The sequence below is a fragment of the Hippoglossus stenolepis genome, chromosome 10, assembly GCF_022539355.2.
Source record: "Hippoglossus stenolepis isolate QCI-W04-F060 chromosome 10, HSTE1.2, whole genome shotgun sequence".
Taxonomy (NCBI): Eukaryota; Metazoa; Chordata; class Actinopteri; order Pleuronectiformes; family Pleuronectidae; genus Hippoglossus; species Hippoglossus stenolepis.
The window spans coordinates 21,994,228-22,066,316 of record NC_061492.1 but is presented as its reverse complement, the minus strand read 5'-3'; the positions used below and the strand labels follow the sequence as shown (position 1 = coordinate 22,066,316).

General features: G+C 41.1%; 1 protein-coding gene across 3 annotated transcripts; it reads right to left on the bottom strand.

Moving 5' to 3' along the window:
* Nucleotides 1–18,483: 18,483 nt before the first annotated feature.
* lingo2b (leucine rich repeat and Ig domain containing 2b) lies at nt 18,484–57,278 on the bottom strand. 3 transcript variants are annotated; one of them, XM_035168483.2, is made up of 2 exons: nt 56,906–57,278; nt 18,484–21,837 (listed from the first exon to the last, which is right to left on the bottom strand). In XM_035168483.2, the coding sequence occupies exon 2, from the start codon at nt 21,792–21,794 to the stop codon at nt 19,926–19,928; it is 1,869 nt and encodes a 622-aa protein (XP_035024374.1). In that variant the 5' UTR covers nt 21,795–21,837; nt 56,906–57,278; the 3' UTR covers nt 18,484–19,925. The 3 variants fall into 3 exon arrangements, with proteins under 3 accessions (XP_035024374.1, XP_035024375.1, XP_035024376.1); XM_035168484.1 differs by lacking the exon at nt 56,906–57,278 and adding an exon at nt 37,928–38,063; XM_035168485.1 differs by lacking the exon at nt 56,906–57,278 and adding an exon at nt 25,143–25,378.
* Nucleotides 57,279–72,089: the final 14,811 nt, after the last annotated feature.

Here is a 72,089-nt window from a genome sequence, read left to right as displayed (position 1 = left end):
TACATCATAAAACATTCCCTCATACCGCTCTCCTTCCATACTATCTTATTGCTGACATTATTTATTCTTGAGCAGTTCTGTGACTTTCCTTCCCTGTGCTCTGTCAGAGTGGCTGCTCCTGTGCCACATGAACAACAAGCCACTGAAAGTAGCTGAGTTTTGTTTGTTTGTTTGTTCTACAGAGCTCAGCAGCAGCGAACTTGGACTCTACGTGTGGACGGTCAGCAGCGAGCCAGTGTGCTGAAAGAAGTTGGCTGAAGTTTTCAAGGTCACTGACTGTCAACAGTCATTCACAACAAGCTGTGTAGCTGCTGGCCACCGCGATGTGACTGCACTGTGAGAACAGCCTTGCTGCTGCAACAGAGGTGAGGGGCTGACTTCAGTGGAGTCTACCCACCTCTCTGAATTTTTCAAAGACACAACAGTCATAATTTGCAAAATTTTCCAGGAGAACATTTGTAGAGCTATTTAAATATTAATGCAACATGTTATTTTGATGATTCTCTAATCTTGTGGATTATCTATTCATGGAACCACCTCTTATTTATGCATCTCCTTTTCCCTGCCCTGATGAAGACCCTGCAACGTAGAAATAGGTCTTTATTTTTAACTATTATAATACCACACTAAAGGGACGTCATTATACCTCATCACCTTGCTTTACATAAAAGTGCCTCAAGATCTATTCCCCTCCTCTTATAATTCTTTTCATCTTCAAAGGCACCTTAAGGTTCCTGGATCAAAAACCTGGAGAAACGCATTGAGCACTTGGCTTTTGTGTCCACTTCGAATCCTCACATATGACGTTTGGAGAACGATTAACTTCATTATTTGGTTTAAGAACAAGATTACAATACATTTTATATGCTCTGTCTATTTGAGATTTATGCTTCCATATTAGCCCTTGCTACCCAACCACTGTGTGTTGGAATAATGATGTAACATGATGATCTGGTAGCGAAAATACATTACATAGATTAGAAACTTCCAGCCACGGAGCACCTGAAAAGACCACAACAAAGATGCAATCAGATTGTAGACTAACCACCCACAGACAGAACAGGCTCCAACGATAACCAGTTTAATGGCTCTGTTACAGCCCCGTAATAGTATTACCTGCTGCTTGCAGGTTTTCTTTGCACCAGGGCCAATGGGCTTGGACAATCTTGTACATCACCACATTATCCTTGTGTCTCTAAGAACCAAGTCATTAAATGCTAATGAGCCAGCTCCCCCCTCCCCCCTCTCCCCCCATGATTTTAAACGATATAAATTACATATTTTATATGATATAAATTATCAAATATGCATCCCATACTTTGTATTCCCCTTCTGTTGTCCTGGAGTTTTAATTTTCCCAATCACATAATTAAATGTCCCCCTCTGCCCATCCACTACAAGCACACAAGCACACAAGCACACAAGCAGAGAGAGAAAGAGAGGGGTGGGGGGGGCTATGAAGACCATCATTTACCCCCGAACCCCGACATTCAACGGGTACAGAATCGCGGGCTGACCAGTGCGGAGAAATGCGCGTCCCGTGTGAACAGCCAGGCGGCTGCGTGCTTGGGAACGGCGCTGCGCTGCCTCGCAGCCTCGCTGCATCCGGTGTAAACCTGGCGTAACGAGTGTGGGGGGGCGGGGGGGATGAGGTGGGGGGTGGGCCAAGGCCATGTAGGGAGACTTCCAGTACCTTGTTACGACACAATACACAGGAAGCTCAATCGAGTCACTCAAGCATGACGTTTCTGACTTAGAGGAACCATAACAAAACGCGCGAGTGTTTTTTCCCCAGAGTTTTTGGGTTGGTAGACATGCCAGATACCCACATTAACCTGTAGAAGCACTAACAAAGTGGAATTTGCATGATATGTCCCCTTTAAAACATAGACTGTAGAATGGACAAAATGTCAGCTCCCCAAAAGTGAAGCCAAAGCATCTTGATAGCCCCCTGGTGGCGGGCTGCAGTATAGGTCATAAACCTCCTCCAATTAGTTATTTGATGCTTTAAAAACAGAGTGGAACATCATGATTGACTGCTGAGACCGACACGCAATTGGTCGATCGCCTGTGTCTGTAGGAGCTCGTTACCGCAGCTCCATGCCCCAGCAGTTATTACACAGACTCTGTCTCCAAATGTGCAAGATGGCGGTGTTGGTGTCCAGGGTATTTTGGCTTCATTTCTGGATCGTGGGAAGAAGTGAAGACGTGTCATCCATCTTTAGATACAGTCTATCTATTTAAGTCACAAATATGGATCTTTATCATCATGTAAAACAAATGCTAAAACAAGTAGGCTACAGATAATGTTTGTGCCAACAGCTATTTTGTTCAATACTGAAGATAGTCTCTCTCCAAATGTGTTTTTGTTGTCATTTGGATTTATAGGTTGAGAAATGATCTATTTATATATACTTTATGTTTTTTTTATTCATATCTCAATTTCTTGAACCCATTCAAAAACAGCATAACATTTTTTTTTTATCTTTTGACAAAATGTAGCTGTAGCTGTTTTTCCTGTTTCATGTATTTATGTCAGGCAAAGCTAACTGTCTCCAGGCTGTAGCTACTGTCCAAACATCAATCTAATATGACTTTCACAAGCAAAGGGAATCCATAGTGTCTCTCAAAACGTTTATAGGTTCTGCATTTTTGAAAACTGAAATATACAATAGTATTTATTAGCAACAGCCAATATTTCTTGCAGTAGAGATACATACTCTCAATATTCTGACATCAATCTTTAATTTGACTGTTTTGTCACTATGTGATTATAGTGTATACTATTCATTTAAGATAATAATAATAACATACAAGACGCAAATAACCTCCTGTGTTTACTCTTTGTCTGAAAAGTTTGCATTTCACCACCTTCCTCTTCTTCTCAGCTTTATCCAACATGTGCCGCTGCAAACGTCGACTCTGCTCGCTTTGACAGCACAAAGGCAATTTTTCATGAGTTAGCTTTCGCCCCAGCTCATCATTCAACATGGTGAGCAGGCATTTTGTGCAGCAGCACTTGTTGTCTTCAGTGGTCGTTTTAGCAACGTGTCCTAATGAGTGGGTGGAAAATGTGTCTGAGCTGTCTCTTCTACCACAGCCTCCTTTTATGAGTGTGAAAAATTACTGGTCATTTATTTAACGTTGACTAGCCCTGCTCCACATTCAACACTCTTTGGTCTGAATAACTTCTCATTTCATGAAGCATTTTTTTTCTTCACAGTTTCACACATTATTCGCCAGTGGCAAATTGTCTGACCTGCATGCTAATGACAGTAAGAAGCTTGTTTCAGCCTGCAGATCACTTTCTTGTTACGCGGGCAGCATGACCCTCTCAATCGTTATGTCTGTCTCTTGGTCTGGATGTCTAGACTGAAATATCTCAACAACTCAAACTTTTATTTGTACTGACATTCGTGATCCCCAGAGGATGAAGTCCAGTGATTTTGGTGATCCCCTGACATTTCCTCCAGCACCGCCATAAGGTTCCTATTTTTGGTTTGGCGTGAAATACGTCAACACATATTGGATATATCGCCATGAAATGTGATTGATTGATTTGCCTCAAGAGTACTTCACCAACACTGATATTCATCAACACGGTAAATAGCGCAAAACATTATACCTGCTAAACAGAAGCATGTACATCTTTTACAAAACTGTGTATACACCAGGTACACACAGTTTTTTTTAAACTAAGAAAGGTGATTGAGTTTGCATCTCTTTTTCCACCTGTGCATCATGCTCAACATCACAAATGCTCAGAAAACCGAGGACTGCTCTCACCTTGCTGTCCGGCCAAATTAGCCCGTTCACCTGGGTGTCACGTCTACATCACTGCAGATCGTAGCTTGAGGCGATAAAAGCCAGTGTCTACGGCAGAGTCATTTGACCCGGGAGTGAATGCCAATTGCATCTATTTCCATTGCAGGTAAAAGCCAGATATGAGTGTGTGTTGGTAGGTTTTTGACCAGTGGAAAAGGGGCTTCAACACATTGACTTGACCCTGTGCCTCATAAAGTTGTTAACATGGCTGTAGACTTTGAGGGCAAAATGTTAAAATTTTAATTTGTCAAATGATTACCGCTCTCTTTTTCTCTAAATCAGAAACAAGGCACTAATGGTAATTATGTGACATCACTTTAACTGGCACCCTGCTTTTTTTCTTTTGACTTCAAGGCCTTGTCATAGTGTTGTAAATTCATTTTCATTAATCATTTTAAATTGAAATATATGACATCTCATTATTGTCAACTGAGCTTTAAGGTAAGAATGTTAATTGTCTTGCCTTGATGAGGACATTCTGGTCTAGTCACTCTATAGCATCTCAGTAACTGAGTTCAAATGAATCTGTAATGTGTTGGCACAGTAAACACCTTATGAATTGCTAATACAATTAATTGGGGATTTTAAGTACAAAGAGCCATATTGGATGAGTAAGCCGTGATCTCTACTTCGCTCTGAGGTTATGGAGTCTGTGGCTGTGTCTCTGTATCTTTGGCTCTGAGGTTATGGAGTCTGTGGCTGTGTCTCTGTATCTTTGGCTCTGAGGTTATGGAGTCTGTGGCTGTGTCTCTGTATCTTTGGCTCACTTCATTAGCGTCACGGTTTTTTGCTTAGGGAGATGTGATTGAGAGTTGTGACAGCACATCATCTTTTTTCATCTGGCATTAGACAAGCAGCCGGGCTCCTGCTTCCGCCCAGACTGCTGCAGCCTGATGCCTACCGCCAGCATCCATTAGGATCGGCTTAACTTCAGTCCATTCCCCACTAACCTACACGACCACGAGAAATGGGGCAAAACCACCCTCGCAGCAGCCTCCGGGGCCTCCATGAATCCTGGCTTCCCTCATTCTGCTGCCCGACTCTCTTTGTGCTCTCTCTGTGAAATAACCCTCCTTTTTCCTTACACCTGAAAATATCACACACACTGGCGGTATCGCTATAGACATGAATGCGCGTTGCAAATGGAGTGGCAAGAAGAAGAAATATGATACAGATGAATCACATAAGGATGATAACAAAGATCCAAAGGACGTCACGCTCGTGGTCAGACTCAGCGAAGGCTGATGCTGCCAATTCCAATTACTCTTCATTTTAAAAAAGGGCAAAGTGTGGACAGGCTACTGGGCCCGATCCCTTTGTGTGCTTTCAAAGCCGGCTCCAGGTTTGAAACGTGGCACAACAACAACGATCTGTGATGCCATTCAAAAGAGGGAACTTCAAAGAACATTTTCTCCTGCCCAGCTGCACTGTGGCTCGCTGCCACGGGCCAATCATTATAATGAGTAATAAAAAAATGGCACTTTGGAATAGAGGACTCACACTGCAAGCAACTGTACAGAATGATTCAAATTCCCTTTCAAAGACTGATCATCAGATGTTATGATCAACGAGAAGAGCTTTCATGTACTTGCTGTCTGAGCAGCAATACTTGTAGCTTTCACTGAGCGTTTATTGGTCAAGAGATTATAATACAAAGCTAGCTGGCTGTCAGTAGAGCACATAACTCCACCAAAGCCCGACAGTCCTCTTATGAAACCACATGTAAATCCACAGATATCCATAGATGTGGATTTTTATTTCGATCTGCACCAGACTGGACACACTCATAAATATACCCCTGAATAAGCCAGATTTCTTTCATCAGAACCCATTGATTATTCTGACAAAAAATCAACAAAAAATGTTGGAAAATTCTCACAATGTCAAAGAAAATGAAAAATAATTCCTGGATGGGCCCCCTGATCCGCGTAAGAAACAAACTGTGTTCTTCCACCAAGGTTTGGTGGTAGTCGATGCTCTCCCTCCAACATATGGTCACTGGATCAGAGAGGTTATGTTTCATATCCATCTGGGGGGATGGACAGGAACTTGACTTAACTGTCCTATGTACAAGTTGTACATATTTTGTTATATATTTGCTGTCCTGGCTCCTTAATGGTGGAATGAGCTCCACAGTGACATCAGGACAGCAGAAAGTCTACACATCTTCCGCCGCAAACTAAAAACACACCTCTTCCGACTATACCTTGAATAAAAGTTCAAACTAACAATTTAGTAGCACTTAAATAACACTTACTTACAGCACTTTGTAGTTTGGCTTTTTTGAAGAAATTGTAATTTCTTGTTTCTTGTTGTTCTGGGTTTGTACCCTCATGGTTGAATGCACTGATTGTAAGTCGCTTTGGATAAAAGCGTCAGCTAAATGAAAATGTAAATATTTCTAAAATAAAAAAAGAACTTGATAAAAAAAAAAATGTTTTTGTGGTAATCCGTCAAGTAATGTTTGTATAATCCTTCTAACAACGGGGCCATGAATACTGGAATTCAACACACAGTGTTAGGATGCATAATAAATGCATCTAATAATATCTGATGATTACATTTTATATTGAATGAAAACAAAAAATCTCTAGACGCTGTGAATTCCTGAAAATCGGCCAAACCCATAGTTTGTCCTGCTAAATACAAATTACCTGGGTTTTTCTAAAATCAATAACTGCTCAATAGACCTTCCCCAACACAATTTGAGAGCATAAATGAAAAGGCCTTTCCTCTGCACTGACAATCTGTATAGGTAAAACACATTTCACCTTGAACAAGCCTTGATCAGGGTGACAAGCTTTGACAACACTGTAGCTTGGACCCTCTTTGATTTTTAATGCATCACTTCAGGTTTGATCAGTCTCCGCTTTACATGCACAAAGAGTACTTACACACACCTCTGACAGAGAGGGGCGCTACCATCATGTGAAATATAATTGTCTGTCTTTATATGTTGCCTGCGATCATGTCTTTTTATGTGAGCATTTGTTGTAGTGGTCATGAACATGAGTGAGTGAGCGTTTCTGGCTCAGAGGCACCAGTTGCGGCCCAGTCCAGGCCTGCTGGCTGTGTCGTGCAGTGATTTCATGCCTCACGTGTGCTGTGAGCCCTTTGAACACCCCACCATTTTACCACGATTATATCATTTGTTGATGCTGGTGTTTTCTGCGCACCCTCTTGTGCAAATATCCATTTATATGCTAAGTCGAGTGTCTGCAGCGATCATTCGCGAGTTCCTTGTGACTGAGTGTGATGATGCACATGCACGTGCTCTTTTCAGATGATTTGGAAGCTGCCATATTTGGCTTTAAATCCCAAACACGGACCCTGTCAATGAATGAGGCTGTAATTACACATTACATGCAAAAACTCATCAGGACGTATTCTGTATTCACAGCCTTCCAGCAACAGCTGCTACAGTAGCTGCGAGTACTGTATCGAAGCCCTTTCATGTGTCATTGAATGTGTCTTCCCCTGACACACAGAGCTCTACATCAGAGCTCCTCTCTCCTGTTTCCCCAGCCGTCTCTGCAGCAGGTGATGGCATCATCCACCTCATCTCAGATAACACATGATGCCGTCATCCACCTGCTACAGAGAGCTCCCTCGCATCTGGATGGAACCGGTCACACTGTGAGAATCACATTCAATAGATTCAACTCGACCACTGCTGCTGTGGGAGAAGCTACAAGCGGTGAGGGAAAACATGTCAACCATCCCCTGGATTATTGAATACCTGAAAGACCATTTGCAGTTGGACTAAGCAGTGCTCTAGTACACGATTTACTTGTACTGGGGCTCACAGGGAACAGTGCTGTCTCTTTTCCTGTTCACTCTGTCCACCTCAGACTTTGAGTACAACTCTGGGGTCACACCTCTTGCAGAAGTTCTCTCATGACTTGGTGGCAGTGGTTGGGTGAATAAGTGATGGGCAGGAAGAGCAGCACAGAGCGATGCTAGATTTTCTTGTGCAGTGGTCTGGAAAATAATCATCTGTATCCGAACATGGCCAAGACCAGGGGGACAGTGATCGACGTCAGAAGAGGTGGACGGCGACACAGGCCATGTGTATTCTGGGAGAGGATGTTGAAGTGGTGAAGGAAAGAAATGCGTCCATGTGGACACAAGACTGAACTGGAAGACAAACCCTGAGACATTATATAAGAAGGAAATGTGTAGACTATCTCCCAAGGAAGCTGAAATAATTCAACAACAGGATGTTAGAAATGTCTGTTGTGGCCAGTGGACTGTTCTCCACTGGCCACATGGCTCTATAATTGGCTGCAAACCATACACTTTTGAAGCAGTGTTAGAGAGGAGGACACTGAACAAACTGTTATCCATTATGAATAATCCTGAACACCCTCTTCAACACCTTCTGGACAGGCTGTCCCAAGGGCCGATCGAGGAAACCTCTCCTGCCCAGAGCCATTACTCTTTACAACTCTACACCTCTGTCTGACAGAGAACTTTCAGAACTCTCAGCTTTGTAGTTTCTGGTTCAACCAAAGTCCACTTTATGTGCAAAACCTTCCACTCCTACATGGCAATTTAGGACCCAAACGTAGAACTCAAGACACAAAGAGGAGGTGAAAGTTCAAACAAGTAAGTTCATGTAAAGCCTTAGGTTTACGTCGCAGTGACATTGTTAACATTTGATTTGGTGAGTTATGGTTTCACATTGCAATTTAGAATGCAGACCAACTTCTTTTTTATGACCTACAGTACATGTTTTCCATAGAAAAAAATAGCCTTATCATTTGAATGGAGAAAATCTATGATCTTGTTAACTTTGTTAATTTTGTTACCACTCTGATATCATCTTAGTATTACCACCAGCAAAATCAACGTCCTTGTTGGTCAAGTATTATATCCTTGGAAGTGAAGGATGCTTCTTTTTCATACTCTATCATTCTATCGTGTCTCCACTTCCAGCAATAGGTCGGAAAGTCTGAATGATAGAGCAGGACAGGCTGCGACACAGGCAGTGGAGCCAGGACAGGTAATGGTGTGTGGCAGGCCGGGGTCTTCTGGTCGTCAGTCAAAGGAGACTAAACGTGGAGTGAAGCATGACAGACCAGGAAACCAGGAAATCCAGGAACAGCAGGCTGAGGCTCAGGGGGGCAGAGGATTAGATGGACGGATGGATAGATGGATGGATCTATGGGCAGACAGACCAAAAGTCAGATAGTAAGACAGAAAGACAGATGGATCGAAGGATGGAGGGATGGATGGACAGACGGACCAACAGACAGATAGAAAGACAAAAACACAGATGGATCGAAGGATGGACGCATGGATGGACAGACGGAACAAAAGACAGACAGATGGAAGAACGGATGGATGGATGGACAGATGGACCAGACAGACAGATAGATACACTAGATAGATAGATAGATAGATAGATCTGGGCTTGGAAATCCATTTAACCACATGCTGTCATGTTAGTTTTCAGTCTCCCTCCTCCACTAGTCAGCTGCTGTTTTCTGTTTCTTTGTTTCACAGGTTTTCTTGGGTCAAGACCAAAGCTTCCCCACAATCCCTTTGAACTTGTTTTTTCCAATTCCCTGTGCACGAGTGCCAGTAGTAACTGGTGATTCTGCTTCACTCAGGCCTGTCAAACACAGCATTCACTGCAATTCTCTACAACTTGTTTTATTCTACCTGTGGTTTTTCTTTCTATCACTAATTGCGTGGCTATACACAACAACAGTCTGCAGCCCTGTCTCACATGTAGGCTTTCATCAGAACAGCATCCTGTAGGAATAACATGACAGTAACATTCAATTCCAACACTCTCGCCCTGTCCACACAGAGATTTTGACAAACGCCTCCCAAATAGATTTCCTAAAACTGATTTCTCTGTATCGGGGGCCGTACCCTTCGGAGGACCCAGTCTATGTTGCCTAGCAACAGAGGTATGGATGAGAAAGTTCTACAGTTGATTAAACCTCTGAAACAGATGTTCTTTGTTAGTGTACAGCTAGCGGTTTGGTTTTGTACATACATTTAAAAATAAATTCTTCTGATGTTTTCGCCTCGCTTGCTGCTGCCATTACCTCGTTGAAAAACAGTTTGTCACCGAAGCGCAATGAATCATGGGACATGTTGGGCCTAGAATGATCCACCTGGTGGAGCCTCCGTTGCTCGCGGGTGGAAGGACCCATTTTTCGTCCGTATTTAAAGGACGACGCTGTGACGCAATCTGTCTTCAAATGCAGCCTCCAGAAGATGCAGACACAGCTGTAGCGTTTTCATCAGGACGGAATCCAAGGACACATAGAATTCGATATGCAGTGATTAATAACATCTAAAAAACATATTTAATTTAATAATTGTATTGTTATTGTCACATTGTCCCCCCTTTTCCCTTACAGTTCCACTTTGAAAAGCAGTGGTGTAGACTATACTAGAGATTTTTTTTTTTTTACAGGGGGGAAATATCAGTTCGGAAAATATCTGCAGTAGTATCGACAGGCATCAGTTGGTGGATAGGTGTGTTGCATGACAAATCAGAAAATAAAATTTGCCCTTTAAATCTCGTCTTTAATATTTCTCTAGCCTTAATGATACTGTGATGCTGCACACGTATCGTTAGAAAGCAAGAACTTCAGAAAATCATGGTATTGGAATTTAAAAACAACTTTATTCGTACGGTGTACTGAGGGGTGTTGCGGGATTGTCTCATGTCAACATTCTTGTTTGGCTTGGTATTCATACGAGTTTTGTCCGTTTTTTTATTGCTTGTTTGTCAGTAAGATTCATATCACAAACACCCCCAGATGCCCTTGATTTACTGTGTGTGTTGGGATATTTCTTTCAGGGTTCATCTGTACCCTGTTGCTCTTGTTACCACTGCGCCTTCAGATACTGCTGAGACTCAGCCCCAGTCTTATTTCTGCAGATTTAAATTCCTCCAGACATCCTTCCTATACACTGCCAACACATTAAGGGACTCCCAGTGGCTTCCAGACGGTGACAGTCATTGGAAGCGGGCCAGGCGGAGACAGCCGTGTAGGATCCCCATGCATCTTTTATCCTGGATCAAACAATCAAACAGACAACATGAAACATGCAGCGCTGCTACTTCTTCTGTTTATTGTTCCCCTTTTTTTGGGTAAGAGCTGAACAAGCCATAATGATTATTCAGGCTGCCTTTCTCTTCAGATGTGCCTGAAGTGACTCTCCGCCGTCTGCCGGCTCACAGGGACTCACCTGCTGAGACGGGGATGTATATGTATTTAGTAGCAGGTGTATCGCAATACACCACAGCTTTTTAGCTCATCGTTTCATTTGGCAGGTAGGCGGATTTCTACGTAGTCATGCTAGTGTCATATTGTCTACTAATTCCCTGACAGACGGGAGGCACATTCATCCCTGTAACCAACTCTGATGCATTAATGATCATCAGAGTGTGTGCACTGTGTGGTAATGAGCCAGAAGCTGTTTGTGTGGCAGGCCTCCTTCTATCTCCGAGCTGCACCCACGTACAGTAGCAGCACCACGTATATTCGATTTTAACTCCAGGTATTTCAGGGGCTTAAAGTTGAGAAAATTCAAACTTTCATCAGCGGATATCTCGTGGGTTTATCTCCTCTACTTATGCCTTTCATTCTGTTAGTAATTGCGTTTAGCCCCTCAGGTCCCCATCGTTCATTCCGTCTAATTAGCTCTCCTGACCCTCTCAGCGTGGCCGTGACCTCTTCATCCGGTAAAGGCGCTGACTTCTGCCTCATCCCTTTGACTGCTGGCTAACATGTAACCAGCGCCTAACGGAGGAGCATTCCTTCCACATGCATCTGCCTAAATATGGGTATTTATTGCAATTGAAAACGAGTTAATTAACTTAATTGTTCTTAAGTTAATTAATTACAAGCAGTTATCAAGTGATCAAATCCAAGCCGAACGCACATTGTCGCGTTGAAACAGACGTGTAATTCATGTGACTGCATGGTGGAAAACAAACTGCCTTCGGCCGGTCCTCCAGAATGCACCAGATTAATTGGTGACACGCTGACAGAAACAGAGTCACGGAAATACGACTGTGCCTTATGAGAGCAAATTTCAGTTGAACAATGGGCCTATTTAAAGCTGACTGGGAGGCTTGTTGTAAGGAGAATTAATGTTTGAATTAATCAGCACCTAGCTTTGCTTTTTCTTCCTCTGTGATTTAGTGTCTGCAGGAGGAAACGGGGCACCGAGTCATAACTCACAAATGAATCATTCATAATCATTGATGTCACTTGCCGGCTATCTGCGGTGCAACAGTGAAAAGTGAATTAACACGCACTGATGAGATACACTGACATGTACATGACATGTTTCTCTTTAGACTTTATCCTTCAAAATAAAGTTAGTGCTGTGGGTTTCTTTTTAAGCATAATAGTGCAGTGCTGCTGGGTATTAAGCCTGAACACTTAGCTGCCTACAGGGCCAGTGTTCACACACCGTGCCAGTGAGGCCCAGAGGACATCTCTAATGTGACTGTAATTCTCCATGGCCTCTGCACAAATCACACTGCGTGCCTCCAGGCACCCAGCTGTAATGTAATGTTCTGCAGGCGAGGGTGTCTTCAAGCACCCACGCTAACACAACTAGGGGTCTACAATGACGTCACACTGGGGCTTTTCTACCTCCTGAGCTTTGGACGACGTATCAATTCAATCTACGCCCCAGGGGTCGGCCACTGGTGTGATGTGATGTGCTTCTTTTCTGTTATTGTGCTCATTTTTCATGCTGCACCCCCTCGCCGACACTTGCCACAAGCTGTGTTTTAATGGGGCAGTTCCTCAGAGGTGAGATGAGAGGGGCTCGACTTGGACCAGCACAGGGTTAAATGGGGCGAGTTGGTGGCACCGACACTGACAGTGCTCTCCAACATGAAACACAATTCAGTTTCCACACAAAAGAAAATAGCTGTACTATTGTCACAGAGTATGTTTGTATGCACCTGTTTTAATGTGTATCTTCAATTTCCATGTTAAAAACTGAGTGAAAATGCTGGGGAAGGTTTTTAATGCTTGGCTGAGTTGGAAAATTCACTTCCCTTTTGGCAGAGTTGAGAAGTAACGAAGTACAAATCTTTATTTCTGACCACTTATTTCACCCACACAAAACACAAATACCTTTACTTTTTGCTCCTTACATTTTCAAAGCAGGCCCGTTACTTTCATTTTCAATGCATTTGAGGGGAAATCCTTTTTTTATTTTGCATCATCAAGCGCCGCCTTCCCAACATCAACACAGATTTCAACATAAATGAACAGTAACACAGAAAAAGACAATTCCTTGTTGTTTATCTTTCAGTGCATATCAAACACAACATACGTTACACGGTGTAAAGACATATCAAGATGAGACAGACAAGAGAGGGAGACTCAACCGTGGTGAAGAGGCACATATGTCCATGACAAGAAGGAACAACATGGAAGAAAGTGACAAGCATCACTGATAATGTTGAGAACTTTGACGACATTCCCCATCCCTGGCCTTGTTTAAATGAAGAATGCATCATCCAATAGGTTGTGCACATTTTAATGCTCACATCATTTCTTGCTTTGATGATTGTTTTTAGTGAATTGTTTATTATTTTCTATTTGAAGTAAGAGTAGTTTAAGTTAAATAGTCTTGGAACCATAATAAGGTGACATGAGTCTGAGTTGCGCTTTGCACAGATACAGCCAAATTGAAATTGTACCGTCCTTTTATACGTTTAACACAAGTATCTGTACTTCTACTTCAGCAAAGTCACCTCGTCTATTTGGTGTGAACACTCATCAACACTAAACAAGTAAAGAAGTATCAGAAAAAGGGAAGGTTGGCCACAATTAGCTCTACTCTTACCCTCTGACACACTGGTAACACTTGCTGTCATAGTGAAATCCTTGTGTTACATCGTGTGTAAAAAAGTAACTTCCTTATTTGTAAGGCGGATATTGTGTTATTTCTATGAACAGCCACATAAAAGCAGAGTGAATGTTTTCATCTTCCTTGTAAAGTGATAAGCTACTTGCTTCCTCCTGATATTTCACTGCTGCAGACATTCATCAGTGGATGCTTCACATGAAGAAACTTCCAACACAGTGAAAGATGCCAGGCTGCAGTTTTATGAGCTGTAAACACAATTATGGGACTCGGGAACCATCTGTTTTACTTGTCCATGTTTTGCACCATTAAGTGGATGATTACGTCGGGTCTGAAAATATGTCCATATTCTCCAAAGGGGCAACAAAATAAATCAGTGACATAAATGCTTTTTCTTGCCTTTTTATTTCTTAGTTGTAAGTTATCATACAGGTCAATAACTGCAGTATTTAATCTCTTAATTTGTATTATGAGCTAGGAGATGAGAGCAGATGGAGGGCTCTTGTGCTGATTTGTGGTCTGAGGAGAATTCAGATCAACTGTGTGGCTTTTGAGCAGCAGCCTCTAGTACAACAGTACAACCAGCACCATCAAACCCAACAGGCAATAACATAACACTTTTACAGCTCCTCTCCGAAGGCCTTCACGGGTCCTGTGTGGCGTGAACCCGTCCTCGGCTGCAGGCCAGCTCGATTAGTGACTGACCTTTCATTATCGTCTGTACATCATCGGCCGGTCCCAGGGCACCGGGAAGAGCCACTCCACCAAACTCCAATATTTTTTATTGATCTGGGTCAAAGTGAAACGCACATCAAACCGGCAACGACGTGTGCAGGAGACACAAAGTGAAATGTAGCCGGGCTAATGATTGGTATCACATCTAAGGCTCAGGAAGTTTAGAAGAAGGTCAGTATCTTTGCAAGTTTGGTTCCAAGGTTGAAAGTTGTGATGAAAGTCTGGATTAAAATAGATTTAATATGACATTTTATCTCTTGAGGGCAAACTCCTCCCTACACGATGGACATGTAAAAGAGTCTGTAAAAGTTTAAAAGATATTTTTATCCCCCGCAATTTGAATCTCCAATTAACTCTTACGATTGAATTTTCGGTAAACAGGAGTTTCCTCCATTAAGGTCTAAAATATACATTAAATGGATACAGTTTTATAGGTAATTAGTAGATCTTTTATGTTTCACTTTATATTATGCTTAAGCTATTAAATCCGGGGGTTAACAGGGTGGGCACACATGTCATCAGGCTAAACAAACTAGCTGCAATAACAACTGTGTGATATAGTTACACAAACTCTGTTCCTCAGCTTACATTAACTGCATCGGGCTCAGGTAAGGTTCGGACACAAGACACAGAATGCTAGTTGGGTTCTGGTTGCACTAGAATTTACCTTTGAAACTCATCAAGGTTTGATCTAAAATATTATTAGTATTAGTATTTAACTTTTCATGACCAAATGTGCAAAAATGTAAGAGTCATCAATAAACCTTTTATATTATTAAGTTCAGGGGCAGATTCTGGGGTGTGGCCAGGGGGGCCATATACAAATTTGCCAAGAATTTTGTATTTATTGTTTATTTTTTGGAGTACACAATGACTGAGTTTAACAGTCAAATCCTGGTTCAGAAGGACTGTGTGGGTGCATGCACATGTGACACCAGCTTTTTCCAACAATTACTTGCCCACTTGCCCACAAAAACACACAAATACAGAAACACCAAAACTGGAGTATATAAAAAAAATCTCCCAATATGCTACTTCTAATTTGAATTCCTTCCCCAAGTCTCTAAACCGTCAGAACACAGATACGAGCACCCTCGATTTGTACAGAAGGTAAATCTAAAACAGGCAGCTACACGCAGCGTATCATTTATGCCTTAGTCTCTCTTGGACTCACAGTTAATATGCAGCATAATCGGTCATTTTCTGTCAGCTGAGGCTTGTGTGGGTAGAAAGTACAAAAGTAATGTTGACTGTGGAGGAGAGATGATCTCACAACACAGGATGAAATTAGAACTCCCACTGCAAGATCACCAAACAGAGCCAGAAAAACTCTTTTAATTGCAATCAGTGATCAACAATTCCCACGTTGTGAAAGCATGGAAGCCTTGATGTCAAGTGTAGTGAAGCGTTTCTTTAACAGCCAAGTTAAAGTCAACACTGATGCTGAATTCAGGATCCTCGACTCTGGCTTACTTTGACTCATACTCTTTGATGCAGCAGCGAGGTTAGTGTCAGATTCTTTAGATTCTTTGAAGATCCTATATGATGGGGGAAATTATTCATTTAGGTGCGCATGGCCCTGAGCGTGAACACATCTGTGAGTGCCACCGAACACACACACTTTGCTGTTTTATTTCCCCGAGTCGTATATTTACTGCAGTAAGTGATGTTTGGGGCGTAAAAACGAAGCTAATAACAGGGTGTTTCTTTGCCAAATCACTGAGCAGAGGAATCTTTTTCATTCTAATAGAAATCACACGTTAACCACTCGTGTAAGATCCTGTCGTTAGAGAAGCGATTCAGAAAACCTCCGTCTTTGAGATACAGTGTGAGGAAACTCGACACTAATGGATTCATTACATTTCCTCTCTATTGTTTACAGCGCTGTCTACAGCTGCAACAAAAAATAATAAAAGCCTTTTGGAGGCACTTTGATCTTGTCTTCGTATAACGCTTGATGAGCAGCCTGAATATTCCGAGTGAGCTTTCACGCACAAAGACAGAAAGTCTTTTTACAACTTGCAACGATAACATCCAAAAAAGAAGCTTTCTGTTAGAGCAGGAAGCCAATTAGCATTTATCTGATTGTCAGGTGAGGAAGTGAGGAAGGCAGCTGTTTTCACTGATGCATGTGGCCTGGCTGAGGATGCATTGATACGGTTTCAGGGAGTTCAAAGGTTTAACACCTGAACCACGTGTCAGGTCATGTAAAATGGCATTTATCACTTGCTGTCAGGCTATTTGGACCAGATACACTTTGCAGCACGAAGCATTCCAATTCTGATGCTTTTTTTTCCTCACGTGTCCCAGTTTTGACGTCCTCTGATCATGGTAAAAAGCAGTAGAATCGCAGTGTCCCCAATTCCCACCTGGACCACATGAAAGCGTGGTGCACAGTCAGGTTTCAGAGTGTGCAACCACTTAGCAGATTGTTTGTGATTTCACAAAACAGAAGTTGTCTGCAATTCCACAACCCTGGTGCTGTGTGACGAGACCTGCGGATTACAGTAAATCCAAACTAGAGCCGTTTCCGGACATCAACTCTGGAGAATGTCTGAATATTTCGTCCGGACTTTCTCAGCAGCACAGAAATCTCAGGAGCACTCAGGTGAGGGGAGGTGCAGAGCGTAACGCAGGAATTCTGTTGTGGAGATCACAGGTTTTTTTGGCACCTCGACACCAGTGTTGGCCCTTTTCACCAAAAGCTCTTTGTCTGTGTCGTGGACGTGTATGGCACCGCTTTTTCAACCTGAGATATTTGGGGGGTTATCTATCTACAGCCACACAAGCGTCTCTGTGAGGCTGCTCCTCAGCAGCAGACCACACAGGCTGCGGATGTGACAATGTTGTTTTGTAAAGTTCTTTTTTTCCATTGGACTTGATGATTGTAAATGATTTTTGTTGCCTCTTTAAATTACAGGGGCGCTGACTGTGTCCTCTTTGATATTAGATATTGGATATTTGTCCAGACACAATAGATACAGATACAGCTCAAGTGGGCGACCGACACATCGAGGAATTCGAGGGAAAATACTGTAATAATACACCTTTAACACGGTTAATAACAATGTAATATGGTTTATAAAATGGGATTAACTATAAATTATGTTTGCATCATTAAACAGGGATTATTATGTCCTGTATTATGATACAAAAAGTATAGTTTATCCCTGTTTTTACATCTACAAATCGAATTTGTGTTTTAATCACAATTTATCATGACTGCAGTTGAAAGAATTAGCAAGGCTGATTATCAAGCTTTAACAGTGTGGTTTTTTTAAAGCTCTTGTTCAGGGGCGGATCCAGGGGTGGGGCCAGGAGGGTACTGGCTTTTTTTGAAGTTCACAATGTGCTTGAACAAGGAACAATTTTAGAAATTGAATCAAAGATGTGTGGCTTTGCTCAGTAAACAGGGAACGACTTGCACCTTACTGAATCAGGAACTGAGTATGGATGAAGTACATGTATTTGGCCCCTCTGTAAAAATTGTGGCCCCTTCACATCCATGATTTAGAAAATTGTGAAAAACACGAATTAGCACTGAGCTAAAATGTAGAGCTGAGTTTGACTGGAATGTCGTTAATTGTGCTGGTACTTGCTCATAAACTAAAATTCATGGACAAATTCAGACTATAGCCTTTAAAGATAATGAATATAATGTTCAAGGTTTATGAGTGTATTAATACCTGTGACATCTGAGTGGAAGATGAATCATTTCCTCTTTTATCAGCCTCTTTACCCTTTCAGAGAGGACATATACAGTCCACTGTAAAAACAGCCACAAAGGTCCAAGGACACATAAACACACAGGACCCCATACTGTTCTGACCACGTGAGGGAAAATGCCACTGAGAGGCTACAAAGATTTTTTGTAACTATATTCAGGATATTAAATGTAATTACGAATTACTTAAGGGAAAAATATGATAAATTATATTAGAATTATAAATAATGAGTAGGCCTAACATATAAACACTACTATATATAAATTATTTAAAACACATTAAAACCACTGTCAAGTCAGTTAACAAAATTTAAACTACTAGGACTCCAATCTTAGGGGTATGATTAAGATTTATTTCAATTTGAAAATATACCCATAAATTTGTCATATGAAAACAATTATACAACCTTGAACATTTTATCACAACAAGATCACACAAGTTTAACACCCACTTCCCTGCAATACAAAGAATTAACCCTTAATATAATTTTTTCACCTTAAACATTGAAAACATTTTCCAAAAAAAAAAGAAAAAACTAAACAATACAAGATTCCACTACAACTTTCAAATTGCCATCTAATAAATACCCAGAACCCCTTGGTGCCCCAGGAAAGAATCCCGTCACGCTAGCCTGGAGTGGCGCGATCAAAGAAAAATGCAAGAGGGGGGAATTGGGAAATTCAACCTATAAATCTGTGAAGATCAACTTTGTCTTGTCCCAAAGACGACACCAGCCAGTAAATCTTTGCCATTGTGTCTGGTCACCAACTCTTTTATATCATATCAAGGGATTTGTGTGGCAGGAAAATCTGCCCATGATTTATTATGTTGTACAGTGGGTTTAACATGCCATTTCTATAGCTGGAAGCCTTTCCAGAGTAATAACACCACTGACTACTGCTATTTCTCAGGAAACGTGTCCAGTGGAAAGTGAGCTCTATAGTAAAGACAAAGCTCTGATTTCAAACTAACATTTCCTTGAGTTTAAAAAAATCCCTGTTGGAGTCGTTCCAGAGGGGACAGTGACCTATTTCAAAATGTATGCAGCATTTCTCTTGAATATGATCATTGTGAGTTTGCATACAAACATTGATAATCCTTTGTTTTACTCAACATTGACAATACTGTTGTTACAATGACCCAACAAGAACAAAGGCCTGGAAAAATGCTTTGGACCCTATCATTCGTTTTCATTGTTCCGTCCAACAAGAAAGGCAATGCGTGCACATGCACAAAGAAACACACGAATGCAACATGCGCACACCGATGCACTCACACATACACACATGCGCGCACACATGAACACAACACGCATCCCTTTCACACTGCAGCTAAGATGGGTATTAGACAATTTAGTCCTGACATGTTGCAGCGGTGATAGCTCTACTGCCACGCGAAGATGTCCCCTGTCACTCCCAGTGGCTCCCTCCTTCACCTTGATGTCACGGTGAGTCGACAACATCATTACTCATCACATCACCACTGAAACACATGCCTAGTGCAGCACTATATCACTCCCATATTGATATGTTGGTTATAGTAGTATATTCAATGTACTGTATGAGAACATTATTTCATATAAACACGTCCACAGTTTCATGTATCACTTTGTATATTCACATGTCCACTTCATCACTAAATCACCGTCATATTGACACCCACTATAATAGTACATCACTGTCGTTTGTCACAAATCCACTGTGTCATAGAAAAAACTTTTTTTCAACTGATATGTGTTTACTGTGTTGTTGACGTTGTTATCGTATCGTATGTTCAAATCATTTTCATGTTGACCCGTCTCGGGCCGCTTGTTTCTGTCACCTCAGCTGCTGCCCCGTTGGATTTGCGAGGGACATATTCAATATCAAAGTTGCTCTTATGGCGTCCTTTCCCTCGGCTCCAGATGAACAGTATCAGGAAGCAGAACACGACCACACCTAGGAAGGACAGGCAGCCCATGGCTGTAGATATAATGATAGTCTTAATGTCTATAGGGACTGTCATGTTGTACAGTACCGTCCCATTCCCCCATGTGCTGTTAGAGTCTGTCAAATAGTTTGAGCTCCTGTTGCTGTAGGGAGATCTGTCCCCAATGCTCAGGCTCTTCACAGCTAAAGAGGCTGACAGACTAGCATTGCCAGCAGGGTTACTGGCAATACACAAGTAAACCCCGCTGTCATGCAGCTCCGCTGCCTTGATCTCCAGGGTACCATCTGGTTGGACTTCCACCCTTCCACTGCTCTTGGCTGTGACATAGCGTCTGTGAGGTGTAATCCAGACCACAGAGGGCCGTGGCGCTCCCTCTGCCATGCAGCTGAGGCGGGCGGGCTGACCCTCATCAGCCATCAGCAACTGGGTCGTGTTGGGCCCAATTCGTGGTTTAGTGCAGGTCATGTACCTGGACACCAGAGGCTCCTTGAGGTCACGCAGATTTTTCCCCAGGAGGTGCTCGGGGGCGGTGCACTCAGGCTGGACATCCAGAATCTGCAGAGATGGGGGCTTGTGGCTATTGAGCAGCCAAAGCAATCTGCAGTCGCACACTAATGGATTTCCTCCCAGACAAAGCCTCTGGAGGCTCTCTGGTGAGGCAAACACTCCCCTCTCCAGAGAGTCCAGGCGGTTCTGTGACACATCCAATAGTTTCAACGATTTGAGGCCCACAAAAGCAAACGGCTCAATAGAAAGCAGCTGAGCCCCTTGGAGGCGGAGCTCCAGCAGATGTGGGAGTTGGCCCAGCTCTCCCTGATGGATGTGCTGGATGCGGCAGTTGGACAAGTTGAGATGAGTGAGGTAGGGTAGGTTACGCAGCGCTGCACCGGGGAAGGCAGACAGGTTTGTGTTGGTTATGAACAACATTGTAAGGTTGAGTCCATGCAGGGAGAGGGGGGGTAGCGTGTCCAGCCAGGGCCAGTAATCAATCTCTAGTGTGCGGAGACGAGATAACCTCTTAAAGGAGAAAGGCTTTAGAAAACTAATGCTCAGGTAGCGCATGCGCAGTTCGACCAGGCTGTGCAGATGTGCCAGAGCCTCAGTAGGGACCACGGTCAGGTTGGAACGTTCCAGGGTCAAAATTTGGAGTCCAAGTAACCCTGTAAAAGCCCGCTGAGAGATAAAAACTAGCTCATTATCACCCACCTCCAGGGATGATAACCTGCGCAGATCTTGGAAGGCATGATCCAGGAGAACCACCAGTCGGTTGTGGCTGATGTCAAGGCGGGTGAGGTTGGTCAGGCCGGACAGTACGCCGGCAGGAATCAGCTGAAGCACGTTACTGCGGAAGCTGAGCGAGCGTAGAGCAAGCTGAGAGCGAAATGAGCCGGGCTCCACCACGCTGATGAGGTTGTCACTGAGATCCAAGTCCTCCAGCTGCTGGAATGAAGAGAAGTTATCCGGTGTGACGATGCGTAGTTTGTTCTTGCTGAGGTCCAGGACGCGCGTTTCAATGGGGATGCCTTCAGGGATAGTGGGCAGGCGCTTGCGGTGGCAACTAACCGACTTGCTTTGGGCGGAGCACTCACATCGGGCGGGGCAGCTGAAGGCTGAGCTGACCAGGAGAAGCACCAATGCCCCACCCAGGATGAGGTGGCAGTGATGCGGGGCTGGGTGTCGCATGTCTCTTTTACCCACGTTGTCCTCTGTCATGGCACAGCTTCTTGTCCATACAGAGCACCATCACGATTAAGCCCTACAAGACACAATACAAGAACAAAAAAAAATGTTAGACTGCTGCATACTCATCTCAACTCAGACTGTCGTAACCTGCGGGCCCCACACCTTCTTACATTTTCAACCTTTTACACTGTCTGCCCAAGTCTTTTCTCTCTTAATGATCTGTCCCGTTTCCTAGCAATGAGGATATAACGGACATTCACAGCAGGGCAACACATGGCGAGAGAAATATCAGCTGCAGAAAAAAATGTGAATGTTCACCAGTGTGTTAGCACAAAAGGTTGCAGGAGGCTAACTGGAGATGTTTTATGAGAATGGAAGATGTTTCAGCTCAATGGTGAGAAGTGACCTTCGTTAGAGAGGGGCAAGTGCCCATGTGGATTTCTTGTGCCTACATGCGTGCTACTGTGTATTCGTGCTACTGTGTATTCTGATAATGGAGTGTACAGAATATTTATATATATATGTGTGTGTGTGTATATATATATATGTGTGTGTGTGTGTGTGTGTGTGTGTGTGTGTGTGTGTGTGTGTGTGTGTGTGTGTGTGTGTGTGTGTGTGTGCAAGTGTGTGTGTGTGTGTGTGTGTGTGCAAGTGTGTGTAGCGGAAGGGGGATGTAGGAAATGGAACATGTGGCAAGTGTTGGCAATCTAAACAGGAAATATCTGTAAAGCGGTCCACAGAGATTACAGCAACATTTGCCTGGCCCACATAACTCCATAAAATGAATGGAAATGTATATATACGATTTCTTAATGACTGATCAACATACTGACTCAGTGGCTCATTTTATCTGCACTGGATTTCAATATGAATCGATTTATTTACTAACAATGTTGTGTTTAAGCGTCAACTGTATGTACCACTGTGCATCAATCAATATAATAATGTACGACACCTAAGCTTCAGTCTGTTTATTTCCCGTTCCAACAAAATCTCGTCAGCAGGACTTTTAATCTAACTTTGGCATGGACATCATGTGACTTAAATCACATGACTTCATGGGAGTGATGTCAAGGAAAGGGGCGGGGTAAATGTCAATCAGAAGGACGTCCTTGGAATTGCATGACAAGGTCAGATTTTGACAAGATTAATGATATAAATGTCATAAATTAGACAATGTTCCTGATTATTATTAAATTAGGTTTGTGATGTATTCAAGCAACAAAATATATATATTATATATATATATATATATTGATATAGAAAATTAAAAACGATGTTTAGCTGTCCAATTTATCAAATCTGATTGATAATGTGGTATTAATCTGGGACAGTCACTTAAGTTCTCTAAATGTGGTAAATATCCATTAAAAGACTTCCTGAACTAAAACAAAAGATAAACTACAGAGATGTAACATATGATCTGCAGTTCATTAAGTCATTAAGAATTTAATGGTAAATACAGTCTGTCCCTGTCTGATAAACTGATTGTCTGGTTAGTTAACCAGCACATACTCTCTAAGACAGAGATGATCCAAAAAGATCCAAAAAGAGTCTGCAAGCACTGTTTGTTCCCTCCCTGTGTCGCGGCAATACAATGGTGATTAACTGAATTAATAGACTGTTATTGTTGCTTGCTGTATATTACATTTTGATTGATTTTTTAAACTGTATTACACAATGTTTTAAATTAATAATATAGTTTCTTTATTTAAAATAGGGTTCTTCATTAAAAAAATTACTTTTACATGTTATTATGTAATAATGACATTGCTATGAATAACATACATTTTCCAATTCATTTTCTTAGTTATTTTTTCATAATGCTTTTAAAAATTGGTAATATTGAGCTTGGAATGCTTAAAACAATGTGATTTAGGCTTAAATTAACATTTGTATAGCACTTATCTAAACAAGATTACAAAGTGCTTCACAAAAAAAAATCCATGGCAAAAAGAAGAATGAACTATCATAAAAGGTATTCAATTCAGTTCAATTTTAAGGGCCAAATCATAACATATTTGTCAAGACCTTAAAATTCATAGAGAAACCCAACAGTATCTCCATTTATTCTCCTGGTGTGGTTAGAAAACATGTTAAGTATTACAGAAAGGTATAATATGTTGATCTAATGTGTAAAACAGATATCGGAATAGGTCACAAATGTCAAAATTTCTAAAAAATGTCTCAGATTACTCAAATTCACCCTATTTAATATTAAATCAGAAAAGAGCAAGCAAAAAGCACAAGAACTGTGGAAAAAACAACACATGAATACATTTGCATAATCCTGGCAACAGTTTCTTCATCACTCTTCCAGTTTCCTCACACTGCTTGTTATTTGATTCACTTTTTTCATGAAAGGCTTTTCCACAGCAATCAGTGAAGTTTTATCTCATGTTAAATTCATTTTATTTCTAATCTATACAGTATGGAGCAAACCTACAGGACTGCAGCCACTCTCTCAGTAGCAAACAGCATAGGCAGCAGCTGACGATGATGTTATGGCATTACTCTACATGGTAAAAGTCACAGATAAGATGAGAATAACTTCGTGGCCCCATTAGTTTACTCCAGTCGGTTGAAGAGCGCTGCAGCATATGGAGAAATTAATAAAATGTACAGTGATTAAATAATTTAATCATTTCTTGCACATTCAATGAACTGGGTCTGTGGGTGTTGCTTCCTGGCTTTCTCTTCACATTTTGCTCATGTACGTGGCTCCAATTCACAGCCACTGTAGGCATGTGTGTGTGCGTGTGGTAGGAGGGTGTTCCGGGAAGACGAGATAACGGCAGGGTAATGAGCGAAAGGAGTTCAACTGTTGAACATTATGTTCTGTGAAAGCCATGCCTCTCCACAGCTCAGAATGGCACGGACCTTGACAGAAAACCAGCAGCCACAGGTTGTTGAATTGACAGATGGCTACGCAGACAGAGCGGCGGACCATAATTGCCTCATTACCAGTAGTATCTGTATTCTGCTCGTGGCTATCTTTGCCAATTAGGTGTGCAAAACATGAGACACGTCCGCCAGTGGAGGAAATTTGAATGCACGATCATAAAGGCGCAGAGAAAAATTCAAGAAATATGAAAGGCGCATTTAAAAAGCTGTTTGGGCTGCTTGCAGAGCTCTGTCAATCACTGCAAAGTGTGATCCTGCCAAGGTAAGCGGATGATGAGCACACAGACAGACACATGCGTTACTTTGATAGTGAAGTGAGTGACATTCAGAAAATAGCTGAGATGAAGGAGCTGCCGAGCATGCTCACACAAACACACACACACACACGCACACACACACACACGCACACACACACACGCACACACACACGCTCACTCGCACTCGCTCACTCGTTTTCTTTCCCACAGCACTCACCCCTCCGCCCGGCTCAGCAACAGCGCTGCTCGCATCTCCGTATCTCCCCTCTCTCCCTCTTCCTTCTATCTATGCCTGTTTTATCTCTCCGTCCTCCTGTTCACACATCTTCCACCTAACTCCTTTTCTCTCTCCAGTCCTGCCTGGCCTGGCAAAAGCCCTAGTCCGTTCATCAGTCCCTGCAGGCTGGGTTTTTATCGATCGCCGCGCAGACACATCAGATGCCAGGAATGTAGCCTTTAACAAAGAGCAGGCCGTTGCCACAGCAACTACAAACCCTTACTCCCATCCGCTCTGTGTAGTCTGCCAATCAAATTAATGAAAAAAGGAAGAAATAGAGTAAGGAGGGTGACATCTTTTTCATATTCCTTTAGTCCTCGCATTGAGGGAACACACAAATAGAATACAGTCCTGGAAATTCAGTTTCATTGGTAGAGCGGAGCCTAGTTTAAGGTGTTTCCGAGCTGTCACTCTGGCTGCCTTGCTATTTGTCGACCTGTCTTTTTGCCCATCCATCTGCTGCTCTGGTAACTATCTCTGTCTGTCTACCTTATTATCTGTCCACAAACCTGCTTCTCTCTTTGTGCATCAGTCCGCCTTAAAGCCTCTGTTCCTCCCTGCCTCTCTGTTTAATAATTACAGTCCAGTTGTCCCTTCTGCTGTCCGTCTGTCGTGGTGATCCACCAGAGAGTTGTGTGACACTCTCTGCTCTGTGCCGAGCAAAGTGACAACACCAAAGCCTTGTAATTTATTTAACCTTGTGGCGGAAAAAGAACATGATAAAAATGACTGCTGCAATGCTGGAGTACTTTTTTTACTTTGTCCATAATTAAACCTTAAAAAGGTCAAATAATGGCTCCTCTGGTAGGCCACTAAAAACAATCTCATTTCTTAAATGTAAGTATTTGAGATTTGAGAAAAATCAAATCAAATGTAGAGAAAAATCTACATTTCATTAATGAAAGTCTGCCCTGATATTATATTCATAATGACAAAATAAAAGTGTCCTTGGATTAAAATACTATTTCAGCACTTATACAAGTGCATAACCTTGAGAAATGATCTCGGCGTAGCTTTGATTCTCCTGAAGACCGGCAGTCTGTTTGATGTCCTAATCCATATCTGGCATACAGAGCCCGCTATCCTCCAACCGCTGTCTTTCTTTCTTTGGATTTTCAGTTATTTGCCTTAAGGACCCTTTTTTTCCTCCACAGAATGACTGAATGAATGGCTGATAGAGGCTGACAGTCATATGATAAAATTATATCTGATGCCCCAAGTATTGTCTTAAAGGCCTGTGGTTTCAAAGAACTCAAAATTAAGGAGAAACAAATATCGATTGGACAATGACTGTCACATATAGAAAATCTGTTAAAGGAGCTAACGCATAATCATCTCAAAGTCACTTCTTCAAACACAGATGAGATTTGATACTTTGGGCTAAACTAAATTGTTGCTTCTGCGACTTCTACTTTATCTATTGTGTGGCACTTTGTCATAATTAGCAAGAGATAAACTTGCTTGTTTGGACGAGGGCTTTGTTTTTACAGCAAACTAAAGCTTTTCAGACATTCTGTCAGTGACAGGTGGTGGGATGAGTGAAACGCAGATGATTTTTTTTTAACCTCCAACATGGAAAAGAGTCAGAACAGGAAGATGCTAGTTCATGGGAAATGTAGTCCTAAATCTACGCAAAACTTTAAGGAACATGTAACACTCAGTGAAGGCCAAATTTGAACTTTTGCAGATATTTAATTGTATGATATTTTAAAGCTTTATATTATATATGAACAATAAAGAGGGTGTTTATTTTAAATCTTGGCCGTATAGAGAGGAACCCTCAAAGGTTAGAGTAAAAATAGTTCCCTGTTTAGGTTTTAATGCTGCGCAATTTCACTGTTTTGATTCAAAAATTGGTTTGACAATAACGATAATGATATGAATTAATGTAGGCTAGTTATTATCAGTGCTCAAGTGCTTTGCTCAGCATCATAAAAACAGTCTGACTGTACCTACGTAAATGTCTAAATTTGCATATTTGGGGAGCATGTGAGAGAAATACCAGTAATTGCAACCGCCACAGAAATACCATTAGCGATAGTCACGTTACTTTAGTTGGCCACAAAGGGTGTAGAAGTTCAGGTTGAAGTGTAGTAGCTACTGAAAGGGAAGAGAGACAGTATCTAAACTAACCCAGCATGGACCTAAGAGAGTCAGAAGAGAGATAAGGTGTTGCAGGATCGCCACCAGGATTATATCTAATAGAACACACAAGAACCGCTTGATTGTAACTTTAGTCTTGACACCCAGACACACGACTACTTAGTGAACAAGTGAACGAGCAAGAGAGACTGATTCTATTCATGTGCTTCTTTCTACACCTTCTTATTGTGATTTAGCTCAACTTGCAATCTTAGTCGGGCACAATTAAAAGATTCATGGCACAGGACAATTTGCAAAACAAGCAGAAGGGGAAAGGGTGTATTTGTTTCTCACACAACTAAGGGTTGCATCTTTACAATTTTAAACTGTATCATATAGCCCAGAGAAACATACAGTATCTAAAGGTGTACAACATGACTGCTCCCCAAGGTGAAGCCAAAGCGTCTCGATTGGCCCCTGGTCGTTGGCTGCAGTAAAGGTCATTAACCCCACCTCCTCCATGTTAGTGGATCGGACATGGACCAAACAAAAAAAAAGATAGTTTTTGTTATTTTGGGTAGTTCGTTCAAGTGTTCATTACTATGGTGAGTTTAGTTTTAATTTGTTATTTGATGGTATAAAACTGGGGTGAAACATCATAAATGACAGCTAAGACTCATGATTGGTTGAGTGAAAGGCCTCACTTCCAGGCCTTGCTCCATTCCCCAATCACTACTTGCAGACCCTTTATTAATCTATATGAACAGCCGACGAGTAAAAGTTGGAAAAACAAACAGTTGACTCACGTATTTGACATCATTAACAGGTGAAGACAAAAAGACACGACCATTTGCTAAACCAAACCAGGTATGAGACTGAATTTCAAAGATAGATGCATCATTGTGAGCAAAGAAGCCTCTAGAATGTTTGGTTGTGAGACACAGTGGATGGAGCCAGAAAAATGCACCTGATTCTCAAAACCATCGTTCAACTCAGTAGAGTGCAGACCTCCACCAAGGCCCAGCAGCCCTTTTATAAAACCACATTTAAGTTCACTTGATCTTTGGATCAGGACCAAATTTTACACACTCACAAAAAAATCACAAATCCGTGAATTATTCTGGGAAATCAAGAACAAAATTGAAAAACAAAAAACGTTTGCAATGTTTAAGAAAGTTAAAAAAACATTCCTGGAACTGCCCCCTCAGTTCCTGGAATGAAAAGAATGTACGTATGTTTTGTACAGGATTGCAGGTACCGGCGCCAGTACGTCGTTGACCCCTGCAACTAAATGCTTGGGCGAGTTGGATTAGGTGGTTGTTTGGTTGGATTGACTTTTTTGCACAATGCCAGGGAGACACGTTACCCAGCACCAAAGAATATTGGACGACAATTGTAGTGACGAAGGTTTAATGAAGTAGGGCTTATTTCAGCAGCCTGCCATATGTTTTACAATTTGGCGACTGGATATTGGACTCATATGTTCACAGTATCAACTTTATAAGGTGATCGCATTATGAAAATATGTTGTACCGTGAAAACTGATTCTTGCAATTTACAGACATGTTATCTACGGCCCATCAAACATGTACACACCCTGACTGGCCGGTTAGTAAACAGCTCTGATAGCCTGACCCTGGTGGCCATATGTCGTCTCCCTTCAGGCCATATTTTTAGAAACACTCCGTGTCATGGCCAAGATGGAAGACGTACAGGATCGCTCAGAATTCTGGGTAAATGGTAATGGTGAGGGGGGGGTCAACGCGAAGGGCAGCCTACAGGGTTGAGCATTTTGGGATTTGGTTCTGAATTGGATTAGAGTCACAGTGAAACTGTAGAAAATCTGACAGCTGAAAAGGAGCTGTAGGGTGATGCATGAGTCACTGTGAGAGCGAAAGCGAGAGCAGGGAAACATAAGAGAGCGGAGTATAAAGCCGAAACACATGAAGGAACGAGAAAAGCCACGCTTATGAGATGAGATAAAACCCTTGTTTGCTCAGGTCGACTGTGATTTCTAATGTCATTTTCTAATGTGAGTACAGCTTGAAAACCTGATTACAGCTCTTCCAGGAGATCTCCATAATACTCGGGCAATACTCCGTGCACATGTTGATTTTGATCTGTGGGTCTATCTGTCATGACCAGCTCCTTAAACCCTGTTCATTATCAAACCACTTTCCAAAGCTGTGGCCTTTGACAGGAGCAGAGCAAACTCGCGTTACACTGAGAAGGACAGAGCTGGACTGTTCCAATTAAATTTAAAAACTACTCTAAATCACAGTATTGATCGCCACAAAATTATTAATGAATTCATAATGAATTTTATTGACAGAACTGGGCTTGACAGGACACTATTCGCCCTTAGGTGTCCATCAAATTAGTGCTTTTGTGAGAAGCTCTATCTGCAGTGCTGAATCTTTAATCTACCGTTATTAGCACAGTTCCCCCAAAATGTGCGGTTGCAGGTGAAAACATTGAAGGCTTGAGTTGTTTACGGTGCATAATAATCTCGACTATAAATCCTCTCTCCTCTTCCCACAGCCTTGCAAACATGAGGCTTTCAATTCATTTACATAGCCGCAATTATTTCCCACCCAGCTCCTTGGAAAGAAGTCATTATTATTTTCCTACAACCTCTGCAAAGATGTTAAATGCACATTTTACACTTGTTTGGACAATTTTAAGAAATCACGTCTTCTTTTTAAGTCTTGGTTTTTTCATTTAGGATCAATGGAATCCTTTAAAGTCCTCATTCATCCTATTGTTTCCCCTTGAAATATTAAACATAGACCCAACTATTCGTCTTTGCTCATTTCCAGATATAATAGCGGGCATGAATAATGGAATTATTTCACATGAAAGAGTTCACATGCAGGCGATTATTGCCGCAGCGTGAGCATGTGACATAACATACACTGCAAGATAATTGACCTGAAAGGACAAGGATGCTGAAACCAATAATCCTTTTTGTATCTACGCATACATACCCAAACAAATGTGCGTGCAAATTGCGTTAACAGGGCGCTAACTGTGTCTTACATGGAATTTGATGCTAATGCAAAGAGGAAGCCAGTTGTGGCAGGGATAATTAACAAAGCAGGGATAAACATTCTACTCAAGTTGTCTGATGAATAGAGAAAAACATCCCTAGTGATTAGCCTTTTTATGTCCACCCCATAATTTAAGATGTAGAACGAGAAGCAGACGAGCCACATGGCTTTTAAGCTTCAAGACAACTGAAATGTAAATTGTGCAAAAGCATCAGAAACGCATCCATTATACTGTGAGTTCAGATGAATGATAATTAACTGCGTATTCATCACAAATACTAACAAGCCAAATGTATTTTCTATTCTGGGAGTAGCGGCACACTGCACACCCACTGACCACCCTGCAGAGTGCAAAATGCCAGCGCGGTTTTCAGGTTGCTGCTGGAATTCGGAAGTTGAACTGTGTTCTCCTCAGCTAATTAACGCTTGTGCATTCAAACTCTGCCAATTAAACAGTTCCTTTCTGCACCAGTGGCCATGTTTCCTCTGAAGCGGCGCCTTGTTGAGCCATCAACAGCGTATCCCGTCTTCCACCATGTGGCTTGTTGTGTGTCTGCTGTGCTGCGGGCTCACGAGGGATGCTGCTTTACCCTGCAGACTATGGATTTAGAAACGTCTCTGCGTTTGCTCGTAGCGGTAGGAAGCGGGAGGGCCGGCGCAGCGATTCTCCACCGCAACCTTCAGTAATGAAACACCGAGCATAAACACTGGCACCATCTGTAACACAGCTTCCAGGCTACGGACATGAATAATGTTAAATAATATTCCTTCCACTAGGATTATGTCATAATAACCTGTGCCAGTTTTTTTTCCTGCTTGTCACATTAAAACAATGGAATTCAAATTCAAGGCCCTTTCAGATATGCTCGGTGTTACATACATAGCAGCAGTTTTACGTGTTGTTGTCATGTCTGAATAAACACCCAAGTCACTGTGACACAAAGGTTGAGATGACAATCTGAGCAGGTTGGCCATGATAACATCTCTGAAACACTTCAAATCACACAACAAATCAAATATCATCAGATTAACTCAACTTCTGGAGCAAAACAACATCAAATATAGACGGAGAGAAATAAAAGGCACATTGTGTTTGCTCTATTAGGCTCAATGTAACATTTAGACCAACAATCTCCTTCAGCTTTAACAGATTCCAATCAAATGGAAGAAACTGCACGTGAGATATAAAGTTAAATACCCAAGGTGCTCTGTTCATCAACAATTTTCATTACGTGCTACTCGCTAGTTCAAAGTTATAGATTTAATTTGCTGACTTATTTGTGCTGTTTAATTTGTGTAGGGTTTTCACATATGTACAAAAAGGACCCTGTTCTTTGGCTTGTTTTGTCAGAATAAATATAAAGTGCTTCCAAAGTCATTCATGGTACAGCCCTTTCCATCCAATAAATAAATAAACGCAAACATTGCTAAACACCACCAGTTACACTAGCCACTTGTGAGAGCGAGTGAGAAAAGTGCAACATTACACAGTGGGTTGAAAAATTACATGAATTGGTTTTAAAATAAGGGCGGCAGAAAGTTGTTGTTGTTCCAAGGGCTGGCATTCACGTGAATTTTCCATGTGCAGAAGTCATTTTTCAGATTATTCTGACATTAAGTTAATGCATGAAGAGACTGGGTGGTGAACAAAAAGGAGCTTTGGCAGCTGCAGAGCCAGTTACTTCTCTCGAGGTATTTAGACCAAATCTTATCTCCAGGACTTTGCATAGTGGACACAAACATAACGAGTGCTGAGGCTGCTCTTCTCCATGTGTGGCTTTTTGCTCAAGCTCCCACTACATCAACTTTATTACTTAATGAATGCACTTTAATGTTTCGTCAATTTAAGCCTGACTGCTGCAGAACATTAAAAAAGTGGAGTAAATGTTAAATAAACTAAAAAAATCAAAGACGTAACCCATGCACGAGTAAAGGGGGCATGTGTTCCTTGTACTGACAATGGTCATTAATTAAGGCAGAAATAATCTATCACTGATTCAGTAACAAATTGAAACATGCTTCTTTATGCATATTCATATTTCTGACTCCCCACGGTTCTCAGCATTGACGATGCCCTCTCATAGTGGTGCTTTCTGTAAATGACTAAATGAGGGTATAAAGAGATATAAAGAGATGAGGGAATGTCTCAAAAGGGCTTCAGGCCACAAACACTATTTTGAGGAAGGTTATGACTTGGTAATGAGTTTATGATAATAGATTAAGATAATAATTAAGAGCATTTATTGATAAGTTAATAAATCGTTAAACCTTCATTTCTTAATGTAAGATAACAGATAAGATAAGATAAGACTTTATTGATCCCACGCCAGGGACATTCACTTGTTACAGACAACACTTGAAAGTATTAAATAGAATAGGCAATGAAATAGAAAATACAAAGAATACATAATGTACACCTTTCACTACAGACAAAAATATTACATGTAAAGAAACGTAGAGTAAAGTGCAGTGGCATAAGATGACTGCACAAGGATGTATACTTTATATGTACATTATGTATAAGGAGAGATATAAAGTATATAAATGGGTGTAATTTCACCAAAGTATACCAAATAACAGTCTACTATGAAGTAGTATAACGATATATATATATATGGAAGAATATAATTGGTATACATCATACAGAAAATAATGTCGGTGGAAACAAATGTGCAAAAGGGGATTTATTCATCCCAAAAGGGAAGTTATTAATAACTGGTTGTTGCTTCAGATCCTCTGCAGACTTTGTCCACAAGCTGAAGGACCTAAAAGTCTATTAAGGGCCATGAATTATTTTTTCCAAACACACTCACTTCTGTATCGGATGGTACTGAAAAATATGCATCAATATTCATACTACATTGCATATTTATCCTTTATGCCATTTTATATTCTGCCTCAGCACCATTGTCATTGAAGGACAGTCACACAGTAATCATATCGTATGAAATGATTGCTTGAGATGATGCCATTTCTTTATTTCTATGGCTGCTTAGGTTTCCCGCAAAAGAAATAATCAGATTTTCCACACTGTGTCGACTGGCATTACGTTTCCCTACCTATCTTGGCAAGTGTTTTGTGGAGTAGCATATATTCCTCACCCTCTCTCTCCTTTGTTGTTGCTATAAACCAGTGTTACTTGAAGGACACACACCATATTAGGTTTCTGTCTAATTTTAGTCTCGGGAGGTAGAACTCATCCATTTTTCATGGTAGATGTATACCACCACTACAGATTCATTGGCCCTTTCTCCATTCACCACAATAAGATTTGTCTTAGCATACGGCACCAGACTTTTCCTGCACACATTCTAACGTTATCTCCTGCAAACCAGTTCCATGAAATGTGTTTTAAAAACAGCATTAATGTTCAATGTTAAGTTTGTTGGAGGCTTCCTGCAGCTGGGGTAGGGGTTAGGATTATCTTCTGTTAAGCTTGTGAGGATTCCTACCAACCATACTGAATACAGGGTTTTACTTAACCAAAGAAAATCGACACACTATCTAACATATGATTTACAATTTAAACGTTAAGGAACCCCTGAGGCTTCCTCAAAAGCTTAGTTAATTTTCAGAGGATACCATTCTACCACGGCAAAAAGGCATCACTTCTTTAAAAGGTCAAGCATTAATTTACATCTATTTGTCAGCTTTAAAAACAAAAAGGGGAAATGAGCCTGTTGATGTTGACAACAGTTTTATGTTTGCCACAAAAGTCAGGGGAGGCATTTGTACTGTCCTTGTAGGAGCCTGTTGCAATTATATGGTGCCCATATCGATTCCAAGTATTGATTGAGGTCCATCCTTGATTTTAAGATTCACCAGACGGTTCTAATGACTTCAGAGAAAATGAGAACAATGGAAAGTAGACTCATTTGAAAACTGAATGGAACCTCATAAACTGGGGCAGAGGGAAACAATAATTCAGGCAGGAAATTTATCTCCATCTCAGTCCACCCTGTTCAAGCAAACCACCAGAGACCATTTGTGTGGGCACCAGACTAGTTATAAATTCGGCCAGTGTGCTCATCTGAGGGTAAGATTTCCTGATTAGAAAATACAAAAGCGTGGTCCCGAGTAGCCTCTGTAAATACTGAGCTCTGAAGGTACGTTACAGCTATAGGTGAACATGTCAGAAAATCACTAGGAATACACCAATCACTGCACATACAATTATGTAATTATTGAAGTGAAAGTTTCTCGACATAAAAAACATTTAGTTGACGTTTTGTTGTCATGTTCATATAATTATCTTTGTATTCAAGCATTTAGTTGATCAAAAGTATCAGAGCACATTCACTGAACTTGAACATAATCTAAGACAATGTAAGTGTAGCTGGTGTTTTTAACTGACCTGGTCTCTTACCGGCAATGATGCTTATTTCACAACCTAACCTGCGTCTGTGGTGAGGAAATGTCTCCTTTATGTTCCCCTTCAGTGTTCTGTCTTTCCTTTTCTCATGACAATGATCATCATCTAGTTTTCCAAGTGACTTTTCTAAGATGTTAACACTTCTGTCCGTCCTGGGAGAGGGATCCCTCACATGTGGCGGTTTCTATGTTTTTTCCCGTTAAAAGGGTTTTTTGGTACTTTTTACTCACTCTTGTTGAGGGTTAAGGACAGAGGATGTCACACCTTGTTAAAGCCCTATGAGACAAATTGTAATTTGTGAATATGGGCTATACAAATAAATATATTTATTGATTGATGAGAAGCAGGTAGACAGCTGGACATGTTATATATCTCATTTGTTGCGATTAACAATGTTAGGTTTTAGTTAAGCTAAGTTTGTTGTGTCTTATGTTATGGAGAAATATTTTGCTCATATTTTATTTTGGATTATTCCCAGAGGGGGTATATATTCTCTAATGTCCAGAACAAACACATCACTTTCCTCAGACTGTTCATAGCTGCAGCTCCTCTTTTCAGCCACTGTCTGAAACACTTGGTTTAAGCTCCTGTCTCTTTAAGGCCCTCCTCCAAATAAAGCCCATTCTGCTCTGATTGGTCAGCTGGACCACTCTGTTGTGATTGGTCAACCGCTTTCAACACGAGTAGAAAAAAAGTGGCCTCTGATTACCTGACTATGGAGGTGGCTGGGAGAGCACTCCCACCTGTACGGGAGGATCGAACAGCGCAGGTGAGAGCTGTTAGCTGATCGATCCTCAGGTTTAAAAGGCAGAGGTGCGCTGCCTATAGAGACACAGTTGCAGACAGACACACGAGGACTGAGACGGACACGCGGAGAGACAGAGACACTGGGCTGCAAAGCCAGACACCTGCAGAAAACTGCTGGCGGCTTTATGTTGAGTTTGGACTTTATGTTTGCTCGTGTATGCTGTGTGGAGAATAAAAGATGCTGAAAAGCAACAGTTGTGTCTCTGGCTGTGTGTGGGAGAGCCCCGTGGCATGTGCCAACCTTACTTTGTAAGGGGGTCTGCTAGGCGTATTATGCAAATGTGGGCTAACCTGATGACATCACAATAGTGAGGAAGTATCAGCCGGGCTACTGACCCGGCGTTTCAGGAGCTTCAGGAGCAGGAGTGTTTTTCTCTGGGGGGAGGAGCTCTATTTACTGTGGAATTTGGGCTTTTTAATCAATCAATCAAATGTCATTTGTATTGCCTATATTCACAAATCACAATTTGTCTCATAGGGATTTAACTTTGCAGAACTTTAACATACAAAAAAAACATATATCACACCAGAGGAAAGAAACACTAAAAAAGCATCACATGTCTCCTTGAAGAGACAGACAGAGTGATGTTGATCTTCTCATCTAACTCTCGACAACAGAGTGAATAAGCTTATTTCCCAAAATGTATTCCTTTATCTGTCCGTTTCTACGTGCAGGCTCTGTAATCATACTGTATATATTGCTAGTTCTTTATTTGACAGATTTCTCCGGCTCATTCACTCCGAGCGTCAGACCTCTTATTCAGTGAGAAAATTTGATTCATCTCTGAATAAGAGGCCTGCAGTTAACAATAAATAGGTAATTACCTCCTGCATCAGTCCTGCTTCGTGATCATGAAACACTCTTACACTTCTACTCCTCTCCTTCACTGAAAGTTTCCTCCCCTTACAAACTATGTCAGCATGAGACCTAGAATTCTCTCTGTGTTCAGCTTCTCCATTACTAGAAAGTAATTTAGCCTGTAAGCAATTATTAATAACAAGAAAGGGATGAAAGGCTGAATGCTGGGTTGATTTCTGGAGCAGCGACATTTTCAGACGGAGGATTAAACTTGTGGTCTTTTTGTGCCAAAGCCGTGACATGTTCTCACTGGCTTCAGAACAAATTGTATTTAGGCAGAAATAAGATGCAACAGCAACACTTCAGTAAGTCCATTTATAAATCAGAAATTGTGAATTTAACCTTTTGTGAGAGTAGAATAATGAAGACATCCATTTTCTAAATCTATTCATGCTTTTTATCTTAATCCGAGTTGTGGAAATCAGTTATTAATGATCACTGAATGTTATGTGAACTCAAACTTTATATTAAATTTGAAAAGTGGGTCAGTTTACCGGAAGAAATACAACTTACCCAAAAGTAAGTTTGAGAATTGTCTCCCAGAGGTTTTTAAATCTCACAGAGAGCGATGATTCCCAGATTCACGATTTCTATTCATCTGAGGAACAAAATGTCTCTCCCTGCTCTGCTGTCAGTCAGCACATAATAAAAGGTTCTGGCTGAGAACCAAGATATTCACAAGCGCAGCAGTAAATATTGGCTGTGTTAATATCAGTGTGTACTGGAAGTGTGAACTTGCCCTCAGACCCTCCTATCATTTTCCTGGAGAGCCGTTTAGTTAACGTCATCTCTTTTTACATCAGAGCGTCAGCCGGGGATTTGGCCGTCCTCGCTGGCACTGAATAACATGGGAGGATTAGCACTTTCGCCTGTCACCAAATCATTCTGACGGATTAGCAATCTCCTCTGTCACTCTCGTGAATTCACTGCAGCTCCAGAGGAATTCAAGTCAGGGCAAGAGCCAGGGTGACATTGGAGCGAAAGGGAAAACGTCATTTTCATCAGCCACTTCTGACGGAGTCTGGCACCACGATCAGCATGGACAATGTTAGCTCAGCTGACATTTGGTGGAAGTTAATCAACAACACAAACATCAACAGTGAGGTGGTCTTACGTACTGTTGAAAGAGTAAATCAGATTTGGATGAAAGGTCACTTTTTGTCAGTTACACGGATCAACAACATCAGTTTGAAAATCAAAGTTTAAGGCAAAGAATAGAACCTATCCACACATCTATCGTTTTAGCATTTTCTAACCCTCTAAAGTACTTTACTTGTATGTTTTCAACATCTCTACTCAATAGACTGGACTGGGCTCCACTGGGGCCCAAAAACTTCCAGCATCAACTTGATTATATAATTGATTATGTATAGGGTGATTCAATCTTGAAGATTTCATTCTCTTTGGCAACACCAATGGCAATAATAATGTTGTGTACCAACTCATTCGCTTTTAAACATTAGGGTAAATACTTCAGAGTTTTATGTTTGCAGGACCCAAATGCAGATGACAGACTTAGCACTAAAGAAATGTTGAGTTAAATAAACAGACTTACAGACACTGGAAGGCAGGGACACAAACTGAAAATCCAAAATGCAACAAAATACTCCAAAAGGCAAAAGAACAAAGTAGGCCAACGATGGTGAGCAAAAACCAAAACACCAAGCACAAAACCAGAAACATGAACAGACGACCTGACAAAGACAAGGGCAGGAAACGGGACAACGACAGGAAGTAAAGCAAGAACTCAAACGCCCATAACATAAAAGTCCTTACAACAGAAAATCCTTCAAACAATCCAAAACAGTCTTCTCAAAGTTCACAAGAGGGCAGACTCATGACACGTCTATAGCTGATGGACCGGAGGTTGACATTAGGGTAACTATTTCCCCATCATTGTGATATAGTATTGAACTTGATGGTAATCTTCTTCATGGTAAATGACGGTCACATTAGTTTGCTTGTAGCAGTCCTGCAATAAGTGGTGAATTGTGTTTGTTTTTTTTGTTGACATCAGAGACAATTAAAGACAACACTTATGCTGTCTCACAGGCGATACAGAAAAAGACCTTGGCCTCTTTTCTTCTCTCAATGCTCTGCGAGGCCTCACTGATTGTAACACAGTTTTTTCTCTTAACACTACAATACCCACCAGCCCCGGCTGCTATTGTTGTTGAGACAATGCCTGTCACAGACATTGAATTTGAGCTGTAGCAGTTTCAAATCTCTTGACGGTGCAGTAGCTCTAACAATTCAGAATCACTACAAACACTTAGACAACAGACAGATGGCTGAAAGACACATTGTTTGAATGAAATAATTTCAAATGTACCGTGGTCACAGAGATCATTGTCTCGGTTCCCTGCAGTCCGCCATTTTAGATTTAGACATTGTGAACTGCATCTTTTGGACAAACACGATTGTTTTCCGATCGTTCTTGATTGAATCAAAACGCCCAATCCTAAAAGAGCAAATCTCCTACCCACCTACAACCTTTCTACCAGGGAGGCAGGGGTGCTGAGGAGGCTGCAGCACCCCCAGCAGGCAAGGGACTGTAATTACAGGGCAAAAATGTATTTTCTAGAGTAAGTTTGAAGGAAGCATAGCAGTAATCACCCACCCATTTTCTTCTATTTTTTTTTTTTTTTGTGGAACATGATGAAGATAATATTTTGCACTAACTGAAATAATCATGATGGTAACAGCAGCTTAACATATATGTTAAAACCAATCTCTGGTTTCTTCAAAGCCCCAGAAGTTCGCTGTCTGTTGCAGTATAAAATGTTTTTAAAATGGTATAAAAAGTTGGCCATTCATATTAATAGAAAACTCCAGATTGTTGCACTGTTGTCCTGCATTTCAAATGATTTCATTACGTAGACTTTCTCTCAGCACACCCTACTCTTGCTAATTTCCAGCATCTCGGCTTTGCACAAAATACCTAAGTGAGACTGAAATAAAACTGAGATACACAGCAAATCCCCTCATGTCAAATGTTTTGCAGTTTTGCTCCCTGAGTTACATGAATAATCGATTATTAAAATGGCTGCTTATTAATTTCCTCAATCAGTCAATTTAAAAAAACAGTTAATTTGTCATTATAAAACCAGCTCCTCTGATCTCCTGCTGATATCATTTCCCATTTGCCAGCATTGTTGCTGTTTGTACTGAACACTGATTAGGATCAATAACTAGTTAGTACGTTTGTTGTTTCTAACTTTGTTCCTGCAGTAGAAGCACTGACTGCAGTCTAGTTAGTGCATCTCTCACTAAAGTTGTGACATAAGCCCGAGGCTCGCTGGGACTGAGACAGAAACTCTTCTCCTTTCATTTGTTTACGCCAGAATGCGGATCCACATACTAAATGTACCAGCATCAAATTAGATCTGTGTGTGTGTGTGTGTGTGTGTGTGTGTGTGTGTGTGTGTGTGTGGGTGTGTATTTACTGGCTGCTTTCACAGGATATTACCTGCCTTTCACACCTGCCACATAATTGGCTGCCAGGGAGACTGGCAAATATGAACCCTGTTGGGAATGGAGCTGGTTTGGACCAGTTAAATGTTTGCTAAATGCACTGAATTCCCAGACTACCTCACATTCACATGCATGCCTAAATATTCTAAAACATTATGCACAGTCTGATATCCACTTGAAAGCTTTGAGGGTAAGTGAGAAGCAGAATTTCTACCACTGCACGATGGGTACGCTTCATGCTGGCTCTGCTGGAGGAAAGTGTGAAGAGAAAGGAGAACTATTATATGTGTTTAAACGGTGTTTCCCTCATGTAAGCACCTAAACGACTGCTATCCTAAAAAAAGCAAATCTCCAGGGGAAAGCTAGTTTAAAGAACATTTAGCTGAGGAAGTAGCACAGAGAATCATTTTAACCTGACTCCTTTGTGAAGCCCAGCGTTTTTCTTTTTCTCCTCCTGCAGACTCTGGCTGATATGTGCAGCAGCTAAGTTGTCCCAACATTATGAATCTTACAAATTGTACCGTTCAAGAAAACCAAGCATATGCCAGAAAATCAATACGGCGGAGCGGAGGACAAAGGGGCCTCTGCAGAAAAGCCTGTGTCTTACACGGGATGGAGAAGTACTGGTGGCGTACATCCATTAGTGCCTCATCTATTTTCCATCAATGAAAGACAGAGCGGAAGAATAAATAGTCACAGCTGCTCCAGTGACCACAGGCATCTCAAGGAAATAGTAACTGCCATTATTCTGGTATTATTATTATCTGGACATTAACACATCTGTTATCCAGCTTTTTTTTATTTCTTCAGGCCTGTGTTAGGTCACTGTAAATGTATATTAGGCCAGAAGATTTGTTTTGTTGAGGAATTCCTTGAGTGGCTTTAACATACACATTGGATTTTGGGAAATCTGGCCATATGCTCTCCCTTTTGTATGTGCCTTTAACTCAGGTGGTAATTGCTCAGTTGTTAAAAAATATTATTTCTATTCAGAGTTGTGAAAATCAGTATATGGACCAACTTTGAAGAGAAAATAGGGCATTTAATTGCAGTACTTCGGCAAACAGTGGATTGTTCGTGAATGGTGCCATAGCTGCATAGCAACACCAGCACCGACATGGGCAAGAACACAAAGTCTACTTCCCCCTACACATAATACCCACAAGGCCACCTTCTTAAAGAGCCAGGCTTTGCTTGTAACACTGGAAAAGCTAGTGAGAGTAGGCTACACTGTAAAAATGCAATCAATACATCCCACCCCCTCCAATCGGCCGTCTCGTTAAAGCTACACCCCCAAAACTCAAGGACAGGAACTGAATGACGACTTCTACAAGATCAGTTTTCTGTGAATCGCTCGCAAACTTCTGCTAACGTCTGTGCTTTAGCTGTGTAAAACTCCTCAGCTGAAGACTTGGACCATGTGCATAAGAGCAAAATTAGGGTGCAAGCAAGCAGAAAGGTTGGTTAGTGATCGACAGGTACTAATGCAATGATCGGTCCTGTTTATTAAGCCCCTTGTCCACTGGTTAAAAAACCCACAACCACAAATATCTGGCTTTTGTCTGCAATTGGAACAATACAATCAGCATTCACTCCCGGGTCAGTGACAGTAGACATGGGTTTTATTCTCCTACGGCTCAGATCGGCAGTGATGGAAACGTGAAACATGGGTGAACCGATAATTTGGCAAAACAGCAAGGTGAGAGCAGTCCTGACGACAGACATGACACACAGGTGGAAAAAAACTGAAACTTCTCCACCGACAATGGGAAAGGAGTAAATTGCCATTTTATAGTGAGTTAACTGGCATTAATAAAAACAGCATATAGCTGCTAATCTTAGTGTAAAAGATATTTTAAAGAAACCAGCTTTTTTTCTTTTTCTGTACAGACAAATGTGTTTGTTGATGGCTATTTGAACATGAAAAGGAATTGTGTTTCAAATTACTAACCCTACCTTTAACTGGATAGAAGACGAAAAAAACAATACTTATAAAAAACTGATTAACGCTATATCATGTTTATGTCATGAAATATATATGTTTAAATATATAAAAGATGGTGTTGCTGATTGTGATTGATGTAAATATTCTTGTATTCTCATGACCACATGAGTACAGTGACATGCATTTATATTGGAAAGCTGCAAAATGGAAATGAACGTTGATTTACTCTTGGGAAAATCAGACACCTAAACTATTTTTATCTGGGAAGCAAAAAGCACGTTAATAACACACAGCACACAGATATTGATTCTCCAGAGATGAGTGGCTTTGTAAGTTCTCATCCAAATCTGCCCGGGCTCACTGATCCAGGTTCTGTCCACGCAGAAACGCTGAGTGCACTTAGCACATGGGTCTTGGCAACCGGAGTGCACTCTCTCCTTTAATGATCCATTAAAACTGATAAATGTCCGGAAACATTACAACCACTTAGCTGCTTGTAGAAATAGGACTTTTACTTTTTCAAGAGCGATCACCAACAAACTGCCCATTTCATTTCCTTCAAGATTTTGCAGCTCAGCCAGCCGTGTCCTGTTTGATGTTTGGCAGTGTGTTGGTATGCAGATTACTTTTTTGCAGCCGGAGCATTTTTGAGAAGAGGACATCATGCAATTTTTTTTTTAATGCAGGGAACATTACCTCCCCTTGCACTACTATTACGGCCGCAGCTGAATGCCTTTATGATCATGCCCTGTCTCTGGGAGAAGTCAAAAGGCATTTTGGGAAATGAATGTGGTACATTTACACTAAGAAGTATGAAGAAGCTGAGGCCGTGGGTAGAACAAAAAGGCAAATTACAACACTGCGTCACAAAAGAAGTTCCTCCATGTGATAGAATGATGACGTAGTGTGTAACACTGCAAACGACCGAGGGTGAAATTTACAGCAATTCTCTCACCAGAACTCCAACTTGGGGAAAATTTAGGTGAAAGCCGCAGAATTCTACTTAAGTAAAGTACTGCAGCAATCACTCTGCCATAATGAATCCCACGGTGAGTTACTGGGCAACTCTGTCTCCGAATAGAGGAGAGAGAGAGAGAGAGAGGGCTGGTGCCCACAAAATTCAAAGTCATTCTCAAGTTCTTGGCATCAGCATTGAGGAGTTGAGACAGAGCTTATTTTTTTAATCCATAACGATGTGTTAGGATAATGGAATTTTCTTTTTAATTTAGTATCGTAGAGTAGATTCTTGTTGTCATCTCTGTTGTCGTCTTCTACGTGTACGACACCTCTTTTTCATCCTGAGATATTTGTATTCTTTTTGTTTTTTCAGCTTTGCGTTAGAAACGTCATCAACACGACCACTCGCTTACTGTGAATTCACCGGAGAATCTGAAGCTGTGTTCTCACATGGGCTCGTTCGGACATTCTGCAAAGAGTCTGGAGTTCAGTAAATGTCTGAAAGCAGCTTTATCGTTTTTTCTGTCCAGCGTTATGCTCTTGTGTGTTCCTGGTTGGGTGTGGCTTCCAGAAGCTTCCATCTCCCGTCAACACTGCTGCACCTGAACTGAATCGATCTACTCTCCAAACTCTGCACTATCCAAGAACTAGACTGACCACCACCTCTCTGCCAGATTATCGTACCACCTTGTGGTATCTACAATTCAGCCAACACTCGTTACCTGTCTGCCCACCTGAAATGAACCTGTTGTGCTCAGGATCACCAGTTGCTCTCCATCGACCAGCCACACTCACCCAGCACTTCCCATCAGTACTCTGCTCTGAGCAGTAAAGCCACTCTGCCTCGCTCCACCTGTAGGTCTTTTTCAAGACCCTGAGTATTTCTTAGATTAATAGCACTCTCTGTTGTCCACCCTGCACATTCACCTTGTTTCTACCTTCACCAAAGAGGTTATGTTTTAATTGCTTTTTGTCTCACTGCCTGATTATGTGAAAACTACTCAACAGATTGTCTTTAAACTTAATAGAAGGATGGGACATGAGCCAAGAAAGAACCCATTACATTTTGGCACGACTCTGGCTAAAGGGACAGATCCAGGATTTTTTTTCATCACTATCTTTAGCATTAGAAAATAGGGTGGTTTTTTTTTTTACATCTTCACTTATTTATCAGAGAATGACTCATGGATCGTGATGAAAAAGAACCTGACATGCTGAGTGGACTGATACTTATGAGTGTGTCTAATTTTGTACAGATGCAACTAAAAATCTGGATCTAGAAAATGTAAAGATGTTTTCACAGTATGCACTCCATTATAGTTGCAAATAAAATCTGAAACATACATCGTGTCTCTACTCTTGTGATCTGCACATTGAGTTTAGCGTTAAAACACAGGATTTAGGATTTTAAGGTTCATATCTAACCAATTTTTGGTTTATTTGTATTCTGCTTTAGCCATAAAATTGGTGTATGTATGTATGTAGATATTTTACATCATATAAATACTCTATATAGTAGTTTGCATCATTAGTGGCAGAGACTGGAAATCAGACCAATCAGCGAGCTCATCTTATTTCACTCTCATAGACCATTCTGGCCCCACTTCACATTCACACTGATTTCCATCCCTCCTCAAAGTGAACCAGTATATATTCATAAAGAAGACTTTTTAAATCTTTCTGTCACTCTTCAATATGTCACACATAACCTCTCTCTGATTGGTTGTTGGTCTGTTAAGTGACATGATAACGTCCCTTGTGCATTGAAAATGAACTGAGAGGTTTCAGACCCATTTACAAATGGAAATTGCTCCTGCGATACCAGGCAGAGTCCACCATACCCATCCGGGATTGATCCAGCACGTACATGCACAAGGGACTCACAGGAAATGAGGCATCCATGTACTTCATGAAATTCAGAGGCGACCTTGCTAATGCACACACAGCAATTTGCAATTATGTAAGAGCAGAACAGTCAGTCATTCTAAAGAAGAAATATATTTGGTTGATTTCTTTACACAAGGATTCATAAAGAAGACGTCACATTTTTATCCTAAAACAACCAGGGAATAGAAAGCAACGCTCTTAAAGTAATTTTGTTCCCTCCCTGACAGATGAATATATATCTGAGCTCCACTGCTTGTAATAAGGAATGTTTATGATGAAGTTGATATGTATATAACCAAAGCTGAAATCTCAAAAAGTACATGAAACCTGAATATGTACAAGAACCTCTCAGCTGAATCCACATCATTAAATGATCTCAAATCAATCCTAAAGGTAAATCTAACTCTGACTGACCGGATGAGCAGTGACTTGAGTGAACACGTACTTGTACATTAATGAGTTGTTAACACCATGTTCTCACCCCACACTCAAATCAGATTAAGCCAATTAACAGGTCTATGATGCTGTAATTAAAATGCACCAACATGCAGAAGAAAAAACATACAGTCACCTGTTACTTGCTATTTTTAAACACAAGTGCCTCTCTACAGAGAGCGACAAGCGTGTTGTCACTGTCCACACTTGCACTGGAAACTAGCATGACATTAAGACATGATGTTCAATACTATGACACTGGATTTCCCTTTTCCTTAATGAAACAAAGAGAGGCAGAAACATTGTAGCATAGATCTTCTAGTAGTTTCCTTGTCTCAGCCATAGGCTGTATAAAAAGATGGGCGACGTGTTCCCACTTCCTCCCACTATCTAGCAATTAATACAAAATGTCCTGGATACGAATGCTGCCATCTTGCGCATGTGTAGTAGTGGGATGTAATGAAGTACTTTTACTTTAGATTTATTTTCAGGTACTTTTCATTTTTACTCACTAAACATATCAGCAAATATCTGTACTTTACACTCCACTACGTTTTTATAAAGCACTGCGCTACATGTTCATATTATTTTTTTAAAGTAATCAATAACAAGAGGGGAATTGGTCACTGATCCCATTAGAGCGGGCAGGTGACAATAGACCCCGCCTCCTTCTACGAGAGCAAAGCACGTCTGCAGCAGCGTCACTGGTGAAGAAGAAACTATTACTTCTAAATTACAGAAGTCGCCTCCGAGGCTCAGCCATAATGATGTGGTAGACTGTTGCATTAGAGAATAAGCTACGCTCATTTTAATACTTAAGGTAAATTAAAAAGCAAGTACTTACTCTTACTTATGTAGTAAAGTTAATGAGGTGCTTTACATTTTACTGGAGTACTTTTTTTTCTCTATTTGTACTTTAAATAAAAAATAAAATGACAGAGACCATCTTTGAGCCAAATCCATTTAATGTGTACTTTGACTCTTCAGTTTGGTCCATCTCCCATCCACTAACATGGAGCATGAAGGTTTCTGACCTATTCTGCAGCCAGCCACCAGGGGGCGATCACGACTTTTTGGCTTCACTTTTACGGTGCAGACATGTCGTCCATCTTTATATACAGTCAATTGTCTCAACACCTGAATTCCACTTTATTTCATTGCAGCCCAATAAGTAATAACAAAGGAGGTCACCACTATATAGCTGCATTCTTCAGAGGGGCTGTATATGTAACAGCAAATGTCCAGGTGAGAGAGAGTGGGGGTGTCGATGACGTTTCTAACATGCAACAGATGCAAACATGAAAATAACCCAAAGAATACAAATATCTCAGGATGAAAAAGCAGAGCCACACACATAGAAGACACCGACAAAGATGTCAAGAGACTTTTTGGTGATAAGGGCCGATAACGATGTGCTGTAAACAAAAACGTGATCTCCGCAGCTGAATTTCTACGTTACATCCTTCCTCCTGCATGCCTCTACCTGTGTTGATGTGAACACGCCTGACCACACAATGTCCTTCAGCGTTCTTTCTATTTCAAAGGCAAACTCCGGACAAAGTCCTGACCCTATTGTGCAGAATTTTTCTGGGGTTCATGTCTGAAAAACTGCTCAAGTCACATTTCCCTGACTGACACAGGTAACACATTGCTAAAAGTAACACAAACACTTTATAGTCTGACTTTCAGCAGGAGCATGACGATGGCCCAGTAACAGTGTGTGAAATGAAGGACAGTCTTCTTTTGCAGTGGATCCATTTCCAACACTGCCTTGCTAATTAATCCAAAAAGCGGCTGACCAACGCAGTAAGCTTTGCACATTTTGCAAGATTAGGGAAATGCAACACAGTCGGGATGTTCTCTCGTCAGACTGTCACTGTCCCAACATGAGCTCTCTGTTCGCTCAGCCACTCCAATGCGTGACATTCAGATAGCTCTGCAATATTTGTTCTGCAGACGCAGTCTTTCAACAAACACTCACAGACAATTATACAGTGGGACGCTTTCATTTATTCCAGTGTGTTTGCCAGCTGGCTTCCCACCATCTTACAGCATTACAATGAATGCTCTTATTTTGGCAAACAAGCATAATCATAAAACAACTCAAAATTCAATGTTTATGTGTGAACCCCATCATCTGTGGCGTTGCAACATCCTAATTGCAAAGGCTGAGTTCTTTGTATTTAGTGATTCAATTATTTTAGGTGTTGATATTTACATATAAAATTGACCCTGAAATGGATTATTTCTATTTTGATATTAATTTGACCTTAGATAAGATTCACTTTTTGTTTATATTTAGTTTTAGTCTTTATGTTTCCGTGACAGTATGATAGAAGTTCACAGCCACTAAATGTTGCATTTGAAATCATAAAAAAAATACATCCCCTCTCTAGAATGGGAAGATATTTTTAGTTGTTAAAGTCATATAGTTTAAGTTCCGATGTTTATTTCGATTTTCCTCCATAACTCAATGTTTCACTCTGGTTTAAAGTGAAATTTTACAACCACTGAAAATCATAAAATCCTCTCTGCTTGGAACCACAGAAACACTTGAAAATATAACAGGGCACAGTCACACTAAAGCCCCTTTTCCATTGTCAAAAACCCTCTAACACCCACTGACCTCTGGTTTCTGTCTGCAAGGCGAATGGATACAGTCGCCATTCACTCCCACGTCAAAATGAAGGTTTTTATCGGCTCCAATCGCCAGTGATTTCCTCTTCTTCTTCATTTCAGCAGTGTAGAGGCTGATGCTGCACCTTTTCTGGTGCAATGTTGTGACGGGCATATGACTTCGGGGCGTTGGTGCGTAAATAGCCATGAACGCTTGTGTACATATTTGTTCTTTATATCTTGGAATGAAAGGGGATTTATTGCTTTGTATTGTGCAAAATGCAACACTGACAAGACAGCAGGGTTTGAGAGAGCTTCTCAGTTTCCAGCAACATTGTGACGTCAAAGAACATGACTCACCAGGATCAGAAAAACAGAGCCAACTCCTCGACTGGCAATAGGTAATAAATAATGAAAAATATACTTTTTAGTTGGTTTGCCAAAAAACCTCCATACAACCCCTCATATCGGTGTAAGAGGTGTGAGAGAAACAGCACAGACACACTACACACAGTCACTTTTCCATTGAGACTTGACAATCTACCGACATAATCATATAAAGCCCCCCAAGTTAAATTAACTCTTAGGTCACTTACTCATTTTCCACAGGGGATCAAAACAGTGCCAGATGCTGAGGACAATTTGTGGCTGGTTCTCGTCTGGAGTCCTCTGCACATGTGGTGAGGACACAGTCAGTCACACACTGAGCAGCACCCTCAGTGTTCAATAAATAACTGAGAAGTATTTCTCACACCTGTTCTGTACCACTGCATTATTCCTGTGACCCATAGTAAAAGTACACGCTCAACAAAACCGCCTGTGTAGTTTCAAATCTATTAGTCAAATCATTAGCTCACGAAACAAAGAACAAAAAATAAAAATTCTCCTCCAGCAGCTCATTGTGGCAGCAGCTATGTGGGTGCATGTGGCGCCGAGACCGTCATCTATGAAAGCCACTGAAGCTGTGGCTTTGGCCGCCAACCAACCGCATGGCCCCGTGGCAAGGAGCGCGGCCCCAGACAGAGGATCAGCCGGAGCACTGGCGTCCACACAGCAGGACAGATGAGGGGCCTCAGGCACCACAAGTGGAAACGCACAGGCCTGGTGCTACTCTGTGGGTTTATTGGCCTTTGTGTTCTTTGAAGTGCTTTATAATGATGATGGGGCAAGTGCATTAAGACTGCAGCTCGCCGGGCCAATCACACTGACAGGGTCGTTACTAAAGCATAGCAGGTCCTTCCTGGGAGCGCTGCTCTGTTCCCTTCCCCGAACAAACAGCCTGTTTGTAGCTGCGCTCACTGATTTTATTTGTGCCAGTACAGAGCACTCCGGCGAAGCCGTCCTGCATCCTGTCACAGAGGTGAGAAAAGCCTTATTGAACATTTTAGATTGGAACAATATTTGTTCTGAGATGTGAAACAGCGGGCCGCCTCGTTCCCTCTATCATACATGACAGGCAATCAGCGGCAGTTTTTATTACCTCGCATGTGATGTCAGGAAATCAGTTTGATTTGTGCTCGTCTATCACCTGGTGTAATTTATTACACCCTGGTTGGGCCGGTGAGCCCAACATGTATCGTATATATTTAATCAGGAGTTTTATTTTGCTGATGATACAAATTTCTCGTTGGATATAGCCCCGGTGGTGTAAACAACATATCCTTACTTCGCAATGAAATGCTTAATTTATTGATTTATCTTCATTGCTGCTCCGAACACATCAGTGGCCACTACACTAACACTGTAAAACAAACAGAGCATAAACAATCAATATTGATCCTGCAGCTGTTGCACGCTCATTTTGAGGTTGCACTGAAAGATGGTGAGATTCAGAATTCAGGAGAGGAAAATATTTAGTTTGTCTTTACATGATGCCCTTAGGTCAAAACAACTCATTTAGATCTCACTCCCACTCATCACAACCACAGCTCTCGCTTTCATTTTCTATATCAGCTTTACAATATTTTACGCTGCGCACTTTTAAATCATTCTCCAAAATGCCCCCACTCCCCCTGTTGACTTTTGGCATCATTTCTGCTCTATTATCCAATTCAGTCATTTCTGTGATTCCTTTCTCTGTTTGTTTTAGCTTCTTAAACCCCCCTAGGGCGTCTTAAACCCCCCTTTCGTTTCTATCACCTGCAAAGTGTGTAATCCATGTTCCTGTTATGTATTCCTATCAGTTTTACTGTATGTGTGACTAAAGTAAATTTGCAGCAGCAGAGACGGCGGGAGGCTGTGGGTGAGATGTCGGGGGAGCTAATCATAGAATATGGGCCAGGTGCAGGCAGATCTCCCGGAGATCCAGGGTGTCGGGCCTCACTGTTGAAATAAATACAGAAAAGGAAAGAGATGGGGGTTCAGGTGGGGGGGCTGCAGGTACCATGATATTTCGAGATCAAATGTGGCTCTTGGCTCGTGTCGTGTGTAATTCCTCACCTGTCATGTCTGTTCCCATTAAAGTCCGATGCCAAACACAGTCAACTATGACAAATTATATAATCAATAAAATATTTGACTTCTTGCTGTAAAACATTTTTTAGAGTGTGTAAAGTAATAAGATAGGATAAAATAAGACAGGCTACATAGATCCCACACTGGGGAAATTCACTTGTAGCGACAGATAGACAACAGAGGTAGACAAGAGAACATATACGTATTAAATAGAAAATAAGCAATAAAATAAAAATGTAGAACACACCTTTCACTACAGATTGAAATATTATTTGTGGAGAAAATATACTTAAACAAAGTGTAGTGGCACAGGCACGAGGATGTATACATAGTGCAATGTATAAGGAGATATTGAAATAGATATTGTATATGAATATTAGTATAAAAACAGTATATGCTACATGTATATTAAATTGGTATAATTTCTCCATTGTATACTAAATAGCAGTATACTATTTATAGTATAACTATATTAAGATGGATGTACATATATTTATAAGTAAAAAGTAACAAATTCTAAACTTGATTTGTTTCTATCTACAAGCAGCTAGCAAGTTTCATGAATAAGCTAATGTTACACAGCCAAGAAGCCACTACAAAAACAGTGTTAGCTCTCTCGCTGATGGTGGTCTAGCGAGAATGGAGACTATGACAAAAAATAAAACTGATATTTAGATATTTTAATCATAAAAGCAAACACATCAGCTGATTCAAACAAGACCCAAGACCATGCACCGAACTATTTCACAGCGACAATTTTAGGGACTTGGGATCTATAATAGATTATAAATACAGTATATATATAGAGAGAGTTTTGTTGTTAGCCTCAAACCTAGCTTGTGCAAGCAAATCCTACAAGATAACATTATTACCTCAGTTGAGGAGCTTATGTTCTCTGTGAGCACCCTTCTGTTTACAGGTGGAGGTGGAAGGGGAATCTGGTGATTAATAGAAATGTTGTCATTTTCATACATTCTCTGACTTTGCCCCACCACAGAGCTATCGTTCCATATGAATATTTAATGCGCTCTGTTCTAAGGTGTGTGGCGCCTCCCAGTCGGCTCGTTCTCATTGACTATTGTTGGGTTTCTGCTCAATATTCAGTCACTGTTCCTTTCACCCCAAAGGATTTTCGAGTCGGATTTGAAATCCGGCTGATCATCAGTTCAGACCAGCCTTGAATCAGAAACGCCCCTGCAATTGGAGGGTCGACTCAGACCCAACGTCTGCCCAATTATCCAGCAGAGAGGGGGCCAGCGTTAGGGAACAGTGGCAGAAGTTCAGAGAATTTAATTCAGAAGGAAGAAAATATCTTCCTTACACTACACTGCTGTGTTAATGAATGTACTGATTAAAGAGAGGGCACCCAGCTCCTTTCACACACTGTGCTTTTAAATAATCCAGAAATAGACATCTGAGGAACGACGAGCGGCGACCGTCCTCTGGGTACGCGTTAATGCCGGAGGAAGGGGAGTTCACACTAACCTGAGAACTCCATTGTGCTGAAAGCCTTTTTCCCATTTCAGCGGTGTCTCCTACAGGAGGGTGTCCTCCAGAGACCTCCCTGTTGCTTCGTTTCCTCATTTCTCAATGGTACGGATGTGTGCTATTATCTGCCCCCAACACTGCTGAGAGCTCAGCATGTTTATATATAACTGCAAGAGTGACAGGCACTTATAAACATTTTGACTCTAAGCAACTGAAAGGTGTTTTTCATCGGTCGTCAGAGCAACAGGGAGCACTTTCCTCTGGTATGTGCTGTGCCACCAGACGTAATGAGATGCACAAGGTGTGCACTGACTCTCAATGAGGCAATAAATAACATTATGCGTTATTAATGCCATGTGTAACTACAGTGGGTCATGGCTGTACAGAACAATAGAGACACTGTGCTTTTAACGGCACCATGTGTTTTAATGTGAACACATTTATTTTTAAATTGATGTCTGTCTGTGGGAGGACATAACATGCATTGATTTTAATGTAACAGCTGGATTACATATGCATATTGTTATGGTTATTATGAAGACCTTTATTATTATTAATATGTATAAATAGTATGATTATGCTAATGGTTATTATCATTATTATTACTATATCATCATTTTTATAGTTAAGATTTCTTTAATGTTTTTTCCTTTGTTTCTCAAGGAAAATCACATGACACTAATTTCCAGGAATGTCACATTTACACATTTGTTTCTGAAATCAAATCAAAATCTTGCAGAAAATAACGGCTGTCGGCAGCGCTGAGCCACTTTTGGCTCGGATCCCATGTGGGTCGAGCCCTCGAGTGTATTTATGTGCAAGAGAAGGAGCGCGTGCAGGAGGAGGTGTGACACACCTGAGCAAAAAATAGGTTCTTTGAGCGTTGGAGCATAATTCTGCTCTTGTGAATTTCCCACGCACCACTGTTACATTTTAATCATGCACTAGAGACAGGGGAACCTTGAGTTTGTTGAAACTGACGCCTACAGAAACCTGCATCTGCAATGCTAATCACACTCCAGCAAAGGGCCCCACAGACTTGCCCTGTCAAACTAAAAATCTGTCTCCAATAACAACGAGCACTCCATAGCTCGCTGAATTGCTAATGTGTGGCGGGGCTACATCTGGAGTGGGCCGTCACTGTCCTGTTACTTTGGCCACATCTGTATTCAGAATAAAAGCACAGCGATGGAGTAGATCAACACGCAGACTTAATCCCATGACAATGCATGTTTCCTGTTTAACTGTCTAACCTATAAACACGGCATTTTATCTTTCATCTTAATTTAAAACATTTGTGAATCCCTTTGTCTGCCTTTATATAACAAGTTAAATTAGAAAATATTCAGAGTTCTGATAAGGTATTTTTGTTGCAGAGCTGTGTCGTAGCCACTCAGCCTTTTTTGTTTCCATTCCTGAGCACCTAGCCTTAGAAACCTGAGATGCACCCCGTTTTTGTGACTATTTTGAGAATACTCTGTGAGAGCTCTTATTTCACCTAAAAGGTAGCATCAGTTTACGAGCGGTTTCATCACTGCAGTTTGATGCACTTTATACCATCTTCCTAGTACAGCATTTGGAGAACTTCTCTCTTGTCTCCACTTGTTGCAGCCATTTCCCCCCCCCTTTGCTTAAGAACTCCCTAAGTCCCCCTCACCTTATTCATTGTGGTAACAGATGACATCTACAGTATGCATATATGGATCACTTTCAATGGCTCTATGATTTCATCTTTTAGGGGAAGATTCTTAGAAAATGTGACATTTCGTCACCACTGGGACACGATCGTAGCACTGGAAAGATTTGTGAATATGAACCTTGGGATGTGATGGCATGTGTTGTTCCAGTAGAAAAACATTTTCAGTGACGGTGCAGCTTTTTGTGTGCAGCTCTGCACACTCTCGATGACTTGCAGTATATTTTTGGAAGGCTGCTTGGAGGACAGCAAGTAAGTTGAGCAAAAGTTCAACTCGGAGCCTGTTGTTGTTCCTTGCTCCTTCTCTCCTATAACCATGAGTGACTGTCTGTTAGACAGCAACACATGGTCGTTTATAGTCTAATGCTGCTCTATAATATGGTGCAATAAAGATAATCATTAAACAGTTAAAGTTGTGTGTTTATGAATTTGCCAACTCCTTGCATTAATAATGGGTTCGGCAGCCAGCTGTTGTTTTACTGTCGTTGTAATTGGTACTTGTACGACAATGACTTTAATTGATTTGCACCAATATAAGAATAGGTTTGTCGGAGACCAAAATAAACACAAGATCGCAAACGTACCAAACCACACAGAGCTTCAGTTTGTGTGAATACACATTATTTTACTCCCTAATTTATCGTAATCTGTTCCTTCTGACTTCATTGAGTTAAATTAACTGGTTGCCTGGCACAGAGCTGTGCCTCACAGGGTAGTGGAGTGTACGGCTCTACTGGCTTCAGCAACACGTCCGTGCTTCTTTCAGCCTTCCATACCTCCGACATCTTCTCCTGTATCAACACCATGTGAGAAACACAAGCTCCTAATGCCATTTGAATCAAATTCCATGTTGTACAAATTCCTGTACATTGAATTCTTGAGAAAACCTTTAAAAAACATAGAGTGAGAGCTTGAATTCCCCAACACTCATTTTTCAGGTCAGTAAAACAGAGATTTATACACAATTGCTTGAGAGTTTGGGGTCGTTTTCTTGACATAGATTTATTATAGAATAAATAGACAATTTAATCGAAAATATTTTACTTCGGTGCCATGACAACAAACGTTATGAGGCTGCCACCACACCCGTAACTCAAATCTGGTTGGGGGCCTATAATTTGTAATGTCATATCTCTGTTGTAATTATGCTAAACTGCTTTCAGACATGCACTGAACTTCAGATAATCTCCTGAAATTATCCGGAGGAGCTGAATGCGAGAACGCAAATGTAATTTTCAGTTGAAGCAGAGGTTCTCCAGAATTTTTCCAGGAAGCCTCCTTGTAAAAACTCTGGAGAATGTCTGAATGAGGAGATTGGTCAGAGGATCCACCGAAGCGAGTGGGTGCATTGATGCCGTTTCTAACACGGGACGGACGCAAAGCTGATAAAAACAAGAAGAATACAAATCGAGGAACCAAACGCGTAGAAGACACCGATGAAGTTGTCAACTTGGAGAGACAAGATTCAAGAGCTTTGGTGAAACTATTCAACGCTGATGTCCATGTGCTGTTAACATCTTATCTCCTGTTGCATTCTTAATTGGACATTTTCGGGAGTTCATGTTTGAATACAGGTTGTTTAAAAAAATGCATAAGCACCTCGAGACTTCTTCCTTTTGGCTTAAGTTGGATTTCCTCACATATTTAGACCTTTGGCTGTTGGGCAGTTTCCTGTGGGTCCCAAACACTGACATTGCTTTTTCACAATACTGGCACCATGTGAGGGAAATCAAAGTGTCAGGAAGCAACCATCTGGTTAGCGTGCAGCTACGCGGGAGGCGGTGTCAACTCATTCATTTGCTCGTCAAGAGTACTGACCAATTCAAGGTGTTGGAACCTTGACTCGAGAGGTTGGGCAGGTCAAGACTTTGGTCGCAGTTGGTTACAAGGAGGCACAGAGATCAGTTTTTTGCCGATTCCAACACCAGAACACTTTGATGCACTCGATAAGAACCGTGAAACCCTCCCACATGAAACGAGCGCAGGCGTGACGCGCCCTGCGAGTTACTTCCGAACCAACAGAGGAGGTGGCATGAGGGAAGGCAAGGAGAGGAAGGCAAGGAGAGGAAGCCTGCGGAGGAGAGCAGAAACACAAACAATAGGTGGAGGGGTGGGGGCACCACCACCTACCACTCTTCCCTCTATTATCGCCTTCCCCCATCCCCCTCTCACCCTTAACGAGGGATAGTTTTCTCCTTGCCTCTCATCTCTCTCCTCCCCTCCATTCCTGGCCGTCTCCGGGGACCAAACACACCCCTGACAGGTTGCCATGGAAACACCTCACACATACTCTCTCTCTCTCTCTCTCTCGCAGACACTCATCCTCTTTCTGTCTCTCGCTCCGTGTCTTGCAGCGGTACCGGCTGCATCCTCTCTCTCCTCCATTAGCATCCCTCTTGCTCAGAGACAGCAGGGGCGGCAGTTGTCGAAACCCTGAGCTACCTGCACCTGAATTCATCCGTCACTAGAAAACTTGCGAGAAACCTACTTTTATGTTGATGCACGAACACGAGATGGGAGACTATTGTCTGAGTGGTGGATTGTTTGAAACAGCTAACTCCAAACTATTGTTCCTGAACGCCCATCTTTCTTTATTTTTAGACATGTCACGTAAATGCATTTCTGTCTATTTCCCTTGAACTTTGCTCTTATAAAGATAAGAACCTCCAAATTAAATTTGCACCCAATTACCTTGGCCCATGCCATACTCAATTAATGGCCACGGACGTCAGACAAGAGACAGTCGCTGAGTCCCTTCACTGGAGAGTTACTCATTTATAATTCAGCCCTATATCTCATACTTAAGGTCAAGATAGAAGTGTTTTTTTCATCTGTATGAAAGACTATATCTACACTATAGCTGACCCCCTGCAGGCTTTTAGAGATCCGGGTCCACTCTGGGGGTTACAAAAACAGGATTGTGTTTCTGTGCTGTAGGGCCACTTTGACTCACAGCAGAGCGCCAGCATCCAACTTCATACAGTGCATGTGTCATCCCCGCTGAGCAGCTCAGGGAGGGCTTTATGCACCTTGTGAAGTGAGTTGGTGTCATCGTGTCACCTGGTGAGCAGATGCAATCGCTCTGCTGCAACACTCCCATCCACGGGCGTCACCAAACCCCAAGCGGAAAAGAAATAAATAAAAAAAGGAAGCTTTTTCCACATTTATTCTTTTTAAATTAGGAAATCTCTCTTCATCAGTCGTGGGTGTTATTAGGGAGGAGTGTCGTCATCCACCCCAAACTCACACACAGTGAATGCAGCACATTTCCATTTACACCTACATGACTCTCAGGGCTGAGGCAAAGCTTCCATCTCCATTCATCACCTCACAGGGACCTCATCACTTTTATTTATTTATCCGGTGAATTACCGGTGAACTCCTCACGCCTACAGACTGCTGATGAAACCAAGGGTCATTATCATTTCTCCCATGACAGCCAGTTGATGGTGAGTTGTGCAGGGACAGACTCTCTCACTCATCTTGGCAACAGATAGATTGAAAGCACAGATTGAATGCCCCCTGCCCTCCATCCCCAAACTAGAAGACATGTTGAAGGCTCAGTGTGTGGTGAGTCTTACCTTTCACCTGCTCCTGCACGCGCCAAAATCCACCTTCACGTTTTACATCACTGAGTGGGAGTCCGAGGCACGCGCACACACACACACACACACAAACAAACACACACACACACACACACACACACAAACTGTCACTGACACACACTCACACACTTGCACAGACTGTGAATGCAATCCTGTCACTGAGTTGCTCTCCTTCCACTCTGTCCTGCATGGGAAAAACTACCCTGAAGAAAATCCGTTGCTTGTCTTTTAATGTCTCACATTTCATTCATATTTGATCTGCATCTCTCTCCAGTCACCAGGCTGCTAATCCGTCCTGACGGCGGCTCCGGGTTTGAAGAGGGGAGGCAGCGGCACCGCGATGGATGACGGCGGGTAGAGAGAGGTAGAGAGAGCGAGAGAGAGAGAGAGAGAGCGAGAGAGGGGGCATCAAGCACGCAGCTGCGACCAGAGAGGCCGGGCTGGCTTTGCCTTCAGAATAAAAGCCTAGAATTTAAAAGAGGGAGATAAAAAAGCATGAAATAATGAGGTCCAACAGTGGCTGAATCCACTTGTATGTTGCACGGGTGTTGATTGCGCTTCTACGTGGCCCTGCTGCTGTCGAAGACTGAGTCTATAGGGGACCAAACAATGGAGGGGGGGGAAATGAATTGAAGGTCCAGTGATTTAGGTGAAAGGGATCTATTAGCAGAAAGTTAATATAGAGTAATCCTAGTGATATTTTTACTAGAGGCTGCCATGTTTTTTTCAGTAGTCCAGACTGGACAAACTTAACACCTTTGGGGTTTTTACGACAACTGAAGGCGACCTCAGGTTCTCTTTCATGTTTGGAAGGGGAGGGTGAAGCTGCAACACACGGAAACTAAATTTCACTATTAGATGTCACTAAATTCTACACACTGAACCTTTAAAGGAAGAAATGAAATGAAATGAAATGAAATGAAATGAAGTGAAATGAATGAATTCATCAGTTATTGAGAGAAGAGATCAGAGCTCACAACTATACATACAATGCGTAAATACAAATGTTTTAGTAGCTGTATCACTCAGTTTGTGGCCTATTTATTAACTACTGCTGATAAATCCTGGTCAGGAACATATTCTGCAGGTTACTATATGGCAGATTTTACATTATTGTTAACTAAGGCTGTGTCCGAAATACCCATTCATTCAGTATCCCCTACTCACTATATAGGGACTTCTATGTAGAGGACTATATGGTGAGCGCATCAGCAAAAGACACTACAATGCGCATTTCCTCTGCGACAGTTATTATGTTATTGTCGCTGGATTATGACTTAAAAACAACAACATCAGCCAGTGAAAAATCCCATTATATATTTTAATACTTTACTGCAATGAAGATTTCATAGTCAATGTTTTTCATAAAATGAAACAGAAAATTACTGTTCTCATGTGTGGCTAATATAAGTTTGAATGATTTACTAACTGGTGTTATTTTTACATACATTGCATGTCGACTCTTTCAGAGGTCTGTTAAGCAACTAACACAATATTCAGACCCAAGTGCACTACTTTTCAAAAGCAATAAAACAAACGTTATGCTTTTACTTTGATGACAACTTGCGGAAGAGGAAATGATTCTATGAATGTTGTTGCCATGATGGAGATCAGCACCCATGACTCCTGTGAATGTCTGTGTCCATCTGATATGGTGAAATGAGTAATTTATCCAAGGATGTAGAAGAAGACCTGTTCATCTCTGTCCACAGATTGAAGGCACTCCCACCGACTGCCAAAGAGCACAAGTCGCCTGTAATTTAACTTTTACTTATTTGACACTGCACTTCCCCGGACCACTAAAAATGCACATGCCAACTGTAAAGTTAATAACATGAACGATTTGCGAGATATGCATTCCACAGACAGACAGACAAACAGATAGACAGACTGAATTTGATGGTAGATATAAATTGAATAAATACAAGTTTTCCTTGCAAATGTGATACACATCAATACACCCTAACTCCTCCTTGACAGACATGTCCAAGTGGATCAGTGAGACTAAAAGAAAAGACTGTTGAAGTCATTTTCTAGTTGCTCGAGTACCGTTTATTGTGTATGTGCATTTGCATGTGTATATGAAAGCGTTCACAATACCTGATGTCAGAAGAGTAGAAGCTAAGTCAAGGACAGCTTGACAAGTACAATTGTCTGTAGCTAGCTGCAGCTAATCTCCCATCAGATCTCCCTGGATTATCCACAATGCACAGATGAAGAAGATGCTGCGTATGATTTTGATGCTTATTTAATATCTTTAGTATTTCTTGCCTAACATTTATTACATGATTTAGAGATTTTATTTTGAAAGATTGGTAGGAAGTCCTGTATCATATTCTCGGTGGTTTACCAGGATGGTGGGAATCTGGTCTTCCAAGTTAATCAGTCTGCTATTACCAGTGAACAGCAGCTCACAGCATGGGGCAAAAAGAGAGGAGTGCCTGTGGGACCTATTTTGTTTCTACCTTCAACTACCCTTTTTTATTTTTTTCATTTCTTTTGTGCTCTGCTCTGTGTGAGTTTTAATCCGAGTTCAGCTTTTATCCACCTCTACCCCATATCCTTGTTACTCATACACACCACACTCCCCTAATCCTTCCCTTATTTTAATCTTCTGTGACATAATGTCCCTTGTGACTAAGTCGCAGGGGACCCCCGACTCACATGTGGCATAATGAAGATATGAGATGTGTGTGAGCCTCACATGTAGGTTGTGCCAGTTTTGTTCACTGTAGGAACTGAGATTTGGAGTGAAAATTACATTTAGGATTAGGTGAAGATTCTGGAGTTACTTTGTGCGTGTGGTTTATTTTCCCAGCTCAAACTGATTTTATAGCATCAAACTTATCAGAAATATTAACACTTTAACAAACACAAGTGGGATAAGAATAAAAGACCTGAAATGACATCTTTAAAACTAGAATGGCTCTCTGTGAGTTCATACCTCTGACAAGGCTCTTGTCACACCATGTCAAAGCAGTGTTTCCCATTTATTATGTAAACTGTGGCAGGCCACCATATTCCAGTTTGTCCAAACACAGTTTCATAATACATTTCATAATAAAATCTAACATTTATAACTTGCTGTCTAACACACAGCTATACAATTACAAACAGCATTCATTAGATAGTGGGTGTCAATAAGCTGGATGGAGAGCAAGGTGTATCCCAACCATATTATGAGGCGCTCTTTACATGCATGATATGACGTAAGATGTGATTTGCCACTTTTGGTTGTGAGGCGTTCAGGCGTCCCACGTGGATTTCGACATTGAACTTTAACAGAGTTACACAGTCAAAATCGTCCCCATGCTCTTTCTCTACCCACAGGCTTGAATAAGTTATTGTTAAAGCGAGGAGGAAAAACCCTGCCTCACAGTAGTTTCCCAAACGCATTGTAGGAAATATAGATTTTCACAAAGTATTGTATAAAAGCAAAGTAGGTTCGCAAAAAAAAGCATTGGATAGAATTAGCAGTATAATCGAGGCTGTAGTTCATTTTTCATGTGTGTGAATCGGGACCAAGTGAAGGCAATGGGGGGTTCTCAGAAGTATAGAAGCCTGCGTGTGTGTGTGTAGTTGAGGGGAGGATGGTAGGAATATATTTTTTGCTGTCTTCATTAGCATGTACCTCTGGGGCTAATGTCTCTGCGGGGTTCTGGCGAGACAACCTAACGCTCCCCTTTTCTCCCTGTGGTGAAAGACTGGCTTGCCACTCCCTCCTTGCACTGCCTGACACTTTGGACTGAGACGGAGACCAAAATAGAAGCAGTAAAGACGTAACAGGGCCCAGTGGACACACACATAGTTCTGGTATCATGCCGAGGAAAAAAATGAAGCATTACCTAAAATGTTTGTAGCTATTTACACTTTTTATAGCTCCATAATTCATCACTCGTCCATTAATCATCAAATACTTCCTTTCATAGTTTGATGCATTATCCTCGCCTCAGCTCTTCTGATGTGAAGCAATGTTAATCACACTATCTTGCATCAAATTTAACAGACTGTAAAAGCATGTATTTATTTATATTTTATTCTACTTTATTACAGACACAAAATGTCCTTATCTATTTTTTCTTTGATTAATTGAACTTTACTGAAATGCCCCAGTTTAAAAAAAGGAAACAAACCAAACATTAATATTAAATGAGAGGAATTAATCCCCCTTCAGCATTTTCGAGACAATGCTTTGATAAAAACTTGCAGTGCTTAAATGAGGGTCCAGGAATTAAAATCACAGAAATCAGTTTCAAACGCTTCTCTGGTAGCAAATGTGTTGCTCCCCCATGGAAACAACTGTGTGATATGCAAAATAATGCAAACCCGCAATGAACTATGCTAAACAGAGTAGATAAGAAGTCAATCATCAAGCCCAGATAAATACTGTGAATACTTTTTGTTGCTCTGTGTTTTTTTGTTGACAATATACCTGTGCTTTGATGTATGATGCCTGTATGGACTCAATAGGAGCCTGTTATATTTTCATCGCGTCTGTGATGAAACACTATGACTGAAATTATCTGGAGGAGCTGTATGTGAGAACGCAAAAGTCCGAGCCAGAGAATACAGCCGGAGGATTCAGGGCGAGCGAGTGGGCGCGTTGATGACTTTTCAAACTGGCGACAGAAAAAGAGTCAGAGCCATACATGTAGAAGATGCTGATGAAGACGTCAAATCGGAAAGACCACAACAGACAACAGACAGATTTTTAATTTTTGTCTACAATTTGAACAGTTTTACAGACTATAAAATTGTCCTTTTCTTGAACATCCATCTGAACATCTTTAGAAGTGGACACAAAAAGTACATAATACATTTTATTTTACATTCATATCCTTTGCACAACCTATTTTGCTAATGATGAAGAAGTTCAAAGATTCAAAGTATTCCAGTAATGTCTGTACCACTGCAGACTCCTGCAGGCTCCTCAAACATTGAGGGAATATTATTCTTCGCTGATGGCAAATAATGATGGATGCGAGGCTATAAATATGAATGCCTTGCATTTTGACATTTTGGATTGATAAACAGGAAACATTAGTTCATTAATATTCCCAGTGATTAAAAAACGTAAGTTACATGACATTTCAATTTTCAAAAGGTCAGATGAGGAGACTTTAAACTTATTTTGAGACTGACAACCCTTTCATAAGGAGCCTACACTGCTAGTTCAGGATGACAGTAATTATTCCTTATGAAGCAATAGAAGAATCATCAAATTTCTATTCATACCAAACTGTTGGTTTGACTTGCATACCCATTATTTAGAAGAGGGGTACTTATTTCTATTGTTGACCATATGCAGATGAACAATTGATCATTACAGGAGTTTCATTCATTCATTGTTTCACTGAATAGGATGTGGATGTTCAACAGTTTGTTTGTTTGTTTATTTTTTTAGTTTGCTTATCTACGTCCCAGCATCGACTGGCAGGAAATGAGGGATTCTGTAGATAGCACCGCTTCATGACTCAAAACCCATTCAAAAGAAATCTAAAGTAGGAGATCTGAGCGATAAGCTGCAGGTCAGCCCCTCCTCTCAACAAGACTCTCTTCAACTGTGTCAGAGTCTGGCGGTGGCAGAGCCGCAGGGTCACAAGCATCTGGCTTACATCATAAATGTCGCCTTTACTCACGCAGAGGCTGTGCAGGGAAGGAGAAACAACAGGGACAGGAGGCACACCATTTGGTCTCAGTTCTGAGGCCTCAGAGAAAACAGTGCCACCTTGACTGCCTCATGCCAAGGGTGTTCTGCCACTCGCTGAACCTTGGCAGTAACCTGGGTGCACATTATTGGTGCCACTGTGGGATACTCAGGAAGAGGGCTTAGGTGTGGGTGGAGCTTTTCATTGTCTTACTTTTCAAATTGTTAATATGCATCACAAATTACATGCACTGTTGCAAATGTAGAATACTTAAACCGTACACCATCCACAGGTCCAACTGAGCTAACAATTCAGCTCCATGAGCAGCTCCTTTACCTGAATGATTGGAGAACGCTCCAATTCTCTTTTTTGTAAATTTGTCACAAATAGCCTCACTCAAAGAAAAAAGGTACAAACCCAAAAATGTATGTAATGGGTAAACTTCATGAAACAATTAAGTTAACTCATCAACTGGAAGAAACCTCCAGCAGAACCAGACTCAGTGTGGATGAGGGATATGGGAAATTGATGCGCTTTGGAGAAGATTACATATGTTCAGAAAAGAAAGAGTGAAATGTTTGGTTTGATCTGGGCTCCCTTTATACACTTTTTAAGTTCTGTTGATATGTCCTATGCGCTACGGGATGTCGACAGCGGGAAATGAGGTTGCCTTTAAGGTTCAGTGTGTAAGATTAAGGTGAAAGAGATCTATTGGCAGAAATTGAATAATAATAATAATCCTAGTGATGTTTTCACTAGTGTGTTTCATTTAAATTGTAAAAATTGTTGTTTTCTTTACTCTAGAATGGCCCTTTATATCAAAATAATTTATATTTACATTGGGAGTGGGTCCTCTCTATGGAGGCCGCCATGTTTTTTACAGTAGCCCAAACTAAACAACTTTTGAGTTTTTATGAGAACTAAGGCTTCCACAGGTTCTCTTTCATGTTTGGAAGGGGAGGGTGAGGTAGTTTTCCTAATCAATTTTTTTATTATTATTATGATTATCATTTTATAATTATCTTTTTGATCTTATTTTTTGCTGCTTAGCCTCGTTTTGTGTATATGTATGTGTGTGCATGTATATGTATGTGTGTATATACATGTATATATGTATGTGTATGTACATATATGTGTGTGTGTGTGTGTGTGTGTGTGTGTGTGTGTTTGTATGTGAATAAGTGTCATGTTTGCAGATGTCTACATGAATAGGTCTGTGGGTGTGTATATGAATATAGGTGTAGGTATATTTACAGATGGTGTATGTATATTATGTTCTTCCATGTATTACATTTTGACATTATGGTGAAAAATAATAAAAACAGTCTTCAAAAAAGTGGATGTATTATATATGAAGAGCCGTTTTAACAATGAGGCTAAAGACAGTATGTTTAAAGACACGGTAGTTCCCCTGGTTGGGAAAATTGTTGGTGCTGCTGTTACTTGTGTTATAGTTCATCTGTTCTCGGTTCCACTTGTCAACGACCTACATCTGTTTGGGGTTTCATAAGTATAATCGGTCACTATGGTTGCTTCTGTTGAAAAAGGAAAATGTCAACATAGCACTCTCAACCCTTTGATACACAACATGGGTCAAAAGTGACCCGGCTCAGTTTTTATTTTCTATATCTTGGCAGTGAATGAATTTCATCATTCAGTATTTCAGGTATTCCTGATCAACACCTGTGGGAGATGTTTGGGGCATGATTAGCAGCCTGATGGGAATCCGAAGGGAATGGCAGTATCCAGTACTGAAGATGGGGGAGGATGCAGCAGTGTCTGATGAAGAGAAGGCAAAGATGATAGCGGAAGCACTTATTCAAATCCAAAGTTCTGACTGACTGAGGATGGAAAGAGAGCAAGGGCAAGGGCGAGATTAGCTAATCCTGGAATTGTTGAGAGAAGGGACGATACTAACAATACAATGGATGCTCCATTCACATTGGAAGAAATGAGGAGAGCAATAGAAAGATCTGGGCCAACATCTCCAGGGAAGGATGAAATCTGTTATGCAATGCTAAATAAGTTAGGTATGGTAGCATCACTGAAGCTTTTAGGTTTGTATAATAATGTATGGGAAGTGGGGAAGTTGCCAGTTGCTTAGAAAGAGGCGGTGATTGTTCCTATCAGGAACCCAGGGAAGGATCCATCCAATCCAATGAACTGTAGGCCAAAAGCACTGACATCACATTTAGGAAATATTATGGAATAAATGTTTACGAAGAGATTAGAATTTTATATGCAAAGCAGAGAATTCGTATCTCGCCATCAGAGTGGATTTATGAGGGGAAGAGGGACCATGGTCATTTAATCCATGAGCATGGTGAGTCAAAGGTCATTAGGTCATTGTCACAGTTAAGAGCGCACTCCCAACAAAACCTTAATAAATGGTTCAACACCTCCACTTGCTCTTATACTGTACAATACATACAAGACATTTGCAGTGACAACATTTCATCAGTCATACAACAAACATACAACTCACAAATCTGTCAATTTTAGGCTTTGTTACAGGTTTTGTGGAGACATCTGAAACCATGTCTGCAGTTGGACAATACTCTACGGTTATTTTACCATCACTGAGTGAAGACCCAATAAAATGGTATCAGATGTCAACATGCTTGCATCTTTGACGACATATTGGGTTTTTGGACAAAGCAATTCGCACCCTGATTGTCTTCAAATATTTTAACTGGTGCATATTGGCACTCGCTATCTATCCTCTTCAACAGCTGTACGAGATACAAGCTTTCCTTTGTTACTGCAGCCAGTGTCACATACTTTGCTTCACATGTAGATAAAGCTACTGTTGGCTGCTTCTTCGTTTTCCATGAGATAACAGGCCCATTGCCAGTTAAACTGAAGCAGCACCCTGTTGTGCTACTTCTGTCATTTTGATCCGCTGCCCAATCAGCGTCACTATATGCTAGAAGTTTGAGTTTGCATTCAGCTTTCCTGTAACACAACCCCTTAAAGTACCTTTTAAGTACCTCAACACATGTTTGGCAGCGTTACCCAGTGTTGTCCCTTTGGTTCTGATAGGTACTGAGAAAATGGACTGACAATCCAACTTAGATCAGGTCTTGTACACCAAGTAGATCAACCTGCCCACTAATCCACAATAGATCTTTGGATTAGTAGCCTCACCATCAGAGTCAAAGTTTTGTTTTTGTTCACATGGGGTTAACCTTGGCTTACATTCAGACATGCTCAAACTTTCTAGTATCTTCATCATGTATCGATTTTGGTTGATCCTTATTTCCCAATTTCTCTGTGCAAACTCAATGCCAAGGAAATGCTTCAGTTTCCCCAGATCTTCCATTTAAAATTTTGACATTCACAGGCGGCAATAATGAAATCAGAATTATTCTTTCATTATTACTTTGTTAACTATAGACACCATGGTCTGCTGGATTCAACATGCAACTTCACCACTTTATGTCACTACATTCTACCCACTGCAACTTTAAGATAGTACAGTCTATCGTAGTCTTTAATATCAAACTTGGTACTGTTCTTGTGGATGAGCTGATTACACCCCTGTCGGAAGTTGGTCGTCACTGCTTTAACTGAGAAGATGTCTTGTGGGAAGGATGGGATGTACAGTGCCTTCTTCAGCATTGTTTCCACCTGATGAACCTTGCTGTCTGTCAGGCAGACCCCTGCATCACCTCTCCTCTATGCAACACCACTCCTTTTGCTTGAAAAGTCTCTGAAACTTGTCAATGTCTGTAATTATGTGTGACTTTGCTCCCGTGTCAGCCGTCAGCCTCTTCATTTACAATCCATGGTCCTGGCATTCACTTACCTTGAATGCAAACATGTGGACTTCAGCATCAGTTGCTTGCTTCATAATGTCTTTTCTTTGTCATCTGCAGTTTGCGTCTTTGTGTGAAGAGTTTTTGCACAAACTACTGTCTTTGTCACTCTCTTTGCTCACCAGTGTCAGGCCTACAGTCCCGTGCTATATGGCCCTTCTGGCTGCAGCTGTAGTAAGTCACCTCAGGGCACACTTTATCCCTCCTCTTCATGTAGCCACTTGCATTTTCTTTCATCACATTATTATCACTCAAGTCAGCTTTAAACTTCAGCTTGCTCTCGGAGCTCCTCAACTTGGTTTTGAACCCGGCGAAAGTTACCTTGTTATAGCCTTGTGTTATGTGGATGGCAAATGGCTTAAACGACTCCGGCATACTTTTAACATCATCGCAATCAACAGCCCATCACTAAGAAGCTTTCTGTAGCGATGTTAGCTCAGTATAGAGGCTAATCACTCGTGGCTTGCCTTTACCTGCGTAGTGGTCTCTCAGTATCCGCAACAACTTTCTCCCGTCATCCGCTGCCTCTCTCATAATTAGCGAGAGACTTTTGTCTCACTTGAATTAATTCAGCGTAGGCTTGTTCGTTTTTCTCCTCATCGTCACTTTCCCACTCCTTGCTGGGTTCATGTGGCTCACTCAGTATTGTCTTTTTTAGACTCAGCAGCCGCAGGTGGCTGAGAAACTTCTCCCAAACTGTTTCCCACAACTCTTAGTTTTTCTCATCTCCAATGAAACATAACCGGTGCCATCAGCCTCCAGACTCCCATGACATAGTAAGGGTAGAAAAACCGCCGGTCAAATAAACTAATAAACACTTTACTTCACTTAACTAATGGAGAAAAACACACAAACACTTCGGTACCATTTGAACCGGAAGAGCACATTTTTATTTTGCTCATGCTCATTTAATCCATGGTGGGTCAAAGGTCATGACGTCATTATCACAGTTAAGAGCGCACCCCCAACAAAATAGTTTCTTAATATAATATCGACAAACATTCTCTTTTCTTCTATTTCAGAATAAGATCAGCTTAAACACTCAAATGTAACCGGCAAAATGCAAAACGTTATATTATTATTATATAGTCACACAATCATATATGTATATAAAATTACATATAATGAAAAAAAATAATAATTACATGGTAAAAGGTACATATTTTTCCTGTGTTTTACATTTTTCAGGTAAATAAGGGTTTGGCTTTTAACACTTTACATTCATGGATATAAGTAGCAGAAAACTCAATCTGAATTTTTAGAATTGACACATAAGATGTGACAGTGTAGTCTTCAGCCAATCAGACTAGAGTTGTGACGTCACAGAAGCGGTGACCCCAGGGTGCTGCAGCTGGAGGAGAGCAACTGCACACTCTGACTGTGAATGGTTGTTTTCCTTTAAATGTCAGCCCGGGGATACGCTGGCGACATGCTAATTTTCAATGTGTGAAAGAAGCATTGATGACATGCTTCTACATGTTCCTATCATTTGCCACAATGTAAAAAAAATAATGTCTGTCACCTCCTGTAATTTTGTCAACAAGATGTGGTTATTGGCACCTCTTCACACCTCCTGTTAACAGAACAAACAAGTTTCCCAACAACATACACTTGGCCCCTCTGAACAGTAGTACTTTACAATAACACAGCACTGCCATTAAAAGATGTAAGCATAAAAAAGGGCGATAAACTGAAGTCAGAACAAACCACAGCAGGAAACAAGGCAAAGTTATCAATCAATCAATCAATCAATCAATCGATCAATCGATCAATCGATCAATCGATCAATCAATCACTTTATTTGTATAGCCCAAATTAACAAATCACAATTCATAGGGCTTAACAAGGTTCGACATCCTCTGCCCTAAACCCTCAACAAGAGAAAGACAAAGATTTCAATTAACAGGGGGAATAAAACAGTAGAAACCTCAGAGAGAAGTGCATGCGAGGATCCCTCTTCCAAGACAGACAGAAGTCAGAAGTGCAATAGATAAATAGCAATAAGAATATTTAAAAAGTTCATGAGAAAAGTCAGTGTCTAAAATACATGGAGAGGTGAATCATTATCTAACGTATTGGTATGAAAGAAAAAAGTCAGAAGTGCTTTTGATGCAAAATGTTCAGAACATTTTGGTATCATTATTTCTTACTTTTGGATCAAAAAAGATTACATCCATTGACATTTTAGTTCTGTTTTAGGACAGGTAATGAAATCCCTTGTCAAATGCGTCTACCTGAGATGACATGAGTGGGGATGTTCATGCCAACTGAGGGCTTCCAAGTGGGTGTAATGATGCTCTGTGAGGCGGGGTGTAGAGGGCGGGGTAGAAGCTTCATTGGCGTCATCAGGTGGGCACCCTCCTTCATTGCTGTTTCAATGATATGCCAACAACAACTCCAAAGGGCTCATCTGCAACATCTGGCGGGCAAGCTGTGCCCCCATCTGCTTTATCTCACTCTATGATGTGGACAGTGGGACGTGAGGAGGAGCCATACACGAGGTCTGGTCTGAGGTTTGTTGTGCAGATCTCTCCTGGTAAGCATTGCGGCTTGTTCTTGTCCACAGGCAGCTTGCTTGTATCCCCCCTAGCTGGCCGGTGTGTGGCTTGGATGTATGGGCTTTGCTTTGCCTTGCATCTGCACTGACAAACTCTACTGCAGGTAGATCAACATGGTTGTAATGTTGAGGTTAACAATTTTTTAAGAAGTCAACCATAGAATTAGAATGAAATTTTATTTGACCTAGACTGTGACTCCACTTCATATGCTTACTTATGTCAAGCTCTTCAGAACTCACTCACAACTGTCCAAACGTGTTCAACAAAGTCACCACTCACCTGTTCTTATTTCTCTATAAAAGTAGTTCACTCACTAAAACCATATAATTTTCCCGCCAAAAAATGGCTGCAGCCACTGGGGAAAGAGCCAGGATGCAATCCTCACTCTACTAAATTCAACTCATTCCTTTCCCTCTGAAATTGTTAAAATGCCTATTAACTCTTTATACGCCCAACTTCTATAAATATCGTAAGTAATGCCCTCAAAAACGTCTGAAAGTATCATCTACTAGCCAGTTGTTAATTAGTATTACCTTGCTAATGTTATCTGTAAGATGTAAATTATTTCGAGCTTTGCAAAATAACCTACTTAAACTGTCATCAGCTAAGTATGCTAATAAAGTAGCCAGTAGGAAAAAGCAGTTCGAAAATGATTGTCAATTATTCACTTTCTTGACCCCTCAGTTGTTGCTGTTTACAATCTCCCTCTTCTCTCCCCTTGTCTTTATTTTGCGCACAAAGTTTGTCATGGACAAATGTAGTCAAGTTACTATAATACAGTATTTGAGTCGACATTTTTGGTTGCTTTACATCACAATCTTGTAATGTTTTTGCAGGTCATCTACAGTTAGTTACCCACCTAATAGCTCTAGCTTATGCTAAAGTGAAATGTTACATTAAAAGCTGCAGTTACTGGATGCCATTCTGACAACTTGATCCACAACCCACACTGTGTTTTCCGCATATACTGCAGCTGGAGTCTGAGCATAGATAAAGAAGAGACATTTTGGAGTATCTCTTATACTCTACGACACAGGTCAAATACAATATTAAAGAGTTGGCCCTATGTTATATTAATGGCAGAATTTGCAATGACCCTAAAGCTTAAATATTTCTGTGTTGCTCACTGTGATGAGTGTGTTTTTTCCTACAGGGTTGCAGTAAGAGATGCTGTATGTTGGACGGTGGAGGATAAAGTGTGTGGTTGGCTCTGGAGGCAGCAGTATTAATGAACCATTTTATCACTTGTCCAGAGCCCTGTGACTCGCAGCACCGGCAAAGAACACCGCGGCCTCTCTTCGTCTTCACTGTGCTGTGGGAGGAAAATTAGTCAGGAGACAACATAACCTCGTGAGTCAATGTGTGTAATGAATTCATTTTGCGACTACCTGGTAAATGAGAACACACAGAGAGTGATCAGAAGATGAGGATTACAGAGCTAAAAAGTGGTCATTATCGTCATGGAGCTAGATGAAGCGAGTTTCGTGTTAATAGGCTTTCCAGGAATTTTGTAATCATGTCTTGATAATTGCCACATTTTAAAAACAACCCTTGTTAATAGCCTTTTGCAACTTCCCATGATAGTGCTTATAATTCTTGAACAGTTCGCTATCCTGATTTATGCTCAAGAATTATGTATAATTTGAGCTGGAGCCATGTAACTCAAGCAAAATTCTGTACTGTAAACATCTTAGAGGCGCAATTAAACAAAAAACAAAGCCGATTTATTGTGCACATTGAGTTCAAACGACCGGGTTCTCCATAAAGTCATGCACAAATGCACTGGGAAATAACAACCATGAAAACGTGACGTGTAAGACGTCTCTGAGGTGGCTGAGGCTGCATCAGTCGGTGAAAACAAGTGTACAAAGATAGCAACAGACTGCAAAGTACTTGAGGCAATAAAAACATGGAGCAAAACATCATCAAAACAGCTACAACGTCTACAAGCATTATGAATAAAATGCCAATATAAGTGAAAATTCTCTTTCACTTATGCCAATAAAGGCAAACAAAGCTCGGTGTAACACTACCATTGTGTCAAGGTGAGGGCTTCCCTTTGGGGACACCCATTCTAAATATGTAGTCTGTGCACTCATGCAATGGTAAAAGCCCTCATTGACATACTGGTACTGGGGAGAAAACAAGTATCTACAAACAGAAAGGAAATGTTTTGAAAGCATATTCATGAGAGCAGCAATAATGTTGCTTCAGTCTCTATAAAGGACCAAGAGGTTAAATAATTCTTACAACTGTTCATGCAGCGTCGTCTTAATGACAGAAGAGGGCCTCTTCTTTTTTTTTAAACCAATGTTACATCTTTCTGTTTCTCTAAATGTTTTATTCACCAGAAGGAGGGGATCATTGTTCACAGAGGGTTTCTTCTGTTAGTTTAAAGGTCCAGTGTGCCGAATGTCAGAAATGGAAAATATTATTTGAGTCCATTAGTGTACCTGAAACTAAGAATCACTATGTGTCCGTTACCTAAGAACAGTGGTGTCAAACTCAATCACAGACAGGGCCGACATTAAAAACTGGGACAACGCCGAGGGACAAACAGGGTCAACATTTATTAAACAGGGTAGACAGGATATTGGATAAAGAGCAAAAAGAAAACATATTTAGGTAGTCTACATTCTTCTTTTATGTACATGTGCCAGATGTTTGGCATCTTTTCTAGGCTGCCAGTTCCTTAATGTTTGGGGTTAGGTTCTGTGCTGTGGAAATTGAGACGACTCCTGTTTGGTTTTTTGTTCATCTTCATCACAGAGAAAAGCTGCTCACACAGGTATGCAGTGTTGTGCCAGTTCACACTTAAAATGAACTAGTTCACGTTCATAGATAATTTTTTTAAATTTTGAACTAAGTTTATGGTTCCAAAAATGAACTAGTTCGTGTTCATTTGTTCCATTTTTTACTGGGATGATTTAGGTGACAAATTTACAATCATGTGTTTAGTTATTAATCGATGGTGTCGGATCATGTCTGCGTGTGGCTCCACTCACTTTAACACTGAGTCCTGACTGTGAGCGTCATGTCTCATGTTGTACTGAGCTGTTAAATGTTGATGAGTCCTTTTTCACGATGTTTAAATGCAGCCTCATAAACTCTGGAACAAATCAAACAAACATTAAGT

Excerpts from the sequence above, each read along its gene's own strand:
- lingo2b (XM_035168483.2), bottom strand. The coding sequence starts at position 21,794 with ATGACAGAGGACAACGTGGGTAAAAGAGACATGCGACACCCAGCCCCG.